This window comes from Triticum urartu, chromosome 7A (assembly GCF_056163025.1).
Source record: "Triticum urartu cultivar PI428250 chromosome 7A, HENAU_Tu73, whole genome shotgun sequence".
NCBI classification, from domain to species: domain Eukaryota; kingdom Viridiplantae; phylum Streptophyta; class Magnoliopsida; order Poales; family Poaceae; genus Triticum; species Triticum urartu.
The window spans coordinates 17443080-17514294 of NC_141879.1; the positions used below are offsets into that span (position 1 = coordinate 17443080).

General features: G+C 46.6%; 5 protein-coding genes and 1 long non-coding RNA gene across 6 annotated transcripts; 3 read left to right on the forward strand and 3 right to left on the reverse strand.

Moving 5' to 3' along the window:
• Positions 1–1087: 1087 nt before the first annotated feature.
• Positions 1088–2667, reverse strand: LOC125524134 (brassinosteroid-responsive RING protein 1). The gene has a single exon (XM_048689209.2). The coding sequence runs from the start codon at positions 2209–2211 to the stop codon at positions 1687–1689; it is 525 nt and encodes a 174-aa protein (XP_048545166.2). The 5' UTR covers positions 2212–2667; the 3' UTR covers positions 1088–1686.
• A 21837-nt stretch (positions 2668–24504) lies between these two features.
• On the reverse strand, positions 24505–25094 carry LOC147957020 (uncharacterized). The gene is made up of 2 exons (XM_087533207.1): positions 24939–25094; positions 24505–24846 (listed from the first exon to the last, which is right to left on the reverse strand). Exons 1-2 carry the CDS (start codon positions 25092–25094, stop codon positions 24505–24507), a joined length of 498 nt encoding a protein of 165 aa, XP_087389333.1.
• Positions 25095–29849: 4755 nt separating this feature from the next.
• Positions 29850–33731, reverse strand: LOC147957021 (uncharacterized). Its single transcript, XR_015610039.1, has 3 exons — positions 33593–33731; positions 30388–32921; positions 29850–30276 (listed from the first exon to the last, which is right to left on the reverse strand). It is a non-coding gene; the product is annotated as an uncharacterized LOC147957021 (long non-coding RNA).
• Positions 31294–33534, forward strand: LOC125522602 (WAT1-related protein At3g30340). Its single transcript, XM_048687648.2, has 6 exons — positions 31294–31526; positions 31608–31670; positions 31795–31911; positions 32011–32410; positions 32500–32651; positions 32839–33534. The coding sequence occupies exons 1-6, from the start codon at positions 31294–31296 to the stop codon at positions 32963–32965; spliced, it is 1092 nt and encodes a 363-aa protein (XP_048543605.1). The 3' UTR covers positions 32966–33534.
• A 137-nt stretch (positions 33732–33868) lies between the features above and the next one.
• LOC125522603 (WAT1-related protein At3g30340) lies at positions 33869–36063 on the forward strand. Its single transcript, XM_048687649.2, has 5 exons — positions 33869–34078; positions 34233–34412; positions 34927–35344; positions 35439–35590; positions 35737–36063. Exons 1-5 carry the CDS (start codon positions 33888–33890, stop codon positions 35888–35890), a joined length of 1095 nt encoding a protein of 364 aa, XP_048543606.2. The 5' UTR covers positions 33869–33887; the 3' UTR covers positions 35891–36063.
• A 178-nt stretch (positions 36064–36241) lies between these two features.
• Positions 36242–37115, forward strand: LOC125522604 (putative invertase inhibitor). The gene has a single exon (XM_048687651.2). It carries the CDS (start codon positions 36279–36281, stop codon positions 36873–36875), a length of 597 nt encoding a protein of 198 aa, XP_048543608.2. The 5' UTR covers positions 36242–36278; the 3' UTR covers positions 36876–37115.
• The last annotated feature ends 34100 nt before the right edge of the window (positions 37116–71215 follow it).

Below are 71215 nucleotides of genomic sequence, written 5' to 3' on the forward strand. Positions count from 1 at the left end.
CTTCAAAAACATATCAAATTTTGATTCGTGCTGAGATTACGTTGCCTGGCTCTTCTCCTACACTTCTCCTTTCGATCTTCGCTGCTGCTGCTTTTTCTGTAATCACGTCGTTGTATTGTTTGCTCGGCGAATCATTGTTGTGACTAGTTTTGTCCGGAATAAGTTATTGCGATTTAGAATGGCCTAGCAGTGTCGTGATGCATCTTAAAGTAGTTTTCGTCGGTGAATTTATTTGGGGTCTCGTTTGCCTGTAGGTTTCTCATTCTTCCGAAACAACCTCCAATAGAACTAACAATCACCTATTTATATTAAATATTTTTTACTTATTTACATGTCACTATCACAAAAATTAATTAGTATTACATTACATCTGACAATTTGTACCACACATTGGCACTTTTAATATTTAAAAAGTTCAACATTACTAGCATACAACATATCTTTTACCATTATAAATGCAACATTAGTACTATGTTCGGCTTCAGAATTTTAGTTCAATGTATTTTGTTTAAATAAATCCAATTATCCAAATATAAACAAAGAAAAAAACATGCATCTACCTATGGAGTAATTTGTTCCATTTATTTAGAAACAAAACCGAGCCATGCAACGGATTTAGTTTGGATGGCCTACACATGCGACGTGTATGCCATGTATATGTATTATGTTGGATTTATATATTTTTGTGTCTATTTTATCTATAAAAATCTTGACAGAAGATTCTACTTTGCATGAGTAAATTTATCTTAATTAGTTTGGTTATCTTCCCTTTATACTATTGATCTGAGATGGCAGGTGATGTCTCATCGATATTTAGTTGCATTCAGCTTTATATGACATCTGAATAATGTAATATCGAAGTCCTCAATGCATTTGCCATGTAAAAAAAATCTTATCCTTATATAACCGATGATGTAACGGCTACATGATGGAGCAACATCGCAAACGGATTAATCCTTCCGCGAAGTAGATATTTGCCCGGGAATTCTGTTATGTACAAGAACAAAATTTGCATAGGTGCGCAGGCACGCAGCAACCGTACAACGAATTCAAAATTCAGACTTTCTATGTATGCTACCACAGGGGATAAATGAAGGTAGTCGGTTGAATCCGATGCATTTCCAATAGAGCGTGTAATACACAAAACATGTAGCAAAAACAGGAGGTATCTCCAACCCCCTTGAGAAGGAGTAGTATACAGATGAAAAATGCTGGGTCTAGTGAAACCTTATAACAAGAATGAAAAGGAAAAGAAAAGCGAGCAGAGCAAAAGCTCTGCATATATTCGGATTCACCCCCTCTATTTACTTCCACTAATCTAAGTCTGATGTACATACATATGTTCTCCTTTTCTTCTTTCTTGTATATGGATGTTGCTCTGGACACCAACTCCATTGGAGTCCAAACCCAAATCAACCAAAGCTCAAACCAGGAACTAATCCCCTTCCATGGGGACCGTCTTGTGATAATCTCTCCATGCGAGGGGCGATCGGAAAATATTTCGACGCCTCTCCGCCAATGGGCCTCCTTGGCCTGGCCCTTGCCGCGCTCTCACCGGTTGAGATTGTTTTTGCATAAAAACCCAACCGGAAGCGACAAATTCGGGACCCTCTCCTCAGGATCCCGCAAGAATAGTCGCCGAACATATATGCAAACAGCACCCTGAACGAGTTTGACCAGTGCCAATCACGACGCCGGCAGCGGCATGGGCAGGAGGACGGGACTCAGAGACGCCGGCGCCGGCGGGAGGAGCGGCGCCCGGCAGAGCGGGCAGGTGCGGTGGCCGTGGGCGGCCCAGCCGTCGAGGCATCCGCGGTGGAAGACGTGCCGGCACCCGCGCGGCCGGCGCACCCTGGCGGCGCCGTGGAAGTCGCCGAGGCACACCGCGCAGCCCTCCGGCAGCAGCAGCGGCGTGCCGTCGTCGCCGTCGGACGGGAGCGCGTCGAAGCGCACGGCCGGGGAGTGCTCCTCCAGCTCCTCCAGGCCGTGGGCGTGATCGCGCTGCTGGTATTGCTCCTGGCTGTGCTGGTGGTGGTCGGCGAAGTAGGCGTCGGAGCCGGCGTCCGAGTAGTCGAAGCTGAGGTGGTCGTCGTCGACGCCGGCGCCGACGAGGCGGAGCAGCCAGGAGGAGAGGCGGCGGAGGTGGCCGAGCAGGAAGAGGAGGTTGAGCAGCAGCCTGGGCATCTCCGAGTACACCGCCGGGAACCCCATTTCTTGATCTACGGGCTGGCCGGACAGCCGAATCAGGAGGACGAACCGAGCTCGAAAGCTACAGAGATGAGAGGAGCAAGAGGAGGAGGAGGGGTCTCACATGGCACACAGAGCTCCGGCCTTTATAGCTAGAGGTAGAAGGAGGACGGAGGTAGGAGAGTGACACAAGGAGGAGAAGGAGAGATCGAGAAATGAGGCTACAGGGTGGGGGTTGCAGGAAGGCGACGGAGATGTACAGTGGGCAGAGAGCGTAGGTGCACTCCCAATTAATTAACTGTGCGCGAGTGACAAGGTCGTGTGTCGACGATGGATGGAGATTAATGGCGAATGATTGATTAATCGGGTGGGGTGGCTCCATCGTCGATGGATGGAGAGGAGAGCGTGCTAGCTGCGTGCATGTGCCGGTGTGTCCGGCGGGAGGGACAGGCCGGACGGGGTCAGGTGCGCCTGTCGACTGGCCGGCGGGCTCAGCTCGGCAGGTGAGCTGCACGCCTCTGCGGGGATGAAAAGCTTTTTGTAATGCCCATGGTGCGCACATGTGCACAGTGCTGCAACTCGGTGGAGCTAGGGAGCAAGCGTTCGGCGGTTAGTGTTATGGGGCGGACAGAATATACACCGATGCCGTGGGGGGTGGAGAAGGGATATCACCGGCACCGCACAGTCCGCACAAACATGGAGGAGAGGGCCCTGGGGGGACATGGGCGGCTTGTCTCGATGTGTGCATGGCGAATGGTCGAGAAGGGCATGCGCAAAGGTGGTGAAACGGAGGAGGGCTCGCTAGCAGGCGGGCAAAAACCGGCCTAACATAGCTTCGGCCGTTAGTGTTATCTGCCGACGGATCATGCACGAAAGATATATACGGCGGCCGGGGTGGAGAAGGGATACCATCGGCATCGCACGTGTCCACACATCTATCAGGCTTTGTCGGAAACCCCACCCCCACAATGCAAGCACGATGAGTGATCGGACAAAGCAAGCATCAAATCGATTACTACCGGAATAACGGCCAACACTGACGGCATTTTGTCGGGGCCGTAGGCATAGGCCGATATATGCCAACGGCCAAGATGAAGCTGTAGGCATAGATAAGCCATCGGTATATCGCCCTCTATGCCGACGGCTTATGCTCACCGCATGGCCTCCCATGGTTGGTCACGCTCGATGACTGCGCCGTCAGTTGCCGTCTGGTGGTATTCTGTGCCGACGACCGTACGGAAGCCGTCGCCATACAACCATATGAAGTCGACGGTCTGACAAGACTACGCCGTCGAGATCGACGCCGACGGCATAGGAAGTTATTCCGGTGGTGGATGAAACCAAGGAGGGCTTGTTTGCAGGCGGGCCCGGCTAGGGAGAAGATAGGCGGTAGCCCCACACAACCCACCGGCGAGACGAAGGAAAGAGAGAAGGGTGGCGAGGCTTTATTGTAGGAAGACGACCATTCGCTCAATATGCCAACAAACCTAACGTTCGCGTTCTAGGCCATGATGGCACCGGCATGGGCATGGGCATGGACAAGAAGCCGGGAGAGGCAGACATGCCATGTGGACGCAGTCACAAGCGTACTAATGTCACATGCGTAATGACCTGCCTCCTACTAGCGGCCAGATTAAATTAGCTGGGACGGGCGCGTCGGGGCATAATCTGCTGTCGGAGACATGCTGCCGCGCCACGACAAGGCATGCACGGCGACGCGTGCGTGGATTCGTCCGCCCGCCCGTCGATCGGGACGGATGCGTAGGACGGCCACGTAGCGACGCTCCTACGTGAGCTGTCCTCGTCCGTGGCATGGCATGGCATGGCACGCCCGGCACCCCATGTGTGCGTGTGTTGTGTGTGTGGATCGATCGAGGTATCATCTCAGATAAAATTGCAGTGACGGATTCACATTCACATATGCGTATTTCGAGCTACTAGCTACCTAGCTTGTCCCCAGCATCATTGCTTAGCAAGACGACAGACAATCGGTCAGCATATACGATGCTCCGTGAAAAATAAATATAGAGCAAACGATGAAAGAGAATATAATTTTGCTAATTCCTTTTTCCTTTCGCTTTTGCTAAACCTCGGGCGCCAGAAAATTTTCGACGCATCAGACGATGTCAATGAAGTACCATGGTGAAACTGGGAGGCCACACCGCGGAGGTAACGGGGGTTGACTGTCCATGTCGGGGTGCGGGGTCATTGCCGGTGGTGGGGGGCGGCGGCAGCACAACAGTTTAGGAAAGGGCGGAGAGAGCACGGTAGCGCCGCCGGCCCTGGGAGGTGGGAGCAAGTAGTTAGGCCAGAGTCAGTTGGCGGCATGTTGGAAAAGGAACAAGAACAGTGGACGAGCGAAGGAAAGCAATTGGATGAAGATCTAACGATCCAGAAAATTGACTGACTCTGAATTCTCTTTTCATCGCATGAGAAATAGATTGCCCCTTTTATTTCTGTTATTAAATAGGACTTGCTCCTCTGATTACGTCGCGGAATGGTCTTTTGATTGTGTGACTTCTCTGAAGTTGGAAGTGAAACATGTGCCGATGTCGGTGGAATTTATCCGAATTTCAGCTCGTGTTTGGTTGCAAAGTATATATTCTTAGAATACACATCATCTTGAAAAACTATGTGTACATTTTGGAATCCTATATGAAGATATTTATAGACAAAGCAGAGAGAACGGACGTTTGGCTCTCGGCCTCCATGGAGGCCATTTTTTTGAAAAATCCAAAATTCAAATTTTTTGGTTTAAGAAAAATCATGTGTTAAAAAGTTCTAGATTTGTCTTTTCTGCACAGCTCTCATTTCAATGTATTTTGCCCTGAAAATTCACACACATGTGTGTTATGCCTCCATGTATATCTGTATTTCTTTCAAAATTTGTGGAAATATAAAATAAAATCTGACGAATTTTGAATTATTCAAAACTGAGCTCCATGGAGCTCGGCCTCCAAAGGCAATATTCGCAAAGCAGAGAAAAGGAGGGCACTAGCCAAATACAGCTCATTGCTTCCAAGGGGAGCCTGGGTGAGTTATTGGGACCGCTCCCTCACCAGGACAAGACGAGGGGGGTTCACCGTGCTACAGTAGTTTCAGGGTTAGGTTACCTCCAATGCATTTATGGGTCACCACACCCATCTCTCTTCTTAATTATCTTATCACATCAGATTTTTTGTCTATATGTGACGACCTTAGCACATGTACAAGATGAAGCATTGAGAAGGGCTTATAGACATGCCATGTGGCTGCAATCACATGCATGTACGATTACTTACCGGCCTGCAACTGCATGCCGGGACTAATTAGCTGGGCAGGGGCAGCTGGGAATGGGATGCGATCGGCCGACGCGCATCAGATCAGACCAGAGCAAGAGCATAATCTCTTGTCGGAGACACGCGTGCTCGCGCGCGCCACGACAACGTAGTATACACGAGGTACAGGTACACACGATCCATGGAGCAAGTCGCTGTGATGCATGGGACGGCCACGTACGATCTTATGCTTCTCCTCCATGGCCGGCACGCCATGTGTGGTGTGGGTCGATCCGTGGTGGATGCCTCAACCCGGCCGTCCGGCCATACTAATTAAGCTAGCTACCAATAGGCCATGCGCAAGGCGAACGACAGTGGAAAATGAAGCCAGCCAGGTGCGTGATAATGCATTGTGCCCTACAGTTAAATTAAAGCCACCTACGTACGTACATGCATACTTAAATCAGCAGCTACCATACATACGTACATAGTACATGTATTACTCGTGCCTTTTTCAGAAAAAAAGTATTTGCCATGCGCGCACATACATACATACGGTACGTGTATCTCTATGTTTTTTTGCAGGGAATTTAGAGAGCTTTATTATGCAAAAGCATTCTCTGAACAATCAGCCAGGAGGTTGCTTATCAGGAAGCTGGGAGTCTCAGTAAACCAACTCTCAGTCACAGCTAATGTGCAAGCTCGTTTGGCACACAAATACGCTGGACCGTTTGCTGACCTGTTTACATGCTGAATTACAAAAAGTGTAAAACCAAGAGCTATCTCTCCTATTTCTGATAAGATAGGTGCCACAACAGAGCGAGAGTTGAGACGAGTTTTTCAGAGGTTCACTACCTCCAGGCAGGGCCGGCCCTGGGTAGGGGCAAGAAGGGCGACGCCCTAGGGCCCCAGCCTGATGGGGGGCCGACCCTGTGCATCTATATACGCTAGATATACTAGACAGCCCAACATTTGTTAAACAAATGCACCGAGCAAGCCACCAGAGTAACAGAAAAAGGCCATCATTCTTAAAGCCTATAGCCTAATCTAACTTACTAATGTTATGTACGTGAATCGTGAGGAGGCAGCCAGCTTCTGTTCCATCTAGCCGCCACCGCCGTTTCTTCTTTCTAGACTGAATTCTCTGTCTGTCTTCTCGTTCCTCATCCCGCTCCAGCGCTCCTACTCCCAAAGCACACATCATGGCTAGTAAATAAGTAGCCGATTTCTTTGACCCACTATTAATTTCTCTATCTCACTTCCCTATGGTTTTCCCTAGTGTGCGGCATCAGGCAACACTTCATCCGCTAGTCTCTTTGCAAAGAGCGCTGCTACACACACGACAGTGCTCAGCCGATTCTTGCATGATCCTACTAATCTAACCATGCATTCCTAGGACAAACTGAAGTAGAACCGCTGGATGAAGCATCGTCCATCGATCGACCAGTTAAGTATTGTCTGCATAGTACTTTCGCTTTGCAAATTGTAATTTTCTTGGGTCAACAGCTCACAAAGTTCCTGCAATCTCCCAGTCCTTTTGCGCTTCATCTTTGTACTGATTTTTTTTGGGTTTTCCAACAATTCCCTGACCGATCTTCTCTTCATTTGAGGATATGAGGATCATAGCAAGATCTAATATGATTGGGATTGGATAGCTGATTTCTTCCATTTCACCTCTGACAAATTCAGGTGCTCCCGCTCCTTTCCAGTAAAATTGTTGCCTCAAAAGTATTTATCTTGTTTTCTCCGGTGTTAGGAATCCTATCCTCATTGGTATATAAGAATTAAGACTTTGTTGGTTGTTGCCAAGACAAGCATGTGCATTCCTGTTTACCCATGGTGTATTATGAGACGTTATTTGGTAATGCAATTTCCTAGAACTTTCAATCCAAATGAAAATTTATGCTTTATATCAATATATAATTGATTTTTCCCACTAGTGGGCCCACTTTTTAAGTTCGCCCCGGGCCTTTGAAAAGTCAGGACCGGCCCTGCCTCCAGGCAATCGGTCTCTATCACCACATACGTATAGCCCCATAGATTTGCAAAAATAACACCGTCGCGAAGAGCGAAAGCTTCTGCGATCATTGGGTCTGTTACTCCCGGATATGGTTTACACCATACACCTAGGAGTGCATTGGCAGAACGTGCAACGCCCCCGGCGCCGGCGGAATCATCATCCATGGCAATAGCTGCGTCTGTATTGATCTTCACTTGCTCGATGCCCGGAGGACGCCAGGCAAACCCCGGCAAAACTGAAAGTTGTTGCCGCGGGATATCCAGTAGCACGAGGGCTTCTTTAGTTAACCGAACCGAAGTGGCTGGATCAATCTAATCTCTATCATGGGTCATTATGCTACGAGAATGCCATATAGTCCACATTACCGTAATTATGGATGCTAACTCACAAGCAGTGAACATTGCTTCACATAAAATTTCCTTCGCCCATGTACTCCCTCCGTTTTTTTAGTCCGCATATAAGGTTTGGTCAAAGTCAAGCTTTGTAGAGTTTGACTAATTTTATATTAAAAAATATAAACATTCACAATATGAAATCAATATTATCAAATGCACCATGAAATATGTGTTCATACTATATAGTTTTAGTATTATAGATGTTTATATTTTTCTACATAAATTTGGTCAAACTTTGTGTAGTTTGACTTTAATCAAATTTTATATGCGGAGTAAAAAGAAACGAAGGGAGTACTAGGATGCATCCGTGGGAGTTTTTATCTTGCAGGGATCTTGCTTCTGTCCAAAAACACTTTGCATGCGAGCACTTGATTAGTGCATGGTACAGATCCTCATCCATGGCATGACATATTTTGCACAAGCTCACATCACGTATGTGTCTGTATTTCAGTGTGTATTAGTGCATGGCACGTGTATCTCTATGTGCGTATTGCATGCGTCTAGCAGGCGGCACGTTCAATACAATGCATATACGTGTCCAACTAATTAATTATTCCTGTCAAATTAAATAATACATACGCACATGCACGCGTTGGTTGTAGTCGATGTCAAGCATCTGCATGGGCCATATATTGATTAATTAATAAAATGGCCGGCATCAAATCGATGATCTGCACGTAGAAAATGGACAAGCAGGAGACGACGAGACGGAATATAACGTTGTCGATAGACGCGCGCGCGTGCATGTGTCAGCGTATCTCCTTGGACCGCGACCGCCATTGCAAGACTTGGCTGTCCATGTCTTGCCTGTCGCTCGCTGACCCTGTCTGGTCTGGTAACGGGAGGGAGGGAGAGGACCAAGCCAAGCGAGCTTCACCGGAGCCGGAGAGGCCGGCGATGACATGACGGTGGCGGAGCAAGGGAACCCGCCGGCATTGGGCTACGGTGGTTGGACTCTTCTCCGCTCATGGGCAGCCTCGATGAGTTTTTGGGACCGCTGGTTCAGACGAGGAGGGTTCACCCTGCTACAGTAGTTTCAGGGTTATAGATAGATAGACATGCCATGTGGTTGCAATCACCTGTGTTGAGTATATGTATTATGTGCATATTGCGTATTGAACCCACCTCCTAATTTGTTGTATAGTTGAGATCCGTGGCTCATCTTTATACATCACATATATGTGCCTATGCACGAAGAGCAATACATCGTGCAATTCTCACAACATACATGGTATCAGTTTCCGGGTTCTAACCCTAGCTTCCGCCGCCGCCGCCACCGCGCGACTCCCACGCGCCGCCGCCACACGACTCCCACGCGCCGCCGCCTCCCATACGCCGCCGCTGCCCGCGCGCCAATCGCGCCAGCCGCCGCTACCCTCTATCCATCGCGCGCCACAGCCGCCGCTAGCCCCGTCCGATCCAGCAGCCGGCCAAGTAAATTCACGTATACGTCATCTACGTCTAGGTGTTTGTTGCTTGAGAATCCATCAGGTTTGGTCTAGCTAGCTTTGCACTTCGCGTGCACAGCATTGCTAGCCCCGCGCGCTACAGCCGTCGTTCGCCAAGCCCCGCTCGCTAGCCCCGCGCACTTCGCCAAGTCCTGCTCGCCCGCTGTTGTCGTGCGCTTCATCGCTAGGCCGTCGCGTCACACGCCTTTTGGCTTCTCCGCCGCTGCTCTCCCTGGCCTACGCCTCCATGGCTGCCACTGCCCAGGTCTCCGCCGCGTCACCGTCGCCGGTCTTCGGCGATTCCGCTGCTCAGCCGCCAGTGGACTCCTACGGCGTCGCTGTCCCGTCCGTGCCGTACGGCGCCACTTCAGCCACAAGTCATCAGGGCGTTGTCCTGCTTTCGTATGGAGTCCCGCCTGCAGGCTTCTACGGCGCCGCTCCATATACATCACCAGGGTGTCCTGTCTGTGCCCTACGGAGCAGCGCATCCAGGGCCCGGTGGCCGGCTCCTACGGCGCCGCGCCGGCTAGCCAGTGGCCCGCTCCCTCTGCGCTGCATCAGTCCTATGGCCACGCTGCCCCGTTGGCCTACGCCTACCCGCCAACCTCGGTGCCTGCGTCTTCTTACGGTGCGCCTGCGTCGTACGAAACGCCCTACGGCGGTGCATCGACAAAGCAGGTGGCTTCGCCCATGGTGCCAAATGGTCCTTCACCCACGGTTTTTTATGCGCCGCCTCCCGCCCCTCCCGCCGAAAGGCGCCGCGGGGGCCGGCGCGGTGGCAGGCACGGTGGCCAGAAGCCGCAGCAGCAAGACGTCGGTGCACCTGGTCAGCAGCAGCCACCACCGCTTCAGGTGCCTTCCCCGTGGACCTCCGGCTACAACCCATGGACCGGTGTCGTTCCTGCTTACACCATGACGTCTCCGTCCCCCTCGCCGGCCTTGCCGTCAGCGTCCTGGGACCCGGTGCTCTTCGCCGCGCTGCCTGCCGTTCCTACGCCGAACAACTCCACTGGAGGCGATGATTGGTACATGGACACCAGGGCTACGGCTCACATGTTTGCTCATCCTGATAATCTTGCCTCCTTCACTCCCGTCACCACCGACCGCCGCATCATTGTCGGCGACGGTTCCACACTCCCTATCACACATGTCGGGCACACCTTTTTTTTCTTCTAATTCCATGCCTATTACTCTATCTAACATACTTGTGTCACCTCATCTTATTAAAAACCTTATTTCCGTTCGTTGTTTAACACATGAAAATCCTGTTACTGTTAAATTTGACGAGCTTGGATTTTGTGTTAAGGACGCTCGAATCAGGATGGTACTTCACCGTTGTGACAGCCTCGACGAGCTCTATCCGGTGCATTCGTCGTCCACCTCCACCACCGCACTGGTTGCTCTCTCCACCGGCGTCGATCTCTGGCATGCTCGTTTGGGTCATCCCAACCCCGTCACACTTCGTCATATTCTTAAGAGTTTCAGTTTCAGTTGTCATAAGATAGAGGATCATACTTGTCATGCCTGTCGTGTCGGCAAACATGTTCGCCTCCCGTTTAATAACTCTACCACCATAGCTTCTTTTCCATTTCAATTGATTCATAGCGATGTGTGGACCTCTCCGGTTCCTAGTAATTCGGGCTATTTATATTATCTGGTTATCCTTGATGATTATTCTCATTACATGTGAACTTTTCCTTTGCGTAGAAAGTCAGATGCACTCTCCACTTTGGCGGCTTTTTACTCCTATGTCAGCACACAGTTTGGGCGTCCCATCCTTGCTCTTCAGACTGACAATGGAAAAGAGTTCGACAACCTTGCTTTCCGCACGTTTCTGTCGCACCACGGCACAGTTTCGTCTCACATGTCCGTATACTTCCCAGCAGAACGGTCGAGCCGAACGCGTCCTTCGCACTCTGAACGACTGCGTTCGCACGCTCCTATTCCATGCTAACGTGCCGCCTCGTTTCTGGCCGGACGCACTCGCTACTGCTTCTCTTCTCCTTAACCTTCGCCCTTGCCGCCCACGGTGGAACTATGCACCTCACCATCTTCTCTTCGGTACGCCCCCATCTTATGATGGCCTGCGTATTTTCGGGTGCCTTTGCTATCCTAGCACTGCCGACTCCGCTCCTCACAAACTCGCATCTCGTTCTGTCGCTTGCATCTTCATCGGCTACTCCTCCAACTCCAAGGGCTATCGGTGCTACGATCCGGTCTCCCACCGTGTGTTCACTTCCCGGCACGTTTACTTTGATGAGCATGTGTTTCCGTTTCACCAGGTACCCCCGGCTGTTCCTCCCGCCACCGGTGACGCGAGCTCCTCGACGCCTCTCCCAGGGCGCTCGCGCGCCTCTCTTGGCCCGCCCCTGGCTTTGAGGCGCGCCCCCCGCATGTGGCGCCTCCTCCAGCCGCGGCGCTGGCGCCCCCAATGTTGGCGCCGGCGGCCCCCTCGGCGCCCCCGGGGCCCTCGGCGCCCGTGGCCCCCTCGGCGCCTCTGGCGCCTGTGGCCGGTCCGGTCACCCGCGCCCGTACAGGCGTTTTTCGCCCGAGCTCGCGCTACGCCTCGGATGACTACGTCCATGCGGTGTCCACCTCTGAGCCGTCGCTGTTGCCGTCCTCCGTTCGAGCCGCTCTTCATGACTCGCTCTGGATGGCTGCGATGCAAGAGGAGTTTGACGCCCTGTTGCGCAACCGGACGTGGCAGCTTGTTCCCTGTCCCCGGAACGCCAACGTGATTACCGGGAAGTGGGTCTTTAAACACAAGCTCCGTCCTGATGGTACCCTTGATCGCTACAAAGCGCGTTGGGTCGTTCGTGGCTTTCGACAGCGTGCTGGCATCGATTCACCGACACCTTCGCTCCGGTCGTCAAGCCCGGCATGATACACACGGTTCTCCACCTTGCGGTCTCCCGTGCTTGGCCGGTGCACCAGATGGACGTCTCCAACGCCTTCCTCCATGGTCACCTCGAGGAGCAGGTCTTCTGCCAGCAGCCCACCGGGTTTGTTGACCCGGCGCTTCCCGACCACGTGTGCCTGCTTTCGCGGTCCTTACGGACTCAAGCAGGCTCCGCGCTCTTGGTACCAGCGCATCACGGCGTTTCTCCACCAGCTTGGGTTCCGCTCTACCCGCTCGGACGCCTCGCTCTTCATCTATCATCAGGGCTCTGACACGTCCTACTTGCTGCTATATGTCGACGACATCATCCTGACGGCATGTACGGCTGGTCTTCTCAGTCAGCTCACGGCTCGTCTTCGCGCTGAGTTCACCATCAAGGACTTGGGTCCTTTGCACTACTTCCTCGGTGTCGAGGTGGTGCGCCGTCCGGATGGCTTCTTTCTTCATCAGCGGAAGTACGCTCATGAGCTCCTGGAGCGCGCCGGCATGCTTAACTGCAAGCCCACCGCTGCGCCTGTCGATACGAAGGCCAAGCTTTCTGCCACGGATGGTTCTCCTGCTTCAGATGCTGCTTTCTATCGGTCTATCGTTGGTGCTCTACAGTACCTTACTCTGACTCGACCGGAGATCCAGTATGCCGTGCAACAGGTGTGTCTTCATATGCATGCTCCTCGAGACGTTCACTGGGCTGCCATCAAGCGGATTCTCCGCTATATCTGTGGCACTATGGATCTTGGCGTCACACTTCACGCCTCCGCCGACACCGCCCTCACCGCGTACTCCGATGCAGACTGGGCGGGCTGCCCTGACACTCGTCGCTCCACTTCGGGCTATTGTGTCTACCTTGGACCCTCACTTATCTCGTGGTCGTCCAAGCGGCAGCCTACGGTCTCTCGTTCTAGTGCTGAGGCTGAGTATCGTGCGGTGGCCAACGCCGTCGCCGAGTGTTCGTGGCTTCGCCAGCTGCTTCAGGAGCTCTCTTGTCCTGTTGACCGTGCCACGGTGGTCTACTGCGACAACGTCTCGGCGGTCTACCTCTTCGCTAACCCGGTGCATCATCGACGGACCAAGCATATTGAGTTGGATATTCATTTTGTTCGGGAACAGGTAGCCCTTGGCCATATTCGTGTTTTACACGTCCCTACTTCCCAACAATTTGCCGATATCATGACCAAAGGCTTGCCTACGACATCCTTTGAGGAGTTCCGATCCAGTCTTTGTGTCAGCCGCGGTGCCGCTTCGACTGGGGGGGGGGGGGGGGGGAGGGGTTGAGTATATGTGTTATGTGCATATTGCGTATTGGACCCGCCTCCTAGTTCGTTATATAGTTGAGGTCCGTGGACCCACCTTTATACATCATATATATGTGCCTATGCATGAAGAGCAATACATCATGCAATTTCCACGACATACAACATGTATGGATGATTAGTTACCGGCCTGCAACTGCATGCCGGGACAAATTAGCTACACTCCAGCTAGCTGGGCAGGGGCAGCTGGGAATGGGATGCGATCGACCGACGCGCATCAGATCAGACCGAAGCATAATCTCTTCTCTTGTCGGAAGCATACATGCAGGCGCCCGTGCCACGACAACACATACACGAGGTACACGTACACACGACAACATATACACGAGGTACACGCACACACCATCCATGGAGCAAGTCGCTAGCTATATTCGTCAGATGCATGGGACGGCCACGTACTCTCTTCTCGTCCATGGCCGGCACGCCATGTGTGCTGTGGATCGATCCGTGGATGTTTACAACTTTAAACCCAGCCTGCCGGCCGGCCAGATCATTACAAGTTCACACTAGCTAGCTAGCTAGCTAGCTAAAGGCCATGCGCAGGCCAAAATAGTTAACGACAGTGGAATATAAAGCCAGGCCAGGTGTACAGTAATGCGTGCACCCTACGGTTAAAGTAAAGCCACGTACGTACATACTTATGTGTACACGCACGTACACCTAAATCAATAGCTAGCATGCATATGTACACATTACGATGGAGCTAGAAATCTACTCCCTCTGTATCAAAATACTTGTGCTTGTACTAGTTTTCCCCAGCTGCAAGTATTTCGGTACAAAGGTAGTATAATCAACTACGTAATACGGGCAGTAAATGATACTCCCCTCACACGCATCATATGTAGCCTGTCCTTGTCGCGATTACATATGTACAATGCGTGTATCTACGTATGTATTGCATGCAGCTAGCAAGGCAGCTGGTTCAATCCAATACTCCTACAATGCATACACGTATCCAACTACTCCCTTCCTTCCTAAATATTTGTCTTTCTAGTCATTTTAAATGAACTATCAGATACAGATATATGTAGACATATTTTAGAATGTAGATTTACTTATTTTGCTTCGTATTTAGTCATTTGTTGAAATATCGACAAATATTTAGGAACAGAGGAAGTAGCAGTTAATTATTCCCGTCGACAAAAAAAAATACATACGCACATGCACGCGATGGTTGGTGTCGGTGTCATGCATGGGCCATGTATTAATTAATTAAGAAATTGGCCGGCATCAGTCGATGATCCGCGCGTAGAAAATGGACAAGCAGGAGACGACGAGACGGAATATAATGTTGTCGATTGACGCGCGCTCGTGCATGTGTTAGCGTATCTCCTTGGACCGCGACCGCGACCGCGATTGCAAGCCTTGGCTGTCCATGTCTTGACCCTGTCTGGTCCGGTAACGGGAGGGAGCTTCACCGGAGCAAGAGAGGCCGGCGATGACATGACGGTGGCGGAGCAAGGCAACCCGCCGGCATTGGGCTGCGGTGGTTGGACTCCTCTCCGCTCCGCTCCACTCCGCTCCGCTCGTCCTGTTTTATCCTCTCGGGGAGGGTCATAGCTTTTGGCCGGTGATGCCATGCATACATGCAAGGCCCATGCCGGCGGCGGGGTCTCCCTGTCAGCGACGGCGAGACGGCCACGCCATCGACAAGCTAGCACAGCGACGCTAGGTCCATCGCATCTGGCGCATACGCCAACCCCCCGTCCGTCTGCAGCTCAATTGGTCTGCAGCTAGCGCACAAATGGAGATCCACGGAGCGGCATGGCGTGATTGGCGAAGCTTCGAACGCGACGTGGTCGGGCCCCAAAGCATAGATGGGCCTGTACCGACGGCTTGCCGGCAGGGCGGCCGACAGACTGGGACGGCCCGCGGGCCCAAGCCCGCTTGTCCCCATCGCTCGCCCGCCCTAGTGTGCCTAGTGTGGTGGTCAGTGGTCACGCCCCGCTACAATCGGATCCGGATGGCACGTCCCGCTCACCTGCCATGCTGTTTAGTGAAGTACCGCCGGTTAAAATTACAAGAATTTTTGGATATTTCGATATGGACTATGTACGGACTGAAATGAATGAGCAAACACATTAAACACGTCTATATACATCTGATTTAAAAAAAAATTGCTCCCTCCTATCCATATTTATCATTGATTTAGTACAACTTTGGGCAATTAATATGGATCGAAGGGAGTACAACATCGTATAATTCGGAACAGAGGGAGAACCTTTCAAGGAAAAATGTTAGTACATGTTTGGTAGACTGCTTGCTAAGAATATAAGGCAAGAGAAAAAGAGAAAATATCTCTCATGCACACGCGATGATTGTGAAATCTGAAATGGGCCGGTCTCTTGCCACACACAAGAGAGATGTGGCTTGTTGTAAGATTTTTTTATATATTATGGTTCAAATATGTCAATACACTCCCCACAAAAATTCAGTATATATTGCTAGACTACTTGCTAAGAGTCCGAGGAAAGATAAAAAGAAACAATATCTCTCTCCCTTCACACACAAAGACGATAATTGCAAACATGGGCTAGTCTATTTGCTACCCATAACCAATACTCCCTCCATTCCTAAATATTTGTCTTTTTAAAGATTTCAAATGGACTACCACATACGGATGCATATAGACATATTTAAGAGTGTAGATTCACTCATTTTGCTCCGTACGTACTCACTTGTTGAAATCTTTAGAGAGACAAATATTTAGGAACGGAGGGAGTATAACTCATGAAAATCTTCCTATTCCCCGCCTTAAGTGAGAGGTGACATAGACTCAAAAAAAGTGAGAGGCAACTTGATTTATGAAAGGCATTCAGGAACCGTCGCAGTTGTAACCTAGTCATCGCTGTCGCTGGGGACAAGCTCCGTGTTTCTGCTCATGTTCATCGATTTTTCTCACATTTGACGAGTTCTTGGGCATCAGGTGGTCGTGGGAGAATGCACATGTCAATGTTTGACCAGTGCGGTTTTACTTTCGATTTGTATAAGGGCTTATCTATCCTTGGCCACTGCCCTCGAAGGTCAAGTCACATGGAATAAAAGTCACGCGACTCTATCTTCGTCTTGCGTCACGTTGACTCAATTGCCAATAAAGAGTCTGTGGTTCTTCGATCGCATGGCCCGTGAGTTTTGAGCTCTTGGTAGTGGTGATGACGAGGATGGTGTCAGGTGAGTATTGGTCAGGCATGACGACTATATCTCGCATTAAGCAAGATGCTAGGATGTCTTGTGAAGCATCTACAGTAACTGAGTCAGCCCATTTGCGCACAGTTAAAAGAATAAGATAAGTAAAAGGAGAGAAGCAGGAATTGATTCCTGATCTCCTGAAAGATGGCCAGTGCTGCTAACCACAACACGCGAGTACTGTACATGATAAGTACTAGGCGCGCGACCTACTTTAGGCGGATCGATCCGGTTTTTCCATCGGTTTTTTGGTTCTTTCTTCTATATTTTCTTTTTTTTTACAGGTTTTCCTTTGTTTTTCTGAGTTTTAATGGTTATTATTTCTTTTTATTTATCTATCTTTTTCTCTGGTCTTCCTTTTCCCGGTTCTCATTATTTCTTTTCTTCTCATTCTTTTTTCTTTGTTTTACTTCGGTTTTGATTGTCTTTTTCTCATTTTTCATCGGCTTTTCTTGTCTTCTCTTGTGTTTCACTGGTTTTCCATACATATTTTTGGTATATATCTAATATAATTTCTTATACATGTATAACAATTTTCAAATTCTTGATTAACATTTTTCAAATACCATATTTACATTTTTGAATACATGGTCAACATTTTCTACAAACATTTTACCATTTTTTAAATGCTTTATTTTTCAAATAAAGGATTAACACTTTTTGAAATAGGTGGTCAACATTTTTTCTATAGACATTTATCATTTTTCAAATGAAAGTTTAATTTTTTTTGAATACATGGTCAACATTTTTTGTATAAACACATAACATTTCTCAAATACAATATTAACATTCTTTGAATACATGGTCATTTTTATATACACACATTTAACAGTTTTCAATTGTAGTTTAACATTTTTTAATACATGGTTAACATTTTTTCAATACAACTTTAGCATTTTTCAAATACAAGTTTAACATTTTTTAATACATGGTTAACCATTTTTATATACACATTTAACATTTCAAAATACAAGTTTAATATTTTTCGAACACATGGTCAACATATTTCGTATACACTTATAACTTTTTCAAATACAAGTTTAACACTTTTTTGAATACATGGTCAGCTTTTTTCCCATACACATTTAAGATTTTTCAAATACAAGTTTAGCATTGTTTAATACATGTTCAACATTTTTTCTATACGCATTTAACATTTTTCAAATGCAATTTTACCTTTTTTGAATACATGGTCAACATTGTTTTTCAAATTTTTAGATTAACATTTTTTAAATCCATGCTCAACTTTTTTCACACACGTTGTATACTTTTTTGTATACATTTTTCATATACATGAGAAACATTTCCTCTATACTTTTTTTTACATTTTTCAAATGCTTGATCAACACGTTTTCAATGTTTTACGCAAAGTATTTTTTTGTAATATATTTTTTAGTATATTTGGAAGTATAGAGAAAAATAAAAATAAAGAAAGAAAAACATGAAAAAACCAAGGTTGTGGCCTCCTGCGTGCCTAGGCTGGCCCATCTGGCTCTCCCCTTCAGCAAGGGTTCCTAGGTCTCTCTAGAAGCGAGGGCGCCCTTGGTCGGGAGCATATCTTAATCTTGTGGTCTCCAGAGGTTGTTTGGTTTTTGCCTGTGCCTGCCCTGCCAATCTTGGCCAGACAAAAAATTGGCACAAGATCTGGCCGCCAATGACTTGCCAAAATATTGGCACCAAACTGAACTAGAGGTGTTGAGATGGGATGGGCGCATCAAAATATCGGTGCTCATCCAAACAGAACTCCTAGTCAGGTCAATGACCAATTTTATGGATTGGTAGCTAAGGGCTGCAATCCAAACAGCCCCCAGGTTTTCTACATGGACAGTAAACACATAGGCCCTCACCTATTTGGCTGAGCATTTCTCAAAAGAAAAAACCTATTTGGGCGAGTGACCTAAAGTGTTTTTCAAAACCTTTGGTGTTAGTCCATAAATGCTTGGTCGTCTGTTGTGTTTTTTTTACGGGATCATAGTGGGAAACTAGGTACGAAAAGTGAAGCAACATTAGCACATCTCCGACCTCTTCTTTGCAGGTTTGTGGACCAACCCATCAATGTTGTGTGCCCGGTGTTCCTAATATTTGCACTTTGTAGATTTATTATGAGTAATAAAATGTATCCTATAAGACATGTTCTTAGAACAAATTCACATTTAACGGATTTTCCTTGAAGATACGTTTTTCACAATGGTCTGGCCTGGCCAATGGGCCAGGGTGGTCCAACCTCAAAAAATTAATGTATAAATTTTAGAAATTCTAGGTTGGTCCATGGACCACCTGATCCACCTCCTAGCTACACCCCTGTTTTCATCCCATAATGAAATATATATTTTCACATAAAATGTTTTAAAATATGACATTGTTTTAAAATGCTCTTCAAATTTAACGAAAAAATTCATCTATGTCGATAATTTTTTTTAGAGTAAAATTCATCGTTGGTACCTCAACTTGCGTTGCCCGGTCACTTTGGTCACTGTACACAAGAACTCACGCAATACGGTCACTGTGTACGGCGAACAGTGAAAATACGGTCACTGTGCGCCGTAGACGCAACGTACGCCGCCTGTTGACCACCTGTTGACCGTCCGGCTCCCAGTCCGCGCGCCAGGTGTCGCGAGGAGGAGCGACCCGATGGCATATTTGCAGCTCACCCCCCAAGTTATCGGACAGATCCCCGAAGTCCCCCCACGTCTCCACCTCCCCTGTCTCTCCACCTCCCCTGTTCGAGCCGATCAAACCGGCAGAGAAGGTGACGGTGGCGTGTGCGGCGTGGTCGTCGCCGTGGTCGGCGCGGAGGGGTTTCTTCTCGCGGTGGTGAAGAGGAGGCGCCGCCGCCATGTCTCCTGTTCGTCGCCCCGACGGTGCCCCTGCCCCTGTTTACCGTAAGTCATGATTCCTGCCGTAAATCTTCTTATTTCTCTTCGATTCGTGTTTGATAGGGCTGGCATTGTGTTCGCCTATGATATGTGGTAGTATTTGTCGCGTGTATGGCAATTTAGGTTTAGGGTTTTTCGAACCCAATTTGTCTGATAGGGTTTCTGATAGGGTTTTAGGTTCTTATCGAAAGGGTCTAATTTTCATCGATTCCACATGAAATATGCTTTGGAATAGGCCTAGGTTTTGGACCTTTGGTGTATGGAGAACATTGGGGATTTCTAGTACTGTTCAAAAAGGTCATTTTTGTTCAATTTTGATGTGATCAATTATGCTTTGTTTTTGCAGGAGCAAGAAGTGAGAAGTTCTCAGTGCTGTTTCATCATGGTGGTTTTTTCATGGGTGAAGGAAGCAATAGGGCTTATGTTGATGGGCATATAGTTTGGTATGACAATTTGGATAAGCTCACCTGGTCTCCAATAATGGTGGAACATATAGTAGAAGAGATTGGATGGGAGATGGCAGGCAGGTTGAAGGCATATTATCAAATCCCAATACTTGACATTACTCAGAATTCTTTGAGACATATCAGATCTGAGGCAGATACTGATCAAATGATGACCTTTCTGTCTATTGGGCATCATTTCTTTACTATTTATCTTGATCATGATGACAGTTTGATTACTAAGAAGGTTGTTGATGATGTGGTCCAATTTCCAAGGGCTGAACTTCCACCAGTGTTTAGCCCTTCAAAAGATGGTACTAATCCTCATACTAGCAAGCCTGGAAATTCAGAAGAAGACTGCCCTATACCAATTCAAAACAATGTGCCACATGAAGATGGCAATCCATTCATGTTTGTAAGAAGGCAGTGCACATTTGGTGAAGGAGCATAGGAGAATGCAGAGCAACAAGGACAAGCAGGGCAAGCAGAGCATGTAGGCCAAGATGATGTACAACAACATGAAGATGCAGAGCATGTAGGCCAAGAAGAAGAAGCAGAGCCACATGAAAATCCAGAGCAAGTAGAGCAAGAGAGAGAAGCAGTAGATGAAGATGCAGAAGCACATCAATTGAGGAGAACCAGATCAAAGAAGAGATGTTTTGAAGGCAATGTAGGAACAAATAGTGACTCAGATGACAGTGATTTTGATCCTGGTGACATGATAGATAGTGACTTTGAAATCAGTGATGATGATGATGACCTTTATGCTGACAATGTGGATAAGGATGAACCAGTTAAAAGGAAGGAGAAGGTGAAGCAGAAAACAACAACAAAGGATAAAGGAGTTGTAGGGGAAGAAAAGGAAGAAAACTTGTCAGATTATGAATCTGAAGGTGAAGATCTTTGGGCACCTGATTCAGATGATGAAATGCAAACAAAATTTAGAGCATTTAGAAAGGAGGATCTGACTTGTCCAAGATTTCATGTTGGACAAGTGTTTGAAAATGTTGATTTGCTTAGGAAAGCAATTAAGGAATACAGCTGCAAGAATAGAGTTGATGTCAAGTTACTAGTGAATGACAGGAAGAGAGTGAAAGCAGTCTGTGATAAAGATTGTACTTGGTACTTGTGGGCTTCTTATGACAGCAGAACCAAGTTTTTCATGGTAAAGAAGTATGTTGAAGAACATAGTTGCTGCAAAAAATGGAAGATCAAGGCTTTCACAGCACCTTTTCTAGCTAGGAAATACCTTGAGAGTTTCAGGGCTGATCAGGATATGAATCTTAGAAACTTCTCAAGGGTTGTTCAAAAGGAATGGCACATGACACCAACTAGGTCCAAGCTTCAGAGGGCAAGAAGGCTGGCTATGAAAATAATTCATGGAGATGAAGAAGGGCAGTACAAGCTGTTGTGGGATTATGGAAATGAGATAAGGAGAAGTAATTCTGGTAGCTCATTTTTCCTTGCACTGGATAATCAAGCTAGGTTCAACAAGGCCTACATGTGCCTTGATGCATGCAATAGAGGCTATCTTCAAGGTTGCAGGCCTATGATCTTCATAGATGGCTGCCATATTAAAACAAGATACAGAGGGCAGTTGCTGGTTGCAGTAGGAATAGATCCAAATAATTGCATATTCCCCATAGCAATAGGTGTTGTGGAAGTGGAGGACAAGCCTAACTGGGTTTGGTTTCTTGAGAGGCTGAAGAGTGATCTTGGTATTATCAACACATCCCCATGGACAGTAATGTCAGACAAGCAGAAGGTATATGCAACCACATTGCCTGATGGTCTAATTAGATTACTGTACTTGAGAACACTTGTTTAACACTTTGATTATTGATCTATGTTGTTTTGTAGGGCCTGATAAATGCTGTGACTGAAGTATTCCCTGAGTCAGAACATAGGTTCTGTGTCAGGCATATGTGGAAGAATTTCCAACAGCTGTACAAAGGTGATGCTTTGAAGAATCAATTGTGGAAGATAGCTAGGAGCACAACAGTTATTAAGTATGAGCAGTACATGCTTGAGATGAAGGTGCTGAATGAGGGTGCATACACCTGGTTGAAAGAGTTGGAACCAAACACTTGGGTGAGGGCTTTCCAAAGTGACATACCTAAGTGTGACATTCTGCTCAACAATTTGTGTGAGGTGTTCAACAAGTAAGTTCCAATACTTTCATCTCACTCTTTTAACATAAGATGAAATGCTTTCCTATCACTGTTGTTAACATAACATGCAATGTTTGTGCAGATATATCTTGGAGGCAAGAGAATTGCCAATTCTTTCAATGTTTGAGAGGATCAAGCAACAGTGGACTGCAAGGCACTACACTAAGCATTGTGAGGGTGAGAAGATGCAAGGAGTAATGTGCCCTAAGATCAAGAAACTAGTTGACAAGTTGGCAGAGCTGGCCAACACATGCTATGTGTATGAATCAGGAGATGGAGTGTTTCAAGTGGTGGATAGAGGAACAGATTACATAGTAGACTGGCACAGCAAGTCCTACAGCTGTATGAGATGGCAAAAAAGTGGAGTGACTTGCATACATGTTATAGCTTGTTGTAGGAGTGAGAGAGTAGATCCACTAATCTTAGTGGATCAATGCTACTCAGTGTCCATGTTCAAGAAGGCTTATAGCAATATCATCTACCCTTGCAAGGACATCACTGAGTGGGAGAAGATGAATGGGCCTGAAATTAATCCACCAGACTACAAGAAGCATGCTGGAAGGCCTTGCAAAAGCAGAAGGAAGGGACCAGAAGAGATTATTTGTAGTAATGGAGGGAGGAGGATGTCAAGGCATGGTGTAATCATGCACTGCAGTTACTGTGGTGAGCCTGACCACAATATCAAGGGATGCAAATATATGAAAGCTGGTCTACCACCTCCCAATGCACAAGCTCCTCCACCCCAACATGATGACAATTTGGAAACTTCACAAGCTAATATGGAGCAACAGCAACCTCCACAACAAGCCCAGGTAACTGTCTTGTACACAACCTCTAGCACATCTTATAGAGCCCAAGTAACAAGCTTTTTGTTTGATGAGCAGCAGGCCAACACAAGTGCAGAGACCAGTACAGTAGTAGAAGATCTTATGGTGGATCAAATGCTTCAGCAGGTAATTATAACATGAGTACTCTTAGTCACTTGCTCTGTTTCAGTCATGCTTTAGTGACATTGTTAGTTTCCATTTGTTGACACTTGACATGTGTATGTACAGAGGCCCTTGCCTAGAGTGCTTCAGCACACACCAATCCCAGAATCAACTTTCTTAACAAATGCACAAGCAATGTTGAACCAGGCCCAGACAAGCACTAACACAATCAGGCAGGGAGAGCTAGCTAAGAAGATGCTGGCCATGAAGCAGCAAAGAGAAAAAGAACTTCAAGATAGGAAACAAGCTATACTAGAGGCAAGGATAGAAGCAGAGTTGAAGAAAGCAGAAGAGGCTGCTAGAAGAAGGCATGAGAAAGCAGAAAAGAAGGCTATAGAAGCTGAGAAGAAGAGAGAGGCAGCTGCACAGAAGAAGGAAACAATGGCCATCCTGAGGCAAGCAAGAGCAGAGACAAGGCAGATAATAGTAGAGACACAAAGAGAGCTTTCTGCTGAGAGGAAGGAGAAACTGGCTGCTGAGAAGAAGGCACAAAAGGAGGCTGCTGCTGCAAAGAAACTAGAAGAGAAGAAAGCCATTGCTGCACAGAAGGAATCAGAGAGACAAGCACTCCTAGCAAAGAAGCAGGAAGAGAAACAAGCCCTTGCTGCAAAGAAACAAGCAGAGAGACAATCCATTGCAGCAAAGAAGGAGCAGCTGAGGAAAGAAGCACAAAGAAACATGGAGGAAGCTGGGCATGTGCCAGAAAGATCAAGCATGTTTGACATCTTTAGATGATCTATGAGACTGTTTATCTTGTTTTAGTAAGAGTACTCTTTCAGCAATGTAAAATATGACTGTGTTTCCCTTTCATGTTATCTCAAGATCTTATGGTACTCTATTTTGAGTAGTGCTAATGATGATGCACCACATAATCTATATTTTGGTATGAAAATTGTCTTGTCTGTCTACCAATTTGTTGTCATTCTATTTGTTGATGTCAATACTGCTTCCACATTTGTTCCTTGCTGCCATTCTTTTCATTTCATAAATATGATACGAAACAGTACACAAGAACTCATTTCACAATTATCATGTCAGAAAGATAACATAATACAAAGACAATGTTTCCATTAAAGATAGATAGATAGATAGATCACTTCATACATTTCTGGCCTTGACAACCATAACATTTGATACAACCAAGCTAACTTCATAGCCATTTCCTAACATTAAACTACTGAAAGTACTTAACATGCTAAACTACTGAAGCTGGTCTTCACTTCTCCACTGCCAAAATGAGCACTTGTATTCATCACTTCTTCTTCTTCTATAGTAGTCCTTCATCACTTCTTCTTCTTCTTCTAATGCAGAGAGCATTTGTCCTCACTTCTTCATCAACAGAAGAACACAGAGGGCACACAACAACATCACACTACCTAACAGAAGCTTCAGCAGCACCAAGATCTCTGAACCTAATCCAATCAATGCACTTTCTTGGTGCCTGCTCATATTCTGCTGCAGAGAGCCAGGCCTTGCCAAAGCAGCTCTACTAGTTGCCACTTGAGCTGCAATCCTTCTCCTTTCATTCCTAGCCCTAATGAGTTCTTCCCTCCTCTCCTCTGTTGCTCCAACAGCATCCACAGCTTGTTTCCCAACCAAGAAATGAGCATCTACTAGGTACGCAACATATTCCATCTCCCAAAACCAGAAATCACACCCAGTAGCCTGCAAACCAATAGCAAAAAAGTAAACTTTGACCAACGAGAGGGCAAAACTGCTGCCAAGAACAAAATCAACTGATCCTCTGTGTTACTTACAGAGTTATTGGGACATCTGTAGAACACCCAGCCCTCGTGATCCTCTGTGTTCGAAACGCAGTACCTCACTGTCGCCTGGCAGCGAGGACATGGGATGAGTGGCACCACCACTGTCCGGCCGCGGAGACCAGACCGGGCAGAACTAGCAGAAGACATGGCGCAGTTGTCGTCAGGGGCGAGGGCAGGATGGGGCGCGCGGCGGCCAGAGGGCAGGAAGGGCGCGCGGAGGCGAGAGGGTAGGATAGGCGCGCGGCGGCGAGAACTAGGGATTTGGAGGGGAGGATTGGGGATTTCTATCAAAACGGCTTTTTTTTTTACAAAAACGCCCTCCCGCAAATGGGTACTTTAACATAAATCCTCCGCCCGCCTACGTGGAGCCCGTGGACTGGTCAAATTGGCGGCGTACGTTGCGTCTACGGCGCACAGTGACCGTATTTTCACTATTCGCCGTACACAGTGACCGTATTGCGTGAGTTATTGTGTACAGTGACCAAAGTGACCGGGCGACGCAAGTTGAGGTACCAACGATGAATTTTACTCATTTTTTTATGTATGCCAAACAAAAATTTCATGGTCCTTTTCAAGATTTGTTTGAAATGTACAAATGTTCCATACTAATAAATATGATAAATAAATCTATAATGTTTAAATTTAATATATTAATAAACCACAGCAAAACAAACTATACAGACATGTGAGCTAGCAATAAGATACAGATCAGAAAGTGTCGAATGAAACACAAGGACTAAAAAATAAACAAGAAAATTAAGAAAGAGTAAACAGGAAATAGAAATGAAACCTAGAGATAAAAGGAAAAATACAATACTGGGCTGCTGGCCCATGGTGATGGCCAGTGAGCTGAGTGCCCCTATTTGACGCTTGTTGTGTCATATTTTCGGCCTGTCACACAGGTGTGTTCTCGGGTGGGCCAACACGTGTAACAATGCACTATAGCGAGCACTATCTCTGGTTAATTTGTTTTTCTATTTTCCTCAGATTATTGATTTTTATTTTGATTTTATAGGAGAACAGTTTTTTTAATTTTTAGTAATTTTCAAAAATGAAGAACATTTTTAGAATTCAGAATAGTTTTAAAATTCCAAAAACATTAAATAATTCCAAGCGTTTTGTTAAAACTTTAAACCTGTTTTAAAAACATGAAAAATAATTCCTGAATTTTTAGGAAAACTTGAAAGCAAAAATATAAGAAAGAACTTTAAAACAGAAAAAGAAATAAAATCGGACTGGAGCTTGACACAATGAGCGTCAATTAGGAATTGCCCTTAAGAAAGGAATTCAGAATCATATTTAAGTGCCGGCCACCCATTTACATACAACAGTAGGCCCAAGAAATCCAATAACATGGCATATGAGGATCCGCCTCCACATGGCACAATTGGTCCAAATCATGATAGAAGAAACTGGCCTCCTTTCTTTGTGGCTTTGTATGCATAAGCTTTACATGGGAAAAACAATGTTGGTTAGTGCTTTGCTACTTTCTGAGTCTAGGTTCCCAACACAAAAGACCAGAAGATATTCTAATAGTGATAATTTAATCAGCGAACTTTGTTAGCATCTGATTAAGGTTAGCGATGAGACCGACAGGCACTAGGCACTCAGATCTTAAGGTTAGCATCCAATCTGAGCTAGATTGCAGTGGGCACTAGGCTAATCATACCAGTTAGTTAAAGTTCTCTTTTTACAAGATGCTTTGATACACACAATAATTATATATTCTTCCCTTTTCTATTTTCCCCCCTTCTCCAAAAAAGAAATGCAAAAGGCAAATATCTCCTTTTGTTTTTTTGACACAACTTCTTTTTACAAGATGCACACTGCTATATGAAAATAGCTTATCCTCGCAAAATGCAAATGACAAGTTTCGCCTTTTCTTTTTGACACACAACCTTTTTTTGTGTCAGGTTAACGATAGCTTTTTATCAGCATGGAGGAGAGTCAACACTTTTTTGTGTCAGGTTAAAGGCAGCTTTTAACATTTTTCAAATACCAGATTAACATTTTTAAATACATGGTCAACATTTTCTCTATAGACATTTACCATTTTTTCAAACGATTTATTTTTCAAATAAGAGATTAACATTTTTTGAATACATGGTCAAATTTGTTTCTATACATATTTAACATTTTTCAAATACAAGTTAATATATTTTTTAATACATGGTCAACATTGTTTTCTCGGCACATTTAACATTTTTCAATAACATATTAATAGTATTTGAATACATGGTGATTATTTTTCTATACACATTTAACATTTTTCAATTACAAGTTTAACATTTTTTTAAGTCATGAACAACATTTTCTTATACACATTTAACATTTTTGAAATACAAGTTTAACATTTTTTAATACATGCCTAACCATTTTCCTATAGACATTTACAATTTCAAATATACAAGCTTAACATTTTTTTAACACATGGTCAACATATTTTCTATACACATTTAACTTTTTGAAATACAAGCTTAACGTTTCTTGAATAGATGGTCAACATTTTTCCCACACACATTTAAGATTTCTCAAATACAAGTTTAACATTTTTAATACATGGTCAACATTTTTTCTATACACATTTAACATTTTTCAAATACAAGTTTATCATTTTTCGAATACATGGTCAACATTTTTTTCAAATGTTTAGATTAACATTTTTTAAATATATGCTCAACTTTTTTCACACACGTTGTATATTTTTTTGTATACATTTTTCATATACATGATAAACAATTCCTCTATACATTTTTTATATTTTTCAAATGCTTGGTCAGCATTTTTTCAATGTTTTACTCGAAGTACTTTTTGTAATATATTTATTTAGAATATTTGGAAGTATAGACAAAAATAAAAAATAAAGAAAAAATAAATAAAAAAACGAGATTGTGGCCTCCTGCACGCCTGGGCTGGTCCATCTCCCTCTCCCCTTCAGTGAGGGTTCCTAAGCCTCGCTAGAAGCAAGGGCACCCCTGGTCAGAAGCATATCTTAATCTTGTGGTCTCCAGGTCTTCTACACGGATAGTAAGCACATAGGTCTTCACCTATTTGGTGAGCATTTCTCAAAAGAAAAAAAACCTATTTGGGTGAGCGACCTAAACTATTTTTCAGAACCTTTGGTATTAGTCCATAAATGTTTGGTCGTCTGTTGTGTTTTTTTTACTGGATCATGGTGGGAAACTAGATGCGGAAAGTGAAACCACATTGACACATCTCCGGCCTCTTCTTTGCAGCTTTGTGGACCGACCCATCAGCGTTGTGTTACTGGAGTTCCTAATATTTGCACTTTGTAGATTTTTTTATGAATAATAAATGTATCCTATAAGACATGTTCTTAGAACAAAATCACATTTAATGGATTTTCCTTGAAGATACGTTTTTCACAATGGTGTGGCCTGGCCAATGGGCCAGGGTGGTCGAACCTCAAAAATATTCATTTATGTATTTTGGAAATTCTAGGTTGGTCCATGGACCACCTGATCCACCTCCTAGCTACACCCCTGTTTTCATCCCATAATGAAATATATTTTTTCACATAAAATACTAAATTCATGCAACTTCTAAAAAATCATCATAAAAATATGACACTATTTTAAAATATTTTTTCAAATTTAATGATAATTTGCATCTATGTCAATAATTTTTTTATGTAAGCCCAACCAAAATTGCATGGTCCCTTTGAAGATTTTTTTGACATGTAAAAATGTTCCATACTAATAAATATGATAAATAGCTCTATAACATTTAAATTTAATATATTAATACATGACACCAAAACAAACTATACAAACATGTGAGCTAGCAATAAGATACAGATTAGAAAGTGTCGAATGGAATGCAAGGACTAAAAAATTAATAAGAAAATTAAGAAAGAGTAAAAAGGAAATAGAAATGAAACCTAGAGATAAAAGGAAAAACATATTACAGGGCCGCTGGCCCATGGTGATGGCCAGTGGGCGGAGTGTCTTTCGATCTAGCACTTAAGGCAGGGTGCCCCTATTTGACGCTTACTGTGTCAAATTGTCGGCCTGTCACACAGGTGTGTGTTCGGGTGGGCCAACACATGTAGCAACGACTACAGCGAGCACTATCTCTGGTTAATTTGTTTTTCTATTTTCCTCAGATTATCAGTTTCTATTTTGATTTTCTGGGAGAAGCAGTTTTTAATAAACATGTTTAAAAGTTTTAGAACAATTTTTTTATCATTAATAACTTTTAAAAAATAAGAACATTTCCTAAAACTGAAAATATTTTTAAAATTCCAAAGACATTAAATAATTGCAAAAGTTTTCTTAAAAATTTAAACCTTTTTCTAAAACATGAACATTTTCTGAATTTTTTGAAAAACTGGAAAAGAAAAATATAAGAAAAAAACTTGAAAAACAGAAAAAGAAATAAAATCGAACTGGAGCTTGACACAATGAGCCTCAATTAGGAATTGCCCTTAAGAAAGGAATTCAGAATCATATTTAAGTGTCGGCCACCATTTACATACAACAGTAGGCCCAAGAAATCCAATAACATGGCATATGAGGAACTGCCTATGGCTCAATTGGTCCAAATCATGACATTAGAAACTGGTCTGCTTTCTTTGTGGCTTTGTATGCATAAGCTTTACATGCGAAAAAACAATGTTGGTTAGTGCTTTGCTACTTTCTGAGTCTAGCTTCCGAATACAAAAAGACCAGAAGATCTTCCAAAAATCATAATTTAATCAGCGAATTTTGTTAGCATCTGATTAAGGCCAGCCATGAGACCGACAGGCACTAGGCTCTCAAGAGTCTCAGATGTTAAGGTTAGCATAAAATCTGTGCTAGATTGCTGTGGGCACTAGGTTAATCATACCAGTTAGTTAAAGTTGTCTTTTTACAAGATGCTCTCATACACCCAATCATTATAGTTTCTTCTTTTTTATCAAAAAAATAATATATATTTCCTTCTCCAAAATAACAAAAGGAGAAAAGGCAAATCTTTCCTTCTATTTTTTTGATACAACTTCTTTTTACAAGATGCACACTGATATATGAAAACAGTTTATTCTCACAAAATGAAAATGACAAGTTTCTCCTTTTCTTTTTTGACACACAACCTTTTTTTGTGTCAGGTTAAAGGCAGCTTTTTATCAGCATGGAGGAGAGTCAGCACTTTTCTCAGCCATAGGCTTATGGCAAAAGCCAGTGCCTTCTCTTTCCTTTGCTTCTTAATGTGCTTTTGCTTAGGGTATGTACTGTGATCGGGACAATACCCTACTGTTCCCCATCTAACTGTCCTTGCAGGCAGCTAAAGCCTAGTAGGATAGGGCTGCAGATGTGGCTTAGATTGTGATCTGCATGCAAATCAGTTGATAAAGATTCATTTTGCTTTGCACTCTCATGAATCACCATCCTAATTCCTGAACAATGTTGATTTGCTAGCACTATGTGATCCAGTAAGTTACCTGAACATGGATGCTATTCTCCAGGTGGGCATAATTCAGCATCTTGTCTGGATCCAGTACCCCTGCGGTAGGAAACAAGCGGCGGTAACATCGTTACCGCTGAAAGAGACGAGTGGGTGGGTGCTCGCTGCACAATGTGCGCAGTCAAAACCTCAGGGAATTTTATGTCACTGCCCCGGTCGGGATCTACTACCAGTTGTCGGCGACGAAGATTTTTCTTATTGCTGCGTCTAGGGGCTAGCCTGGCATTGCTGGCCGTTTCCTGATCAAGAAGTAATGTGCAGTTGCAGCAAAGTGTAGTTCCGCCATGTGCACCAATGCCGCATCATACCGACAACCCGCTTTCGCCATTCCTCTGCGCAACTGGGAGCTGCTCGTCTCTCGGCGTCGCCAATTTCCATTATCAAGGGAGATGGATGAGACAGGGAGCTTTCATACTAGGTGATCACTCCACTAACAACTCACCATCCTGCTTTCCTCTGGATTGGATCGGACGGGACAGAACCGCCTTTTCTGCACAACTGAATAGCTCTGCACCCTTACCATGATGAGAATAGGGTCAAGTTTGTAGCCCAAACAGGAGCTTGCCAAACTCACCGAAGTGTGCAAATAGTGGAGTCTTTTCCACTGTCATTGCGAACTCAGCAATGGAGGAGATGCTTCCACCAGTCAAAACATCTTTGTGATTCGTGTCAGTAGCTTCTCATGGCACTGAAGGAAAAAGAACATGTCGAGATGGACCGTTTCATGCCAATAAGTAATCGCATTATGTGTCATCACTAGCGCCTTTTCTTTGGAGGGTAAAAGGGTCATTTGTGCGTATCCTCCATGACATCTCTTTAATTTTCGGAAGGGTCTCCGTCTGGTAAATTATGCCTATAAGTAGTCCATGACAAGAGAATCATCATGGCAATACAAGTAAAGGTGTGTCAAAGATTCAGCAGCACAATGTGGGGGATGGCGCGCATCGATGAGTGGAAACCGGTGATGGCAATGCTGGTCTTCGACCTCATCTCTGCCGTGACAACGGCCCTGATCAAGGCGGCGCTCGAGGAAGGGCTCGACCGTCTAGTGCTCATCACGCTGCGTCAACTGGTGGCCACGGTCTTCCTTTCTCCGATCGCATTTTTCAAAGAACGGTACATAAATTTTGATTTGCAGAAGATGACCAGAGTTCAGAACTTATCCTAGAATATGATGCTGCTGTTGTTTTCTTTCAGGAACACACGGCCTAAGCTCACACTGGAGATCCTGGTGTACCTCTTCTTCAGCGCAGCGTTAGGGTACGGTTGGCAAACATAGCATCACAACAATCACTTCCTCATATTAGTACAGCGACCCGGCTATAGAATGCTCTGCCAGATATGATTCTGCTTGATTCATCATTGACTTTTCCTCCCATTTTAGCGCTGCGCTCTCTCAGTATACCTTCTTCTACGGGCTGCAGTACACAACGGCAACGTTTGCAATAACTTTTACCAACCTGGCTCCTGTGCTGACTTTCCTCATCGCTGTCTTGCTCCGGTGTGTGTGTGCCGATTTTCAAATTTACCTGGTACCTTTCTCATGCACTTTGTTCTTGCTAATATCTAAACCTTTTGGGAATACGGCTCATGGATGTAGGGTGGAGTCACTGAACATGAAGAACAAGGCAGGAGCTGCGAAGATCATCGGGACACTCATGTCGTTCGCCGGCGTCATGCTCCTGACCCTCTACAAGGGTGTGGCCTTGACACACCAAGCAGAGCCTTCAGGCCAGCATGCAGAAATAGCAGCAGCAGAATCTGGCAAGAAGAGCTGGACCCTGGGCACTCTAGCGTTACTGGCAAACTGCCTGTGCTTCTCCTTTTGGCTCCTGCTGCAGTCCAAGCTCACCAAGAAGTACCCAGCACTCTACTCCAGCACTGCATACATGTTCCTCATCAGCTCCCTGCAGGGCGGGGGCCTGACGGCGGCGATACAGCGGCGGGCATCGGTGTGGGTCCTCACAAAGCCAGTGGAGATTGTTACAGTACTGTACACAGTAAGATCTTTTTGTTGCAGTTTACCAAAAAAGAGTGAACTCTGCAGAGAATTGGCTGAACCAAAGAACACTTGTTTCATATGTTGCAGGGAATCTTGGGGTCTGGAGTGGGATATGTACTGATGACATGGTGTGTGGAGAAGAGAGGGCCAGTGTTCACTTCAGCTTTCATCCCCATCATCCAGATCATGGTGGCCATAATTGATTTCTTCTTTCTCCATGAGAACATCTACCTTGGAAGGTAAACCAGATTTGCCTCAGATATTAAATCAGTACAGTCTCATGATCATTCATTCATTTCCCATACTGAAATAAATGATGCATAATCTTTTCAGTTTATGAGTGAGTTTATCCACTTTTGCACTTGTAGAACTGCAATGGCTGGTCCAAATGGCATCACCTTTTGTATTTTTGTTTTGCCCTTGCAGTGTGCTGGGATCCATACTGATGATCTTGGGCCTCTATATTCTGCTGTGGGGAAAGAGCAGGGATGCCTCGGCGACAGTACCACCTGCCAAAGAGGAAGAGGATAAGGAGAAGCAAATCAAATCATAAGGACCAAGCTATGGCACTCTTAGGTTGTAAAACTATGGCATATATTCCTCCTTAGTTTTCTACACCTACGTAGTTTAACCAAGAGGAATAGTATACAGTACTGTTAGTAATGCAGTTGTCGTATGCGTTTTCGCTCGCACAACGAGACGATACGTCGGGCAAATTTCTGCAGCTATATGCCTAAATGTAGCCCAAATTCTTCAGGTGATAAAGAGCGGTGGGCATAGGTTGCCAATATCTCAGTACGTTAGAAGGTCACATCTGTCATATTGAGCATGAAAAGAAATAAAAGAAAAGAAAAGAAAATATTCTCCGCACGATTTTTGTACGACCACCCCACGGTCCTGTGGGGGCGGCTATATCGAATCAATGCTTTGCGATTTGATTTGGACTTAAAGAAATGTTTTGCTCATCAAAGAAGAGACAGTGGGCATTGGATCTAAGAACTTTCGCACGGGAAGGCGTTCCCCTAAATTGTTCCTTGTAGGTCCTAAACGGGCTCATGCCAAAATTTTCAGTGCTAAGACAGCATCTAATGCCCTACAGTGTAGAAGAAGGCCATGCAGGAAGGATCACAAGCTATATTTTGCTTGCCAGAAATTGGAAAAAAGGGGGGCAGAGCCTTACTTTGTTCCTTCGCACTATGCAATAAAGAGACAGCTATTCGATTCAGCCGGGTGCGCAATTTGCTCGATACGGCAAATTTCCCACAATTATTCAGACATTAAGAGAACAAACGATGTGCTCCTCTCCCCCGGGCCATGTTTTAGCTCTCGGTCACGTGTGCGAAAACGAAACCGTGAGTCGGAGACATGCCTTGAGATGCCATTTTCCGGACCTTCGCCTGTCACCACCCCTATAAAAACCATGGCATAACCAGAAACAAATTGCCCATCAGATCATCGAGGCAGACGGACTGAAAATGTGGAGTGCAGGATGCGTGGAGCAGTGGATGCCGACGGCGGCGATGGTGGCGACGAACGTCGTGATCGCCGTCATGACCACGCTGCTCAAGCAGGCGCTGAACCAGGGGATGAACCGGCTGGTCCTCATCACTTTCAGGCAGATGCTGGCCACTGTATTCCTTGGCCCCATTGCCTACTTCAAGGAAAGGTATCATCATTACTATTATCAAAAGCAAAGGCAAAAACAGATCATCATGGCGATAAAAGCAGCTGCTAGTACTAGTACCAGTAGTCGTCGTTGGTATTTCACTGTCGCTGATCATGCACATGAACTGGCCTTTTTTTTGTGTTCCTCCTTTCAGGAAGACAAGACCAAAGATCACTGCTGAAATCTTTGCGTACCTGTTCCTTAGTGGAATCCTCGGCCCGGTCCTGCTTCAGTACACGCTCTTCGTCGGGCTGGAGTACACGACCGCAACGTTTGCTGCGACTTTCGGCAATCTGCTCCCGGTGGTTACCTTCCTGATATCACTCGCTTTCGGGTAAATGTTCATTCTCTTTCCTGTGGCAAAAAGTTGTTTTCTGTGAAAAGAAGGTTTCTTCCATGTAGTAGGTCATGTTGCAAAGTTTCATATACAAGTGTGTAGCACGACTATAAGTTTGAATCGACTCTGTTTGAACACTTTAATACAGCTTCCATTAATCTAACTAGGAGTAGTACAATAGGAGCTTGAAATGCAATATAAGACCCTAATAGCTAGTTTGATTCTGCACTATTACTTTTTAAATCTGTTTTCATCAAATCTAGCACATAATAGCATCTTGAACTGAATCAACAGCAAAAGAAAAAGACTTCGACTTTACGGACCACATCGATCAGCGTATCCTATGAACAGAACTTTAACACACATAATTTTCTAAGTCATGTGAATCAGAATTAAACACTTTTTCATAATTTTCTAGGTTTGTATTGCACACCTATGAGCCATGATTTATAAACACAATTAGTAGAAACCCAAACAAATTCAAATGAATCTCATCCATGACCTGTGCTAGGTATGAGGCGCTGGAGGTTCGGAGCAAGTCCGGGAGCGCCAAGATCTCCGGCACGCTGCTGTCCCTCACGGGGGCCATGATGCTCACCTTCTACAAGGGCGCGTCCCTCACCCACCTCCACCACCACCTGCCCCCGTCGTCGGCGGCGGCGGCCGGCGTCGAGGAGCAGCACCGGAGCGCGGTGCGGTGGGTGCTGGGGTCGGCGTCGATGCTGGCGAACGTGGTGGGGTTCGCGGGGTGGCTGCTGCTGCAGCGGCGGCTCACGCGCCTGTACCCGGCGGTGTACTCGGCCACGGCGCTCATGTCGCTGCTCAGCTTCGCGCAGGCGGCGGCGCTGGCGCTGTCCACGCAGTGGGGCGCCGGCCTCGCCGCCTGGCGGCTCCGCGGCACCGTCGAGATCGCCGCCGTCGTGTACTGCGTACGTGCGCGCGATCCCTGGTCCATCCGTCGACTCCTGAAGATTAAAGATGCAAGATTTTGATTGGGGATTTGTTTGGATTTGGATTTGGCAGGGGGTGGTGGCGTCCGGGGTCGGGTACCTGCTGCTGACCTACTGCGTGGAGAAGCGGGGCCCGGTATTCACCGCCGCCTTCAGCCCGCTGGCGCAGATGTTCGTCGCCGGCATCGACCTATGCGTCCTCCACGAGCCCCTCTACCTCGGCAGGTCGGTCCGCCGGTCACTGAACCGAATCCACTCTCTGAACACTGTTGTTTTTCGTCAGAGTTCAGTGGTCTAAACTGCATCAGACAGTGAGCTCATTCAGTGACGAATTGTCGATTGATCTGATGATGATGACATGATGTTTGCAGCGTGCTGGGGTCGGTGCTGGTCATCCTGGGCCTCTACCTCGTGCTGTGGGGCAAGAGGGAGGAAGCCGCCGTCGCCGCCGCCGCTCCGGCCAAGACGGTGGAGGTAGCAGCAGCTGGCCACGGAGACGTGGCAGAGCAGCAGGAGAGAGTGTGATCCCGAACTGAAGTCTGAACTGCAGCAAGACACGCATTTGAAATTTTGAACTAGAGAGAATATGATGAACTGAAACTACTAATCAACACTGTACTGTACCGTAGGAAATTTGGATGGGAACAGTTGTGATCTTGACATGAGAGTGAGATGCTCTGGTGAAGATGGGGATGAACTATGAGATGTTGATTCATGGTGTCACTCAAATCCATCTATAATTAGCCGTTCACTCTGTGTCGTTCGTTCATGTCCGAATTAGCAATGGCCGATCTCCGGCTTGGGGCATGGCCGACACCTGTGTCGTCCTCCATTGACAGACCCTCACCCCACGTACGAGCTCATACATAAATACCCATGCCGCACAACCACACTCCTGAACGATCGAGGTAGCATGGCGATGCAGCAAGGAGGACGCGGCCACACCACGTCCATGGCGGTGCTCGCCGTGGCCGTGGCGGTCCTCATCCTGGCCGGGGCGCCGCGCACGGCGCAGGCGGCGGTGATGGCGGCGTCGGCGGGGATCGAGGAGGCGTGCCGGGGCGCGGCGGGCCGGGACGCGGCCGTGGACTACGAGCACTGCGTGGCCTCCCTCTCGTCCGACTCCGAGGGCCGGGACGCGGCGGACATGCACGCGCTGGCGGCGGCGGCGACGCGGATGGCGGTGGAGCACGCGGCGGCCACGGAGGCGCGGATGGAGGGGCTGGGCGAGGCGGAGGGCAGCCCGCGCGCGCGCGCCAGGCTCGGCCGCTGCACGGAGCTCTACGGCGCAGCGGCCGACGTGCTCCGGGACGCGCTGGACAACATCCGCGCGCGCGTGTACGGGCGCGCCGTGGAGCAGATCGCGGCGGCGCTGGGCGCTGCGGAGCGGTGCGAGGACGCGTGGAAGGGCGAGGAGGAGGCGCGGGGAGGCGTCCCCGTCGCCGGGCACGACAAGGAGTACGGCCGCCTCGCCGTCATCGCGCTCGGGCTCACCAGCGGCATCGCCTGACCGTCGTCGATCGGCCGCTTGGGCACGTGCGAGACATGCGTGCTCGGCTGACGTAGTGGTAAATAAAAACGAAATGGGATTAATAATGAACGAATAAACCCTCTTCTTTCAACATGGCTGCATAAGATAGTTTGGTATGTGCAATGTTTTTACATCCAGCGTTTATCAATGGAAGACGAGTGTGATAATAAAATGTAGCCATGTGGTCTTCAAGAAAAATCGATATGATCCGTACAACTAGCGAATCTAAGACACCTTAAGTGTCATACTAAGTCTTACATTATCTCGTACAAAAACGGCTTACATTATGAGACCGAGGAAGAGGACACGTGGAGGGCCACGAGTAACAGACATTGGGAGAGCCGATCGACGCTGCTCCACCTTGAAGCCTTGCCTCCGACAATCGCTATCAAGCAGAACATGTAGCCGAACACCGGTAATGAAGATGATGACCAACAACCTAAAGGAGGACGAAGATGACTTCATCAAGCAGCCTCTTGAGACACATGATTAGTAGCTCATCGACGTCAAGGATCATGTATAATAATATGTGCCAGAGAGGAATAAGCCCCTTGGATGGGTTGTGACCTCCCTGTAGAAGCTGGAGCAACATCAAAAGTGAAGCACAAGATCTTCATGAAAAGATTTTTGTGTCTCCATAGGTTGGATGGGGATAAACTGGTAGGAGATTAAGGGAAAGGGAAAGGGGCAACGATCTAGTAAGATCCCAATCACAACACTTCTTCGATGGCTTGACACCACCATGGTGCCAAGAATCAAAAGGGAAGAAAAAGACTGGAAAATCACTAGGTGAGAAGGGAGGTTATTCAGCAGGGCATCTCTAGGACGAATCAAGCCAAAGTCGTCAACGAGGAAGGCCACGACAAAGAACAAGCTGAGGACGACCAAGAGAGGAGCTCGACGGTGCCTCCACCCCGTCGAGTAAGAGCCAAAATCTAGCCACGTAGGATGCAAACATAGTAAGAAAGGAACCTACAACTAATGCACAGGAGCGCCCCCCTCTCCTCACCCCACCGGCTGACGAGACCGCTAGATCTAGTGGAGAGAGGGATCCTTCCCTATTTCCCCCCCTCCGTGTAGTTGACCACCGTAGATAAAATAAATGTGCTACAAAAAGAAGAAGATGAAATGAAGGTTATGTAGCTCATCTTGGCTCAGACAGCAGAGTCGACCCTCCTCCCGCTCTCCCCCTCCTCCCCCTCTGCGCCTCCTCCTCGGCGACGCGCCCTGCCCCATGTCCTCGTCACCGGCTCCAGCCTCCCTTGCCCCAACGGTCTCCTACTTGGAGGCTCTGCTTGCGCCGGCGTGCCCAGCGCAGTCCCCTAGGCCGCGTGGGACGGAGGGGGGCCCGGTGATTAATGCAACCGGTGGCCGTCTGCAGTCCATTGTGGTTGCTCCGGCCACAGATCCATCACATTCAAGGCCCAGCAACTCCCATATGCGCATTGATGACGATGGGTGGAGGATGGTAGGGAGGGGGAGGCGCCCCCCTTTTTACCAGCGCCCTCCGCCGAAGGCCAAGCCATCTCAACTCAAAGTGCTTCTCTTCAAGAAAGCCTGGGGAAAGTGTTTCCGGTGCCTCGAGACGGATCATAGGATTGCCAAGTGTACAAACAGAGAGAGGTGTTTGCTTTGTGGCGAGGCTGGGCACAGGGCAAGGTGGTGCGGTGGTGAGGCGCCTGAGCCGGCTGCGAGTCCTGTGAGAAAGGTCCATCCGGTCATGGTTCTACCTCCTCCACCGCCTGGACCACCACCGAGCTGTTGGGGAACGTAGTAATTTCAAAAAATTTCCTACACACACGCAAGATCATGGTGATGCATAGCAACGAAAGGGGAGAGTGTGATCTACGTACCCTTGTAGATCGACAACGGAAGCGTTTGGTTGATGTAGTCGTACGTCTCCATGGCCCGACCGATCAAGTACCGAAACTACGGCACCTTCGAGTTCTAGCACACGTTCAGCTCGATGACGATCCCCGGACTCCGATCCAGCAAAGTGTCTGGGAAGAGTTCCGTCAGCACGACGGCGTGGTGACGATCTTGATGCACTACTGTCGCAGGGCTTCGCCTAAGCACCGCTACAATATTATCGAGGACTATGGTGGCAGGGGGCGCCGCACACGGCTAAGAATATGATCACGTGGATCAATTTGTGTTCCTCTGGGGTGCTCCTGCCTCCGTATATAAAGGCTCAAGGGGGGGGGGTGCGGTCGGCCTAGGAGAGGCGCCAGGAGGAGTCCTACTCCCTCCGGGAGTAGGACTCCCCCCCAATCCTAGTTGGAATAGGATTCACGAGGTGGAAAAGAGAGAGAGAGAAGGAGGGGGGCGCCGGCCCCCTCTCTCCTTGTCCTATTCGGACTAGGGGGGAGGGGCGCGCGGCCCAGCCCTGGCCGCCTCTCCTCTTCTTCCACTAAGGCCCACTAAGGCCCATATAGCTCCCGGGGGGTTCCGGTAACCTCCCGGTACTCCGGTAAAAACCCGATTTCACCCGGAACACTTCCGATATCCAAACATAGGCTTCCAATATATCAATCTTTATGTCTCGACCATTTCGAGACTCCTCGTCATGTCCGTGATCACATCCGGGACTCCGAACAACCTTCGGTACATCAAAACGTATAAACTCATAATATAACTGTCATCGAAACCTTAAGCGTGCGGACCCTACGGGTTCGAGAACAACGTAGACATGACCGAGACATGTCTCCGGTCAATAACCAATAGCAGGACCTGGATGCCCATATTGGCTCCTACATATTCTACGAAGATCTTTATCGGTCAGACCGCATAACAACATACGTTGTTCCCTTTGTCATCGGTTTGTTACTTGCCCGAGATTCGATCGTCGGTATCCAATACCTAGTTCAATCTCGTTACCGGCAAGTCTCTTTACTCGTTCCGTAATACATCATCCCGCAACTAACTCATTAGTTGCAATGCTTGCAAGGCTTAAGTGATGTGCATTACCGAGAGGGCCCAGAGATACCTCTCCGAGATTCGGAGTGACAAATCCTAATCTCGAAATACGCCAACCCAACATGTACCTTTGGAGACACCTGTAGAGCTCCTTTATAATCACCCAGTTACGTTGTGACGTTTGGTAGCACACAAAGTGTTCCTCCGGCACACGGAAGTTACATAATCTCATAGTCATAGGAACATGTATAAGTCATGAAGAAAGCAATAGCAACATACTAAACGATCGGGTGCTAAGGTAATGGAATGGGTCATGTCAATCAGATCATTCAACCAATGATGTGATCCCGTTAATCAAATAACAACTCTTTGTCCATGGTTAGGAAACATAACCATCTTTGATTAACGAGCTAGTTAAGTAGAGGCATACTAGTGACACTCTATTTGTCTATGTATTCACACATGTATTATGTTTCCGGTTAATACAATTCTAGCATGAATAATAAACATTTATCATGATTATAAGGAAATAAATAATAACTTTATTATTGCCTCTAGGGCATATTTCCTTCAGTCTCCCACTTGCACTAGAGTCAATAATCTAGATTACACAGTAATGATTCTAACACCCATGGAGCTTTGGTGCTGATCATGTTTTGCTCGTGGAAGAGGCTTAGTCAACGGGTCTGCTACATTCAGCTTCGTATGTATCTTGCAAATCTCTATGTCTCCCACCTGGACTAGATCCCGGATGGAATTGAAGCGTCTCTTGATGTGTTTAGTCCTCTTGTGAAATCTGGATTCCTTTGCCAAGGCAATTGCACCAGTATTATCACAAAAGATTTTCATTGGACCCGATGCACTAGGTATGACACCTAGATCGGATATGAACTCCTTCATCCAGACTCCTTCGTTTGCTGCTTCCGAAGTAGCTACGTACTCCGCTTCACATGTAGATCCCGCCACGACGCTTTGTTTAGAACTGCACCAACTGACAGCTCCACCGTTTAATGTAAACACGTATCCGGTTTGCGATTTAGAATCGTCCGGATCAGTGTCAAAGCTTGCATCAACGTAACCGTTTACAATGAGCTCTTTATCACCTCCATATACGAGAAACATATCCTTAGTCCTTTTCAGGTATTTCAGGATGTTCTTGACCGCTGTCCAGTGATCCACTCCTGAATTACTTTGGTACCTCCCTGCTAGACTTATAGCAAGGCACACATCAGGTCTGGTACACAACATTGCATACATGATAGAGCCTATTGCTGAAGCATAGGGAACATCTTTCATTTTCTCTCTATCTTCTGCAGTGGTCGGGCATTGAGTCTGACTCAACTTCACACCTTGTAACACAGGAAAGAACCCTTTCTTTGCTTGATCCATTTTGAAATTCTTCAAAATCTTGTCAAGGTATGTGCTTTGTGAAAGTCCAATTAAGCGTCTTGATCTATCTCTATAGATCTTTATGCCTAATATGTAAGCAGCTTCACCGAGGTCTTTCATTGAAAAACTCTTATTCAAGTATCCCTTTATGCTATCCAGAAATTCTATATCATTTCCAATCAGTAATATGTCATCCACATATAATATCAGAAATGCTACAGAGCTCCCACTCACTTTCTTGTAAATACAGGCTTCTCCGAAAGTCTGTATAAAACCAAATGCTTTGATCACACTATCAAAGCGTTTATTCCAACTCCGAGAGGCTTGCACCAGTCCATAAATGGATCGCTGGAGCTTGCACACTTTGTTAGCTCCCTTTGGATCGACAAAACCTTCCGGTTGCATCATATACAACTCTTCTTCCAGAAATCCATTCAGGAATGCAGTTTTGACATCCATCTGCCAAATTTCATAATCATAAAATGCGGCAATTGCTAACATGATTCGGACAGACTTAAGCATCGCTACGGGTGAGAAGGTCTCATCGTAGTCAACCCCTTGAACTTGTCGAAAACCTTTTGCGACAAGTCGAGCTTTGTAGACAGTAATATTACCGTCAGCGTCAGTCTTCTTCTTGAAGATCCATTTATTCTCAATTGCTTGCCGATCATCGGGCAAGTCAACCAAAGTCCATACTTTGTTCTCATACATGGATCCCATCTCAGATTTCATGGCTTCAAGCCATTTTGCGGAATCTGGGCTCACCATCGCTTCTTCATAGTTCGTAGGTTCATCATGATCTAGCAGCATGATTTCCAAAACAGGATTACCGTACCACTCTGGCGCGGATCTCACTCTGGTTAATCTACGAGGTTCAGTAGTATCTTGTCCTGAAGTTTCATGATCATTATCATTAGCTTCCTCACTAATTGGTGTAGGTGTCGCAGAAACAGTTTTCTGTGATGTACTACTTTCCAATAAGGGAGCAGGTACAGTTACCTCATCAAGTTCTACTTTCCTCCCACTCACATCTTTCGAGAGAAACTCCTTCTCCAGAAAGTTTCCGAATTTAGCAACAAAAGTCTTGCCTTCGGATCTGTGATAGAAGGTGTATCCAATAGTTTCCTTTGGATATCCTATGAAGACACATTTCTCTGATTTGGGTTCGAGCTTATCAGGTTGAAGCTTTTTCACATAAGCATCGCAGCCCCAAACTTTCAGAAACGACAACTTTGGTTTCTTGCCAAACCATAGTTCATAAGGCGTCGTCTCAACGGATTTTGATGGTGCCCTATTTAACGTGAATGCGTCCGTCTCTAAAGCATAACCCCAAAACGATAGCGGTAAATCAGTAAGAGACATCATAGATCGCACCATATCTAGTAAAGTACGATTACGATGTTCGGACACACCATTACGCTGTGGTGTTCCGGGTGGCGTGAGTTGCGAAACTATTCCGCATTGTTTCAAATGTACACCAAACTCGTAACTCAAATATTCTCCTCCACGATCAGATCGTAGAAACTTTATTTTCTTGTTACGATGATTTTCAACTTCACTCTGAAATTCTTTGAACTTTTCAAATGTTTCAGACTTATGTTTCATTAAGTAGATATACCCATATCTGCTTAAGTCATCTGTGAAGGTGAGAAAATAACGATATCCGCCACGAGCCTCAATATTCATCGGACCACATACATTTGTATGTATGATTTCCAACAAATCTGTTGCTCTCTCCATAGTACCGGAGAACGGTGTTTTAGTCATCTTGCCCATGAGGCACGGTTCGCAAGTACCAAGTGATTCATAATCAAGTGGTTCCAAAAGTCCATCAGTATGGAGTTTCTTCATGCTCTTTATACCGATATGACCTAAACAGCAGTGCCACAAATAAGTTGCACCATCATTATCAACTCTGCATCTTTTGGCTTCAACATTATGAATATGTGTGTCACTACTATCGAGATTTAATAAGAATAGACCACTCTTCAAGGGTGCATGACCATAAAAGATATTACTCATATAAATAGAACAACCATTATTCTTTGATTTAAATGAATAACCGTCTCGCATTAAACAAGATCCAGATATAATGTTCATGCTCAACGCTGGCACCAAATAACAATTATTTAGGTCTAATACTAATCCCGAAGGTAGATGTAGAGGTAGCGTGCCGACCGCGATCACATCGACTTTGGAACCGTTTCCCACGCGCATCGTCACCTCGTCCTTAGCCAATCTTCGCTTAATCCGTAGTCCCTGTTTCGAGTTGCAAATATTAGCAACAGAACCAGTATCAAATACCCAGGTGCTACTGCGAGCATTAGTAAGGTACACATCAATAACATGTATATCACATATACCTTTGTTCACCTTGCCATCCTTCTTATCCGCCAAATACTTGGGGCAGTTCCGCTTCCAGTGACCAGTCTGCTTGCAGTAGAAGCACTTAGTTTCAGGCTTAGGTCCAGACTTGGGTTTCTTCTCTTGAGCAGCAACTTGCTTGCTGTTCTTCTTGAAGTTCCCCTTCTTCTTCCCTTTGCCCTTTTTCTTGAAACTAGTGGTCTTGTTGACCATCAACACTTGATGCTCCTTTTTGATTTCTACCTCCGCAGCTTTCAGCATTGCGAAGAGCTCGGGAATAGTCTTATTCATCCCTTGCATATTATAGTTCATCACGAAGCTCTTGTAGCTTGGTGGCAGTGATTGGAGAATTCTGTCAATGACGCAATCATCTGGAAGATTAACTCCCATCTGAATCAAGTGATTATTATACCCAGACATTTTGAGTATATGCTCACTGACAGAACTGTTCTCCTCCATCTTGCAGCTATAGAACTTATTGGAGACTTCATATCTCTCAATCCGGGCATTTGCTTGAAATATTAACTTCAACTCCTGGAACATCTCATATGCTCCATGACGTTCAAAACGTCGTTGAAGTCCCGATTCTAAGCCGTAAAGCATGGCACACTGAACTATCGAGTAGTCATCAGCTTTGCTCTGCCAGACGTTCATAACATCTGGTGTTGCTCCAGCAGTAGGCCTGGCACCCAGCGGTGCTTCCAGGACGTAATTCTTCTGTGCAGCAATGAGGATAATCCTCAAGTTACGGACCTAGTCAGTGTAATTGCTACCATCATCTTTCAACTTTGCTTTCTCAAGGAACGCATTAAAATTCAACGGAACAACAGCACGGGCCATCTATCTACAATCAAACATACATAAGCAAGATACTATCAGGTACTAAGTTCATGATAAATTTAAGTTCAATTAATCAAATTACTTAAAGAACTCCCACTTAGATAGACATCCCTCTAATCCTCTAAGTGATCACGTGATCGAAATCAACTAAACCATGTCCGATCATCACGTGAGATGGAGTAGTTTCATTGGTGAACATCACTATGTTGATCATATCTACTATATGATTCACGCTCGACCTTTTGGTCTCCGTGTTCCGAGGCCATATCTGCATATGCTTGGCTCGTCAAGTATAACCTGAGTATTCCGCGTGTGCAACTGTTTTGCACCCGTTGTATTTGAACGTAGAGCCTATCACACCCGATCATCACGTGGTGTCTCAGCACGAAGAACTTTCACAACGGTGCATACTCAGGGAGAACACTTCTTGATAATTTTAGTGAGAGATCATCTTATAATGCTACCGTCAATCAAAGCAAGATAAGATGCATAAAAGATAAACATCACATGCAATCAATATAAGTGATATGATATGGCCATCATCATCTTGTGCCTGTGATCTCCATCTCCGAAGCACCGTCATGACCACCATCGTCACCGACGCGACACCTTGATCTCCATCGTAGCATCGTTGTCGTCTCGCCAATCTTATGCTTCCACGACTATCGCTACCGCTTAGTGATAAAGTAAAGCATTACAGTGCGATTGCATTGCATACAATAAAGCGACAACCATATGGCTCCTGCCAGTTGCCGATAACTTGGTTACAAAACATGATCATCTCATACAATAAAATTCAGCATCATGTCTTGACCATATCACATCACAACATGCCCTGTAAAAACAAGTTAGACGTCCTCTACTTTGTTGTTGCAAGTTTTACGTGGCTGCTACGGGCTTAAGCAAGAACCAATCTTACCTACGCATCAAAACCACAACGATAGTTTGTCAAGTTGGTGCTGTTTTAACCTTCGCAAGGACCGGGCATAGCCACACTTGGTTCAACTAAAGTTGGAGAAACTGTCACCCGCAAGCCACCTATGTGCAAAGCACGTCGGGAGAACCGGTCTCGCGTAAGCATACGTGTAATGTCGGTCTGGGCCGCTTCGTCCAACAATACCGCTGAACCAAAGTACGACATGATGGTAAGCAGTATGACTTATATCGCCCACAACTCACTTGTGTTCTACTCATGCATATAACATCAACACATAAAACCTAGGCTCGGATGCCACTGTTGGGGAACGTAGTAATTTCAAAAAATTTCCTACGCACACGCAAGATCATGGTGATGCATAGCAACGAGAGGGGAGAGTGTGATCTACGTACCCTTGTAGATCGACAACGGAAGCGTTTGGTTGATGTAGTCATACGTCTCCACGGCCCGACCGATCAAGTACCGAAACTACGGCACCTCCGAGTTCTAGCACATGTTCAGCTCGATGACGATCCCCGGACTCTGATCCAGCAAAGTGTCGGGGAAGAGTTCCGTCAGCACGACGGCGTGGTGACGATCTTGATGCACTACTGTCGCAGGGCTTCGCCTAAGCACCGCTACAATATTATCGAGGACTATGGTGGCAGGGGGCGCCGCACACGGCTAAGAATATGATCACGTGGATCAACTTGTGTTCCTCTGGGGTGCTCCTGCCTCCGTATATAAAGGCTCAAGTGGGGGGGGGGTGCGGCCGGCCTAGGAGAGGCGCGCCAGGAGGAGTCCTACTCCCTCCGGGAGTAGGACTCCCCCCCCAATCCTAGTTGGAATAGGATTCGCGAGGTGGAAAAGAGAGAGAGAGAAGGAGGGGGGCGCCGGCCCCCTCTCTCCTTGTCCTATTCGGACTAGGGGGGAGGGGCGCGCGGCCCAGCCCTGGCTGATGAAGCTATGTACTTAGGGTAGGGGCATGGACCTGTCCTAGGAGCCCTACCCAAGGGCATCCCTAGAAGAAGTCACCTTTCAATCGACTTGAAAGTATCCCACTCGACGGATTCAAGACACTCGGCCAGGAATCCATCACTCGACCACGAAGCCAACCACTCGACTGACAGGAGATCTAAAGTCATTCCGCAGGCAAACGGTCGGCTATTAAGTAGTCTTTATGGTCATCATAGCACTTTATTAGGGACGTTACCAGTAACGCCCAGTCTTAATGTATTTTAACCCCGCATTACTGAGGGCCGGAGGGGTCTGGCGAACTCTATATAAGCCACCCCCTCCTCAGTAGCAAGGGTTCGCACCCCTGTTATTCACACACCTATAATCCAATCGACCGCCTCTGGGCACCGAGACGTAGGGCTGTTACTTCCTCCGCGAAGGGCCTGAACTCGTACATCCTGGTGTGTTTACGACCTCTCCATAGCTGAGATCTAGCCTCTCCATACACACCCCCTACATCACTGTCAGAGTTAGAACCACGACAGTTGGCGCCCACCGTGGGGTGGGAATCTTAGCGCCTAGTTGGAGAAGTTGCGATTTTTCCGATCCCTTTGATCATGGTTTCGTGCGGAGTTTTGGTGGAGGGCCGCGAGATCCGTCTCGGCGCGCTCATGTTCATCGCCGACGACTCCGCTTGGCTTCAGGAGGCTCCACTCGACATCGACGCGCTCCCCGTCCGCGGTGCGACGCACTTCCGCGCATGCGTTCGTGGCGTCCTCCTGCGGCAGCCGTCGACCCAGTATCGGTCGGCCCCCGTGTCGTCTCCCCGCCCTGTCTCCCACTGGCGCAAGCGCTCCGGTCGGTCGCGACTTCAGAGGTGGGTGAGGCATGTCGTGGCTCGCCAGTCGGCCGCCCCACAAGTCGCGGCAATCGAGCCCGACGAATCCCTCTACGGCCTGTTCGACCTGTCGACTGGCTCCGCGGAGACCGCATCCGAGTGCGACAGCAGTGACCCAGCGGCTGAGGTTCTGGTGGTCGATGGAACACACAGTCCTCCCGGTTTCCCTCGCACTGATGGAGGCGCGGGTGGGGGCGACCCGTCGCATCCCCACGATGAGTATCTCCCCGAACCTCTCACGTCATTGCAGCGAGAGGAGCTTCGCCACCGGAACATGGACGCACTCCACACTCCTATCGTCGGAGAAACCCCCGAGGCCCGGGCCTTGGAGGACGTGCGCTTGGCTAACTTGGCCGAGCGCACTCGACTGGAGAATCTCCAGCGAATACTCGATGAGCAAGCACGTCAGCGAGCTCCCGAGTCCAGTCGACGTCAGCTCTTCCCGCCGACACAGGTATATCGAACCCCAGTTCAGAATTTGGCCGCCGCGGCCCATATAGTAGAATCGATTCAGCCCTCCCAGTCAGAGGCTGGCAGGGGCTTGTTGCAAATCAGAGCGTTGCTCCGGGCGGCGGGAAACCAGAATTCCGCTGTTTCTCAGTCACGGAATAGGATCCACAGTCGATCCGTTGCAACGGATACAGTCCAGTCGGCTCACAGCCCGAGATCGCCCCCGAGGCGTGAGGGACGTGGAGACCGGCACGATCAGTACAGAAGAAATGAGCAGTATGAGCACCGATTCGATCGTGATGATCGACGTCGAGTGCCAACCCCTCCCCCGAGGAGTGGGTCATATGCGCCTCGACAGCGAGATGAGAGACACCCTCATAGTGTTGGGCGGAGGATTCCAGTCGACCCCAGGGACCCAGGCTTTGATGCGAGATCCATCCTCGTTCAAGGTTTGGTTGACAGGAACAGAGCTCATCGAGAAGGCCACGACAGAGATGCGCCTGCCAGCAGCAGAGTACATGTTTCGGGGCCAGAGTGTTTTAGTCGAGCCATCAGAGCCGCAGTGATTCCTCCCAACTTCAGGTTGGCGACGGGAGTCAGCAAGTTCACCGGCGAGTCTAAACCTGACACTTGGCTCGAAAATTACAGAGTGACTGTACAGATTGGCGGTGGCAATGATGAGGTGGCTATGAAGCATTTGCCTCTCATGTTAGAGGGCTCAGCCAGAGCGTGGCTAAATCAGTTGGCACCCAGCAGCATCTACACTTGGGAGGACCTCTCCCGAGTGTTTGTCACAACCTTTGAGGGAACATGCAAGCGACCTGCAGGCCTTACAGAATTGCGGTCTTGCGTGCAGAAACCGAATGAAACTCTGAGGGATTACATCCAGAGGTGGATCACATTGCATCACACAGTTGAGAATGTACTAGATCATCAAGCAGTTTGTGCCTTTAAAGAAGGCGTTAAGTACAGAGAATTGAATCTGAAGTTCAGTCGAACTGGAGAGATGTCTCTGAATCGGATGACGGAGATTGCCAGCAAATACGCTAATGGTGAAGACGAAGATCGACTCTGGAGTGGCAAGCACAAGGCAGTCGCCCAAGAAACCGGAGGAAACTCCAGTCGGAAACAGAAGCGGAAGGCTGAGCCAGCCGCCCTTGGGGAGGCCCTGGCCGTAACCCAGGGAAAATTCAAGGGAAAACCCAAGGGGCCCTGGAAGCCCAAGAAAGTCAAGGATTGAGATGGAAATGATGTTTTGGATCTGCCATGTCACATCCACACCAAGAAAGATGAAGAGGGTAATCTTATTTACCCAAAGCATACCACTCGACAGTGCCGGCTCCTGATCCAGCAGTTTCAGGGCAAGCAGTCCAAAGATAAGGAAAAAGAGTCGGACAGAGTTGAGGACAAGGAAGATAGTGACGATGGATACCCCCAAGTCAATTCCACCCTGATGATTTTTGCTGATGTCGAAAGCAAAAGTCGACTGAAAGTCATTAACCGTGAGGTGAATATGGTTGCTCCGGCAACACCCAGTTATCTGAAGTGGTCTCAGACTGCCATCACATTCGACCAGTCTGATCACCCTACGCACATTGCCACCCCTGGGAGGCAAGATTTGGTGGTCGACCCAGTTGTCGAAGGCACTCGACTGACCAAAGTCCTGATGGATGGTGGCAGTGGCCTGAACATACTATACGCAGAAACATTGAAAGGGATGGGCATTCCGATGTCCAGGCTCAGTACCAGTAACATGAGCTTCCACGGAGTCATTCCCGGGAAGAAAGCCAAATCACTCGGCCAGATTGCTCTTGATGTGATTTTCGGTGATTCGAAGAATTACCGCAAGGAAAAGTTGACATTCGAGGGTTGTGGACTTCCAAAGCGCTTATCATGCCATTTTGGGCAGGCCAGCTTATGCACGCTTCATGGCTCGACCGTGTTACGTGTACCTCAAACTGAAGATGCCTGGCCCCAGAGGTGTGATCACTGTTACAGGCAATCGAAAGAAAGCAGAAGAGTGTTTTCAGAAAGGCTCAAAGATCGCTGATGCTCAGATGGCAGTGGTCGAGCTGCAAGAGTACCAGAAGACCGCCGATCCGAGTGAATTGTTGCGAGCCAAGAAGCCTGCTTCAGAATCAGCTTTTCAGTCGTCCGGCGAAACAAAGCCAGCCCACATTCACCCGACCGACCCCAATGCTGCCCCGACTCACATCTCAACGACGCTCGACTCCAAATAGGAAGAAGCGCTCGTCCAGCTCCTCCGTGAGAACTGGGACATCTTCGCATGGAAACCCTCTGACATGCCTGGAGTTCCCAGAGAGCTGGCTGAGCACCATCTACGAGTCAACCCAAAATTCAAGCCTGTGAAAGAACATCTTCGACGGTCCGCCGTCCAGAAGAAGAAAGCTATTGGCGAGGAGGTGGCTCGGCTCTTAGCAGCGGAGTTCATCCGAGAGATTTACCACTCCGAGTGGCTCGCCAATGTCGTCATGGTCCCCAAGAAGGACAAGTCACTTCGCATGTGCATTGATTTTAAACATATCAATCGGGCCTGCCCGAAAGATCATTTTCCTCTCCCTCGCATCGACCAAATAGTCGACTCGACTGCGGGGTGCGAGAGATTGTCTTTTCTAGACGCCTATTCCGGGTACCATCAGATCCGTCTGTATGGACTCGACGAGATCAAAACGGCTTTCATCACTCCATTCGGATGCTTCTGTTACGTCACCATGCTATTCGGCCTCAAGAATGCCGGAGCCACGTTCATGAGGATGATTCATAAGTGTTTACTCACTCAAATCAGTCAGAATGTGGAGGCATACATGGATGATATTGTGGTCAAGTCACGGAAAGGTTCCGACCTGCGGACTGACCTTGCTGAAATCTTTGCCAACCTCAGGAGGTATGATATCAAACTCAATCCATCAAAGTGCACATTTGGAGTTCCAGGTGGAAAGTTACTCGGTTTTCTCGTTTCCGAACGGGGGATCGACGCCAATCCTGAAAAAATTGGTACCATACTCCGGATGAAGCGTCCTGTGCGTGTGCACGATGTCCAAAAGCTTACAGGCTGCTTGGCCGCTCTAAGTCGATTCATTTCTCGTCTCGGTGAAAAGGCGTTGCCTCTTTACCGACTGATGAAGAAGTCTGACAAGTTCGAGTGGACTCCAGAAGCTGATGCAGCATTTGCAGAGCTCAAAGCTCTGCTCTCCACCCAGCCGGTGCTTGCTGCCCCAATCAGCAAAGAGCCTCTGCTGCTTTACATTGCAGCCACAGGATAAGTTGTCAGTACAGTACTTATGGTCGAGCGGGAAGAAGAAGGAAAGGCCTTCAGAGTTCAGCGCCCAGTATATTATGTGTCTGAAGTTTTGATCCCTTCAAAACAAAGATATACTCATTACCAGAAGCTTGTATATGGGATTTATATGACCACGAAGAAGGTTGCACATTACTTCTCTGACCACTCCATTACAGTCGTCAGCGACGCCCCACTGTCAGAGATTCTGCACAACAGAGATGCAACTGGTCGAGTGGCTAAGTGGGCGATTGAACTCCTTCCCTTAGATATCAAGTTTGAAGCAAAGAAGGCTATCAAGTCCCAAGCAATCGCAGATTTCGTCGCTGAGTGGATTGAACAGCAACTTCCGACTCAAGTTCACTCGGAGCACTGGATCATGTTCTTCGATGGATCTAAGATGCTGAATGGTTCCGGTGCTGGGGTAGTATTAGTCTCCCCCCGAGGAGATAAGCTCAGATGCGTTCTCCAGATTCACTTCGATTCCTCAAATAATGAAGCAGAATATGAAGCACTTTTGTATGGGTTGCGCATGGCCATTTCACTCAGCGTCCGTCGCCTCATGGTCTATGGCGACTCAGATTTGGTGGTTAATCAAGTGATGAAGGAGTGGGACATCAGAAGTCCGGCAATGACTGGTTATTGCAATGGAGTGAGAAAGTTAGAAAAGAAATTCGAGGGGTTAGAGCTTCATCACATCCCCCGACTGAAAAATCAGGCGGCTGACGATTTGGCAAAGATAGGCTCCAAGAGAGAAGCCATTCCTAGCAACGTGTTCCTGGAGCACATCCACTCGCCGTCAGTCCAAGAAGATCATTTTACAGAAGAAGCCCCGCAGCCGAAAAGTGCCACAGATCCGACTGAAGTCGAAGTCCCTGCTGTGGTCGACCTAATCATGGAAGTCTTGGCAATCACTCCCGACTGGACGATACCGTACATCGCGTATATCCTAAGGAAAGAACTCCCGGAGGACGAGGAAGAGGCTCGACAGATCGTCCGTCGATCCAAGGCCTTCATAGTCATAAAGGGACAGTTGTATAGAGAAAGCGCGACTGGAATCGGTAAGAAGTGCATAACACCAGAAGAAGGTCAGATAATCCTTGATGATATCCACTCGGGGACCTGTGGTCACCATGCGTCTTCTCGAACCATTGTGGCTAAAGCATACCGAGCGGGATTTTACCGGCCAAGAGCAAATGAAATGGCAAAGGAGATAGTCGACAAGTGTGGAGGGTGCCAGTTCTACTCCAACATATCACACAAGCCTGCGTCAGACCTGAAGACCATTCCACTCATCTGGCCCTTTGCTGTTTGGGGAATGGACATGGTTGGTCCACTGAGAACAGGCAGGAGCGGTTTCACACATGTGCTTGTGGCAGTCGACAAGTTTACCAAATGGATTGAAGCTAAGCCTATCAAGAATCTTGATGCTTGCACTGCTATCAGTTTCGTCAGGGGGTTAACATTCAGATATGGAGTCCCGCATAGCATCATCACTGACAATGGGTCAAACTTTGATTCAGACAAGTTCAGAGCTTTTTGCGCCTCTCAAGGCACACGAGTCGACTATGCATCGGTCGCCCATCCCCAGTCGAACGGACAAGCTGAAAGGGCAAATGGTCTGATTCTCAAAGGACTAAAGCCCCGGCTGATGCGTGATCTCAAGCACGCAGCGGGCGCATGGGTCGACGAGCTTCCGTCAGTTCTGTGGGGATTGAGGACCACCCCAAATCGGTCGACTGGAAGAACTCCGTTCTTTCTGGTTTATGGAGCCGAAGCAGTTCTGCCGAGTGATCTTCTTCACAACGCACCCCGAGTCGAACTTTATACCGAAGATGAAGCAGAACAAGCCCGGCAAGACGCAGTCGACCTCCTAGAAGAAGAGAGGGAAATGACCATGATCAGATCGACCATTTATCAGCAAGACTTGCGTCGATTCCACGCCAGAAATGTGAAGAGTCGAGCCTTCCAAGAAGGAGATTTGGTCCTCCGAGTGGATCAACAGAAACCACACAAGCTTGCTCCTACTTGGGAAGGCCCCTTCATCATCACCAGAGTCCTCCACAATGGAGCGTATCACCTCTACAATGTTGATCGCCAGATCGACGAGCCGCGAGCTTGGAATGCGGAACTGCTCCGCCCCTTTTACACTTGAGTTCTCCCTCGGACGAGATGTAATAAGAAAAACTTCTGCAGTTCATTTTTATCAAAGACAAGAGTGTTCCAATAATTGCTGTCACTTTTGTTTGCATACGAAATCCCCGAGTGGGTGACTTAGCTGCAAATCCGTTTCGCCTAAGTTTGAAAAATCCTACCGAGTGGCGAGCCAGACTCCCACTCGGGGGCTTAGCTGCAGCCCAGTGCTCGCCTAAGTGTTTAAAAATCCTACCGAGTGGCGAGCCAGACTCCCACTCGGGGGCTTAGCTGCAGCCCAGTGCTCCTGCAGCCCAGTGCTCGCCTAAGTATTTAAAAATCCTACCGAGTGGAGAGCAAACCTCCCACTCGGGGGCTTAGCTGCAGCACGGTGCTCGCCTAAGTGTTTAAAAATCCTATCGAGTGGCGAGCCAGACTCCCACTCGGGGGCTTAGCTGCAGCCCAGTGCTCGCCTAAGTATTTAAAAATCCTACCGAGTGGCGAGCCAGACTCCCACTCGGGGGCTTAGCTGCAGCCCAGTGCTCGCCTAAGTTTTTAAAAATCCTACCGAGTGGCGAGCCAGACTCCCACTCGGGGGCTTAGCTGCAGCCCAGTGCTCGCCTAAGTGTTTAAAAATCCTACTGAATGAGAGCAAACCTCCCACTCGGGGGCTTAGCTGCAGCCCAGTGCTCGCCTAAGTGTTTAAAAATCCTACCGAGTGAGAGCAAACCTCCCACTCGGGGCTTAGCTGCAGCCCAGTGCTCGCCTAAGTGTTTAAAAATCCTACCGAGTGAGAGCAAACCTCCCACTCGGGGGCTTAGCTGCAGCCCAGTGCTCGCCTAAGTGTTTAAAAATCCTACCGAGTGAGAGCAAACCTCCCACTCGGGGGCTTAGCTGCAGCCCAGTGCTCGCCTAAGTGTTTAAAAATCCTACCGAGTGAGAGCAAACCTCCCACTCGGGGGCTTAGCTGCAGCCCAGTGCTCGCCTAAGTGTTTAAAAATCCTACCGAGTGAGAGCAAACCTCCCACTCGAGGGCTTAGCTGCAGCCCAGTGCTCGCCTAAGCGTTCAAAAATCCCACCGAGTGAGAGCAAACCTCCCACTCGGGGGCTTAGCTACAGCCCAGCGCTCGCCTAAGTACAGGACACAACCCAATCCGCAAGGACGACGAGGCGCAAGTCGACTGCTACCTTCTCCTTCGGAGTTACGCCACAAATACAAGGTTATTCCGAGTGAAGATCAAGTTCCACTCGACGGATCAAACCATGAAGATATTCAACGAGAAATCAAGTTCAGATAAGGCCTAAAGGTCCCAGACCTCAGATCAAAGTACTCGAGCCCTTGGCTCGGCAGAGTTTAACATTTACAAATCCACTCGGCATTCCGAGGCAAATTTAAAGTGAAGCATAAAAGTTTTTCATTCCTCAAGCGGAGGACTGGAAGGGGCGACGAACTCGTCCAAGTCGATCCCGTCTGCAATACGAGTAGCAGCAGCGATGAAAGTCTCCATGAAGTCTTGAAAGCTGTGCTTCCTGGTATTGGCAACTTGAATGGCGGCCAGCTTTTCTTCTCGCGCCTCCTTGCAATGGACGCGGACCAGAGATAGAGCGACATCAGCACCACATCTGGCAGAAGATTTCTTCCATTCCGCCACTCGACCTGGGACTTCATTAAGTCGAGCCATCAGGGACTCGAGGTCGTTCTGAAGTGTCGTCCCAGGCCAGAGTGATGTGTCGATCCGCGACATCACAACCTTCAGCCGGGCAAGGTAGTCAACAACGCTGGTAACACGAGACTCCAGTCGGAGCACGTTCATAGCAGCCTCGTCCTTCACGAGAGAATTGGCGGGATCCAAGCCTGGCTCCACTCGACTGGTTTTCTCTTCGAAGCTCTGGCAGAATTCTGCGAACACGATTCAAGAATAAGACAGTGACCCTACACGGGCTTGGACTGGAAGACAGTCGGGTCGGAGTAACTACCTTCGAGCATGACGAACAGCTTCTTGGCGAGTCCACCAAGATAAGCCTCCAGATCGTTCACCTTCCCCGCCAGCTCACCCGCCTTGTCGTGCAGAACCATCTTGTCGTTCTTCAGTCGGCTGACCTCTTGATTAGCTATCTCGAGAGCAGCTTTTAGTCTGGAGTTCTCCTGCTCAAGAGTTCCGACCGAAGCCAGTTTCTCTTCTGCAAGCTTCGTTTTGCTCGAGGTCTCCTTCTGCGCTTCGGCAAGATCTCGATCCTTCTTCTTCAGAGCTTCCTCCAGTTTATCTACAGAACGTCGAGTGAGCTCAACATCAAGAACGGGCAAGAAAGAAAAGTCACTCGTCAAGAATGAGAAACCTCACCAGCCATACCTTTTGCTTCTTCTTGCGCCTTTTGCAGGTTCTGTTGAGCAAGCTTCAAGTCAAGGTTGAGTTGGATCTGTTTGTTCTCCAACTCAGTATAGAGAGCCACAAGTCCACAGGATTTCTACAAAAATCAGTCGATAGAGGTCCAAGATAAGTTGCTTCTGAGTAACCAAGAGACAATGATGGCGCTTCTAAGACTATAGCTGAATCAAAAACATTCAACAGTAGTCTCGGGGACTACACCCAGTGGGTGCACTCAGTGTGCCCCCACTGGTTTTGCAAAAAAAAAAATCGACTGCCCGCAGTCGACCGGATACAGTTTCATTCGACATGGCCTGACCAGACCGAGTGAAGAAGTACAACTACTGCAACACAATATAAAGACTACAGTCGACTGCCAGCAGTCCACCGTAGTCTCGGGGACTACACCCAGTGGGTGCACTAAGCGTGCCCCCACTCGTCCAAGACTTCACAGACACACCCAGTGGGTGTACAGATTTAAAGATCTTCAGAAAAGAGATTCTTCAGACAGCATACCCTAACAGAACAAGCAGTGAATCGACTGACCTGGACGTTACTCTGAAGAGCTGAACTCGCGTCATAAGCTGCTTGGCTGGCTTCTCGAACCACCTTGACCTGCTCCATCATGATCCCTGCCTGGCGTACAGCTTCCTTAGCTGCATCCACTTGGTCCTCAGGGACGTGGTGTGTGGCGAAGAGCTAAGGCGGATTCGCAGTCGACGCCGAGGGCCGCACACTCGTCAGAGGAATGGCGAAAGTCACATAAGCCCGAGTGGTATCACCACCGTCTCGAGCTACGGCCTCAGGCGCCGGAGTGGATTGTGGGGTCTCGCCAGCCAACGCTCTCCTGTTCCGCCTCACTCTTGGTGGCACTTCGTCGTCGTCGTCAGGGAGGTTAATAACATGAGAAGGAGCTACGAGAAAAATTCAGTCAACCGGAGTTATGAGAAATCATCAGTCGATTCAAGGCAGAACATCAGTAATCATACCAGGGTTGGAAGTAACAGCATCCTCCATCTCTTGATCATCGTCCTTGGCGGAGATCTCAGAAGTAGCAGCACTACAAATTTTGAAAGACAGTCAGTTGGCTCAGTGAATCGACCAAGGATCCGTCCACGGTCGACAAAGGAGAACAACTTCTATCGTTACCCAGAAATGGTGGGGACAGTCATCCTCATCTTGGGCAGAGCCTTGGGTGGCTTGGACGGCGTCGCGCGGGGGTGCTTGGGAGCTTTTTCAGTCGGCGTTGGAGAAGAGGTCCGAGGGCGCTTTGACGACTGCCCAACGGGAACAGTCGCCTTACCTCGTTCCCGCGCAGGGTCGTGTGTAAGCTTGGATCGCCTTTCCGAGCGGGGAGGTTCAGCTTCCTCCTCTTCCTCCTCTTCGCTGGAGTCGACGTCGTCGTCTCCCTCTCCTTCGCCGTCAGATTCCCACTCCCCCTGTTCGTCTCCGCTTTTGCCTCTGCTCGCCTCCCCTTCCTCGGTCTGCTCCTGTGCTCCGTTGGGTGTCGAGTACATCTCCGTAGTTGCCTGGAGAACGGCAGACAAGTCAAAAGTCAGTCGACCGATTCGAAGAGAGCAAATGAAGAAAGCAAGATCTTAGTCGGGAACACAAGGTCAAACCTGGTCCACTTCATATGAGTTGTCGAGCGGAGGGACCCTCCTGGCTCCTCGGGGGTTGTCTTTGTTCCCTGTGATACTCGACAGCCACCCCTCCAGCATCTCGTCAGTGACCTCCTCTGGGTGAATCTGAGTGGTGTCCTCGAGACCCGAGTACAGCCACATCGGGTGGTCACGAGCCTGGAGAGGTTGGATGCGCCTCCGAAGGAATACCTCCAGCAAGTCCATGCCGGTCACGCCCTCTCGGACAAGCTGAACCACTCGACCAACCAGCACCTTGACTTGCGCCTTTTCCTCCGGCAGCACTTTCAGAGAGGCAGGCTTTTGAGCTCGGTTCAGAGAGAAAGGAGGAAGCCCAGTCGACTGCCCTGGGGTCACCTGGTCTTGGCAATAAAACTAGGTCGCCTGCCAACCACGGACCAACTCGGGAAAGGTGATAGACGGAAAAGAACTTTTTCCCCTCATCTGGATCGCCAGGCCCCCGCACAACTGGATCACTTGCGTCCATTCATCACTCGACTTGGCTTTCTTTACCGATTGGGAACGGCAAGTGAAGATGTGTTTAAAGAGCCCCCAATGAGGGCGGCAACCCAAGAAACTTTCGCACAAGGAAACGAAAGCCGCAAGATACACGATGGAATTGGGAGTGAAATGGTGGAGCTGCACTCCGAAGAAGTTCAAAAAGCTCTGGAAAAAAGGATGAGGAGGTAGAGAAAATCCGCGGTCGATATGGGTGGCGAGGAGGATGCACTCACCGTCACGAGGTTGGGGTTCGATCTCTCTCCCCGGGAGACGCGCAGCTTCATGGGGAATGACTCCCCCCTCGACCATGTCGTCAAGGTCTTCCTGCCGAATCACCGACGGCATCCAGTAGCCCTGGATCCAATCCCTGGGCAGAGCAGTCCTCGAGGAAGATCCGCCCCGAGCAAACTTCTTCCCCTTCCCCTGCATCGCCGCCTTCTTCACGCACTCCAAAGCCGACGTCTTGTCCTTCACCATCATCACCGGCGAAGCTCGAACGGACCTACGGCGCTAGGGTGGTAGAGGACCTTGCGGGGGGAAGAGAAAGGGCGAGAGCACACTGTTGGGGAGCCCCGAGCCGGCTACTTATAAGGAGCTGCTTCCGAGTGACTGACCGGTAGGCCCAGGTGATCCCGTCAAATCCCGCAACAGGCGCGCGCGCGGTACGTGGCGAAAAAGGTGGCGCGGAGATCGAGGAACTTCCATCCTATCCCATCCGATTACTGTGGCCGCTCCCATCCCGCTCGCTTCCCGAAATTCAAATCCCGCAAAATCCGCGGGCTGCAGAACAACTCATCAAACAGAAGATCCTGCTCGCGCCGGCACTCAGTATTTCATAAGTAAGGAAATTCACTCGACGAGAGACCAAGAATGGATCAAGGTGACCGAAAGAAGTTGACAACGTCATCCGTGACGATCGATCCAGTGCAAGACATTCATATGACGCTAAGAACCAGACGGAAGGACCCCCAACTCCTTCCTCACTCGAACCTCGATCCATTCGGGGGCTAATGATGAAGCTATGTACTTAGGGTAGGGGCATGGACCTGTCCTAGGAGCCCTACCCAAGGACATCCCTAGAAGAAGTCACCTTTCAATCGACTTGAAAGTATCCCACTCGACGGATTCAAGACACTCGGCCAGGAAGCCATCACTCGACCACGAAGCCAACCACTCGACTGACAGGAGATCTAAAGTCACTCCACAGGCAAACAGTCGGCTATTAAGTAGTTTTTATGGTCCTCATAGCACTTTATTAGGGACGTTACCAGTAACGCCCAGTCTTAATGTATTTTAACCCCGCATTACTGAGGGCCGGAGGGGTCTGGCGAACTCTATATAAGCCACCCCCCTCCTCAGTAGCAAGGGTTCGCACCCCTGTTATTCACACACCTATAATCCAATCGACCGCCTCCGGGCACCGAGACGTAGGGCTGTTACTTCCTCCGCGAAGGGCCTGAACTCGTACATCCTGGTGTGTTTACAACCTCTCCATAGCTGAGATCTAGCCTCTCCATACACACCCCCCTACATCACTGTCAGAGTTAGAACCACGACACTGGCCGCCTCTCCTCTTCTTCCACTAAGGCCCACTAAGGCCCATATAGCTCCCGGGGGGTTCCGGTAACCTCCCGGTACTCCGATAAAATCCCGATTTCACCCGGAACACTTCCGATATCCAAACATAGGCTTCCAATATATCAATCTTTATGTCTCAACCATTCCGAGACTCCTCGTCATGTCCATGATCACATCCGGGACTCCGAACAACCTTCGGTACATCAAAACATATAAACTCATAATATAACTGTCATCGAAACCTTAAGCATGCGGACCCTACGGGTTCGAGAACAATGTAGACATGACCGAGACATGTCTCCGGTCAATAACCAATAGCGGGACCTGGATGCCCATATTGGCTCCTACATATTCTACGAAGATCTTTATTGGACAGACCGCATAACAACATACGTTGTTCCCTTTGTCATCAGTATGTTACTTGCCCGAGATTCGATCGTCGGTATCCAATACCTAGTTCAATCTCGTTACCGGCAAGTCTCTTTACTCGTTCCGTAATACATCATCCCGCAACTAACTCATTAGTTGCAATGCTTGCACGGCTTAAGTGATGTGCATTACCGAGAGGGCCCAGAGATACCTCTCCGACATTCGGAGTGACAAATCCTAATCTCGAAATACGCCAACCCAACATGTACCTTTGGAGACACCTGTAGAGCTCCTTTATAATCACCCAATTACGTTGTGACGTTTGGTAGCACACAAAGTGTTCCTCCGGCACACGGGAGTTACATAATCTCATAGTCATAGGAACATGTATAAGTCATGAAGAAAGCAATAGCAACATACTAAACGATCGGGTGCTAAGCTAATGGAATGGGTCATGTCAATCAGATCATTCAACCAATGGTGTGATCCCGTTAATCAAATAACAAATCTTTGTCCATGGTTAGGAAACATAACCATCTTTGATTAACGAGCTAGTCAAGTAGAGGCATACTAGTGACACTCTGTTTGTCTATGTATTCACACATGTATTATGTTTCCGGTTAATACAATTCTAGCATGAATAATAAACTTTTATCATGATATAAGGAAATAAATAATAACTTTATTATTGCCTCTAGGGCATATTTCCTTCACGAGCTTGATGACCCACAAGTATAGGGGATTTATCGTAGTCCTTTCGATAAGTAAGAGTGTCGAACCCAACGAGGAGCAGAAGGAAATGATAAACGGTTTTCAGCAAGGTATTCTCTGCAAGTACTGAAATAAGTGGTAACAGATAGTTTTGTAATGAGATAATTTGTAACGAGCAACAAGTAACAAAAGTAAATAAAGTGCAGCAAGGTGGCCTAATCCTTTTTGTAGCAAAGGACAAGCCTGGACAAACACTTATATAAGGAAAAGCGCTCCCGAGGACACATGGGAATATCGTCAAGCTAGTTTTCATCACGTTCATATGATTCGCGTTCAGTACTTTGATAATTTGACATGTGGGTGGATCGGTGCTTGGGTGCTGTTCTTATTTGAACAAGCATCCCACTTATGATTAACCTCTATTGCAAGCATCCGCAACTACAACAAAAGTATTAAGGTAAACCTAACCATAGCATGAAACATATGGATCCAAATCAGCCCCTTACGAAGCAACACATAAACTAGGGTTTAAGCTTCTGTCACTCTAGCAACCCATCATCTAATTATTACTTCCCAATGCCTTCCTCTAGGCCCAAATAATGGTGAAGTGTTATGTAGTCGACGTTCACATAACACCACTAGAGGCTAGACAACATACATCTCATCAAAATATCGAACGAATACCAAATTCACATGAGTACTGATAGCAAGACTTCTCCCTTCTCCTCAGGAACAAAAGTAACTACTCACAAAGCATAAACATGTTCATAATCAGAGGGTATTAATATGCATATAGGATCTAAACATATGATCTTCCACCAATTAAACCAACTAGCATCAACTACGAGGAGTAATTAACACTACTAGCAACCTACTAGCACCAATCCCGGACTTGGAGACAAGAATTGGATACAAGAGATGAACTAGGGTTTTGAGATGAGATGGTGTTGATGAAGATGTTGATGGAGATTGCCCTCTCCCGATGAGAGGAGCGTTGGTGATGACGATGGCGATGATTTCCCCCTCCGGGAGGGAAGTTTCCCCGGCAGAACAGCTCTGCCGGAGCTCTAGATTGGATCCGCCAAGGTTTCGCCTCGTGGTGGTGCAGTTTCGTCCCGAAAGGTTGCTTCTTGTTTTTTCTCGACGAAAGACTTCATATAGGAGAAGATGGTCATTGGAGAGCCACCAGGGGGCCCATGAGGTAGGGGGGTGCGCCCTAGGGGGGGGGGGGCGCCCCCACCCTCGTGAGAAGGGTGTGGCCCCCCTGCTCTTCATCTTTGGCGAGGATTTTTCATTATTTATTATAAGGTGTTCCATGGAGTTTCAGGACTTTTGGAGTTGTGCAGAATATGTCTCTAATATTTGCTCCTTTTCCAGCCCAGAATTCTAGCTGCCGGCATTCTCCCTCCTTATGTGAACCTTGTAAAATAAGAGAGAATAGCCATAAGTATTGTGACATAATGTGAAATAACAGCCCATAATGCAATAAATATTGAGATAAAAGCATGATGCAAAATGGACGTATCAACTCCCCCAAGCTTAGACCTCGCTTGTCCTCAAGCGAAAAGCCGAAATCAAAAAATATGTCCACATGTTTAGAGATGAAGGTGTCGATAAAAATAAAATACGGACATGAGGGCATCATGATCATTCTTATAACAGCAACTTATATAATTTTTTTCATATGATCTCTAATGCTAGAGTAATAATTCAATCACAATATCAAGTATGAATCGTAAACTTCATTGAAAACTAACAACCTACAATCTCGGTCATTGAAGCAATTGCAATTTATCATAACATGGGAAAGAGTCAATGTATAAGAGCTTTTCAGCAAGTCCACGTACTCAACTATCATATAATCTTTCACAATTGTTGACACTCACGCAATACTTATGGGTATGGAGTTTTAATTGGACACAGAGAAATATAGGGGCTTATAGTTTTGCCTCCCAATGTTTTACCTCAAGGGTAATGTCAACAGTAATAGTTCATGAAAACTCACATCCAATTAGCCATATATACCAGGATCTTTCCAACATATTGTGCTTGCCAAAGGATAAAATGTAAAAAGGAAGGGTGAAGATCACCATGACTCTTGAATAAGGTAGAAGATAATGATAAAAGATAGGCCCTTCGCAGAGGGAAGCAGAGGTTGCCATGCGCTTTTATGGTTGGATGCACAAAATCTTAATGCGAAAGAACGTCACTTTATATTGCCCCTTGTGATATGAACCTTTATTATGCAGTCCGTTGCTTTTATTACTTCCACATCACAAGATCGTATAAAGCTTATTTCTCCCACACCAATCAATCATACATATTTAGAGAGCAATTTTTATTGCTTTGCATCGATGACAACTTACTTGAAGGATCTTATTCAATCCATAGGTAGATATGGTGGACTCTCATGGCAAAACTGGTTTAAGGGTATTTGGAAGCACAAGTAGTGTCTCTACTTGGTGCTGAGAATTTGGCTAGCATGAGGGGGAAAGGCAAGCTGAACATGTTGGAGGATCCAAGACAATATAATTTATCTCAGATGTAAGAAAACATAACCCATTACGTTGTCTTCCTTGTCCAATGTCAACTCTTTAGCATGTCATATTTTAATGAGTGCTCACAATCATAAAAGATGTCCAAGATAGTATATCTATATGTGAGGACCTCTCTTTCTTTATTACTTCCTATTAATTGCAACGATGACCAAAACTATGCTTGTCAACTCTCAACAACTTTTAATCATCATACTTTTTCTATGTGAGCTCATTACTCTCCATGAGATCCATATGATCTCTTTGTTTGTTTCTCTTTTCTTTTATTCACCTAGGATCATGGCAAAATAATCAAGCCCTTGACTCAACACTAATCTTTATTATATAGCTCACGTACACGATTACATAGAAGGATAATAAAGCAAAACTCACAACTAGATCATGCCATAAACTTTATTCTACTAGATCAAAATACTACTAATAAGATCGAACTAAGGAAAATTGTAAATATAAAAGTGATGGTGATACGATACCGGGGCACCCCCCCAAGCTTGGCAGTTGCCAAGTGGAGTGCCCATACCCAGATACTCAATTCTTCTTTGTTGGAGGAGACGGTGGAGGTGTTGTTGATGATCGGGCTTGTCATCCATCTTCCAAGGCATAGGTTCACCATCATAGAAAGATGATCGAGTCTCCGGAATCCTCGAATCTGCAGCCAAACTCATTCTTTTGAATCTATATTCATACTCATAGTTTTGGTTTTGCAGGTCATAGATTTGGGCTTGGAGGTGCTCGATCTTCTCATATAGCTTGAAGATGGCCTCCTTGGTGTTCTTGGCATTCGGCTTGTAGTTGTTAGTGAACTCCGCGAGCATCATGTGGCTAGCGTTGATTCCACGCTCCACCATACCCTGGCACTTGAAAACTTGTTGCTCCATTGCTTCGAGCCTCGTCTCCACGCTTCCGATTCCCTTTGGTCCCTCAGCATCGCGGATGTGCAGCAACCCATCACGCATCTCAATGGTTTGAGGGTGTCGCAGCACCTCCGTGAGGTAAGGGTTGATGACCTTCTCGAAGAACTTGTCCTTGGAAGCACTTGGGGACGTCATGATAATCTAGATCTGTCAGAAAAACAGCTCGAAACAAAAACAGGAGATTTTTGCGTGGTACGGGAGTCCAAACCCCCGGGAGATTATATAATGAATTTTTACCGACCAAAATACGTATCGTGCAAGAAAACGGAGTCCGGAAGGCACACGAGGTGCTCACGAGGTAGGGGGCGTGCCCTAGGGGGGGGGCGCCCTCCACCCTCGTGTCCTTCCCGGACTGCTACTTAATTTTCTATTTTTCTAAATATTCCAAAATGGAGAAATATTGCCTTAAAAATTATTTTGGAGTCGGTTTACTTACCGTACCACATACCTATTCCTTTTCGGAGTCTGAAACGTTCTGGAAAGTGTCCCTTATGTATTCCTCCGGGGTTACGGTTTCAATAATATTGGTTTCAACATTTATGGGATTACCTGAGATATAATGTTTGATTCTTTGACCGTTTACCACCTTCGGATTTGTGCCTTCGAAGTTGTTGATTTTTATGGCACCGGAACGATAGACCTCCTCGATAACATAGGGGCCTTCCCATTTAGAGAGAAGTTTCCCTGCAAAAAATCTTAAACGAGAGTTGTATAGCAATACATAATCACCTACATTAAACTCACGCTTTTGTATCCTTTTGTCATGCCATCTTTTAACCTTTTCTTTAAACAACTTGGCATTTTCATAAGCTTGGGTTCTCCATTCATCAAGTGAGCTAATATCAAATAACCTCTTTTCACCGGCAAGTTTGAAATCATAGTTGAGCTCTTTAATAGCCCAATATGCCTTATGTTCTAGTTCGAGAGGTAAGTGACATGCTTTTCCATATACCATTTTATACGAAGACATACCCATAGGATTTTTATATGCAGTTCTATAGGCCCATAATGCATCTTCAAGTTTCTTGGACCAATTCTTTCTAGACCTATTGACAGTCTTTTGCAAAATTAATTTGAGTTCTCTATTACTCAATTCTACTTGACCACTAGATTGTGGGTGATACAGAGATGCAATTCTATGATTGACGTCATATTTAGCAAGCATTTTACGGAAAGCGCCATGAATAAAATGTGAACCAGCACCAGTCATTAAATATCTAGGGACTCCAAACCTCGGAAAGATAACTTCTTTAAGCATTTTAATAGAAGTGTTATGATCAGCACTACTAGTCAGAATAGCTTCTACCCACTTAGTAACGTAATCAACAGCAACTAAAATATGTGTATAACCATTAGAGGCAGGAAAAGGTCCCATATAATCAAAGCCCCAAACATCAAACGGTTCAATAACAAGTGAATAGTTCATAGGCATTTATTGACGTCTACTAATATTACCAATTCTTTGACATTCATCACAAGATAGGACAAACTTACGGGCATCCTTGAAGAGAGTAGGCCAATAAAAACCGGATTGCAATACCTTATGTGCAGTTCTATCTCCCGCGTGGTGTCCTCCATAAGTTTCGGAGTGGCACTTGCGTAGGATCTGTTCCTGTTCATGCTCAGGTACACAACATCTATTAACACCATCTACTCCTTCCTTATAAAGATGTGGGTCATCCCAAAAGTAATGTCTCAAATCATAGAAGAACTTTTTCTTTTGTTGGTATGTGAAGCTAGGTGGTATAAATTTAGCAACTATGTAATTAGCATAATCAACATACCAAGGGGTACTACAAGAAGTACTTATGACATTTAATTGTTCATCGGGAAAACTATCATCAATAGGTAGTGGGTCATCAAGAACATTCTCTAACCTAGATAAGTTGTCTGCAACGGGGTTCTCAGCTCCTTTTCTATCAACAATATGCAAATCAAATTCTTGTAGCAAGAGAACCGATCTAATAAGTCTAGGTTTAGCATCTTTCTTCTCCATAAGATATTTAATAGCAGCATGATCAGTGTGGATAGTTACTTTAGAATCAATAATATAAATTCTGAACTTATCACAAGCAAATACAACCGCTAAAAGTTCTTTTTCAGTAGTAGCATAATTTCTTTGAGCATTGTCTAGAGTCTTACTAGCATAATGGATAACATTTAATTTCTTATCAACTCTTTGCCCTAGAACACCACCTACAGCATAGTCGCTAGCATCACACATAATTTCAAAGGGTAAATTCCAATCAGGTGGCTGGACAATAGGTGCAGAGACTAATGCTTTCTTAAGTATTTCAAATGCTTCTACACAATCATCATCAAAGACAAATGGTATATCTTTTTGTAATAAATTAGTCAGAGGCCGAGAAATTTTCGAGAAGTCCTTGATGAACCTCCTATAAAATCCGGCGTGACCAAGGAAACTTCTTATACCTTTGATGTCCTTGGGACATGGCATCTTTTCAATAGCATCAACCTTGGCTTTATCAACTTCAATACCTCTTTCAGAAACTTTATGCCCCAAGACAATACCCTCATTAACCATAAAGTGGCACTTTTCCCAATTCAAGATAAGATTAGTTTCTTCACATCTCTGCAAAACTCGATCAAGATTGCTCAAGCAATCATCAAAAGAAGATCCATAGACGGAAAAGTCGTCCATGAAAACCTCACAAATCTTTTCACAAAAGTTAGAGAATATAGCCATCATGCATCTTTGAAAGGTAGCAGGTGCATTACATAAACCAAAAGGCATACGTCTATAAGCAAAAGTACCAAAAGGGCATGTAAAAGTAGTCTTTGATTGATCTTTAGCCGACACAGGTATTTGAGAGAAACCAGAATAACCATCTAGAAAGCAGTAATGTGTATGTTTGCATAATCTTTCTAGCATTTGATCGATAAAAGGTAAGGGTTAATGATCTTTCTTAGTAGCCTTATTTAATTTGCGGAAATCAATTACCATCCTATAACCGGTAATAATTCATTGTGGAATCAATTCATCTTTATCATTACGAACAACAATAATACCTCCCTTCTTAGGGACACAATGAACAGGACTTACCCACTGACTATCAGCAACGAGATAAATTATACCTGCCTCTAGAAGCTTTAGTATTTCTTTTCTTACCACTTCTTTCATTTTAGGATTAAGACGTCGTTGAGGATCACGAACTGGTTTGGCATCTGCTTCCAAATTTATTTTATGTTGACATAGAGTGGGACTAATGCCCTTAAGATCATCAAGAGTATATCCAATAGCAGCACGGTGCCTCTTCAGAGTTTTCAATAATCTTTCTTCTTCATGCTTTGAAAGGTTAGCACTAATAATAACAGGATATATCTCCTTTTCATCAAGATAAGCATATTTAAGATTATCAGGCAATGGTTTAAGCTCAAACACGGGATCACCCTTAGGTGGAGGAGGATCCCCTAGGATTTCAACAGGCAAATTGTGTTTTAGCATAGGTTCTTGTTTAAAGAATACTTTATCTATTTCCCTTCTTTCATTCATAAACATATCATTCTCATGGTCTAGCAAATATTGTTCTAAAGGATCACTAGGAGGTACGGCAATAGAAGCAAGACCAATAATTTCATCCTTACTAGGCAATTCTTCTTCACGGTGTTGTTTACTTTTAGAGAAATTAAATTCATGAGTCATATCATCCAAGCCGACAGTAACAACATTCTTTGTGCAATCTATGGTAGCATTAACTGTATTCAAGAAGGGTCTACCAAATATAATGGGACAAAAGCTATCTCGTGGGGAACCAAGAACAAGAAAATCAGTAGGATATTTAGTTTTCCCACACAAAACTTCAACATCTCTAACAGTTCCCACTGCGGATATAATATCTCTATTGGCAAGTTTAATTGTAACATCAATTCCTTCTAACTCAGCAGGTGCAATTTCATGCTTAATTTCTTTGTATAAAGTATGCAGTATAACACTAGCACTAGCACCCATGTCACATAAGCCATGATAAAAATGATCTTCTATTTTAACAGAAATAACAGGCACGCCTACCACAGGTCTATGTTTATCTTTAGCACAAGGTTTAGCAATTCTAGCAGTTTCACCGCATAACTGAATAACATGCCCATCAATATTATCATACAAGAGATCCTTAACAATAGCAATATTAGGTTCAACTTTAACTTGCTCAAGAGGTGTATATGTTTTAATATTGCTTTTACAAACCACAGTTGAAGCTTTAGCATGATCCTTTATTCTAACAGGGAAAGGTGGTTTCTCAACATAAGAAGTAGGAACAATAGGATCATTATAAGTGACAGTCTTTTCTTCAACTTTAATAGGTGTAGCTACTTTTACTTCTATGGGAGGATGATATTTAAACCTCTTCTCCTCAGGGAGATCAACATACGTAGCAAAAGATTCACAGAAATAAGCTACTATCTCAGAATCAAGTCCATATTTAGTGCTAAACTTACGGAAAATATCGGTATCCATAAAAGATTTAACACAATCAAACTTAGGTTTCATACCCAACTCCTTACCATTGTCGAGGTCCCAATCTTCAGAGTTGCGTTTAATTCTATCCAATAAATCCCATTTGAATTCAATAGTCTTCATCATAAATGAGCCAGCATAAGAAGTATCAAGCATGGTGCGATTGTTATCAGAAAGCCGAGCATAATTTTTTTGAACAATTGTTTCTCTTGGAAGCTCATGATTGGGGCATGAATATAACATTGATTTAAGCCTCCCCCAAGCTTGAGCGATGCTTTCTCCTTCGCGAGGCCAAAAATTATATATATAATTGCGATCACGATGAACAATATGCATAGGGTAATACTTTTGATGAAATTCCAATTTCAATCTTCTATAGTTCCATGATCCCATATCATCACATAGCCTATACCATGTCAATGCGTCTCCCTTCAAAGATAAAGGGAAGACCTTCTTCTTAGCAACATCATCGGGAATACCTGCAAGCTGAAATAATCCACAAACCTCATCCACATATATTAGGTGTTCATCAGGATGCCTTGTTCCATCTCCTGTAAAAGGATTAGCTAGCAATTTTTCTATTATACTCGAAGGATACTCATAAGGAATTTCATTTTCATATTCATTTTCAATAGGTTCAGTAGGTTGAGGAGCAACTCTTTGCTCTACTGGTCGGGGTGAAGATACCCCGAACAATCCCCTCAGAGGATTACTTTCCATAGTAACAAGTGACAGTAAATTTCAGCACACTATATAAATTTTCCCTTACCAAATTCCACCTACCAAAGGTGCTTCACTCCCCGGCAACGGCGCCAGAAAAGAGTCTTGATGACCCACAAGTATAGGGGATCTATCGTAGTCCTTTCGATAAGAGTGTCGAACCCAACGAGGAGCAGAAGGAAATGATAAATGGTTTTCAGCAAGGTATTCTCTGCAAGTACTGAAATAAGTGGTAACAGATAGTTTTGTAATGAGATAATTTGTAACGGGCAACAAGTAACAAAAGTAAATAAAGTGCAGCAAGGTGGCCTAATCCTTTTTGTAGCAAAGGACAAGCCTGGACAAACTCTTATATAAGGAAAAGTGCTCCCGAGGACACATGGGAATATCGTCAAGCTAGTTTTCATCACGTTCATATGATCCGCGTTCGGTACTTTGATAATTTGACATGTGGGTGGACCGGTGCTTGGGTGCTTTTCTTACTTGAACAAGCATCCCACTTATGATTAACCTCTATTGCAAGCATCCGCAACTACAACAAAAGTATTAAGGTAAACCTAACTGAGGGAGTCCTGGATTAGGGGGTGTCCGGGTAGCCGGACTATACCTTCCGCCGGACTCCAGGACTATGAAGATACGAGATTGAAGACTTCGTCCCGTGTCCGGATGGGACTTTCATTGGCGTGGAAGGCAAGCTTGGCGATGCGGATATTCAAGATTTCCTACCATTGTAACCGACTCTATGTAACCCTAACCCTATCCGGTGTCTATATAAACCGGAGGGTTGTAGTCCGTAGGCGATCAACTCCATATACAACAATCATACCATAGGCTAGCTTCTAGGGTTTAGCCTCCTTGATCTCGTGGTAGATCTACTCTTGTAGTACCCATATCATCAATATTAATCAAGCAGGACGTAGGGTTTTACCTCCATCAAGAGGGCCCGAACCTGGGTAAAACATCGTGTTCCCTGCCTCCTGTTACCATCCGGCCTAGACGCACAGTTCGGGACCTACTACCCGAGATCCGCCGGTTTTGACACCGACATTGGTGCTTTCATTGAGAGTTCCTCTGTGCCGTCACAATCAGGAAGGATGCCTCCTCCCGTCTTTAAAGACGGCGCCGTTACTAAGGGAGCCTTGGCTGTCGGCCAAACCCTCCAGCTAGGTGGTTTCCTCATGACCGCCTGTTCGGCTGTTGCACCGACGGTGACCTCTCGGGTCATCAAAAGCAACCTACACGTCAGCTCGGAGCTCGTCGAGCAGCTAGATCCAATGGAGCTCTCTTCCGTAAACGAGCTCTTGGATCGCATCGCCGCCCTGGGGGTCGCTATGGATTACGACCAGGTTGGGCTTAAACCCGATCCAAGAGAAATTAACTCTCCCCAAGTCACCCACCACGTTGCCGTGGTAGAGACGTAGAGCGGCGACCCTTCATCTATTTTAAGGACTAGCTACGTCCGAATTCCCGACCCCTCCAAGCCGGATATCCACGGAGGGGGAGATGTAACTCAAGACCCGAGCTTAGGATCAGGCAACGGGCCAGATTCACTGGACAACATCCAAGAATCCGAACGTCAGAGTTCGGAAACTCTTCGGCCTCCGAATCTTGGATTGGGTGAGGTTTCAGATTCAACGACACCCGCCCACCCGTTCATAAGCGATCTCTCCCAAATCAGGCAGAGGCCCAAGGAAACAGTACATCATTACTAGGCCAGATTCCTCCTGGTTATGAACAGGATAAAGGATTGCCGCGAGGAAGACGCAATCTCAATTTTCTGCAGTAATTGCATGGACAAGGGAATCCTTAACGCCGTAAGTCGTCGTGATGTCACACGCTTCGCTGACTTGGCATCCATAGTACAAAAATACTGTGCGATGGAAAGCGCCTGGAAAACCGAAATAATTTTTTTGGGATAATCTGGCCTTGAATAGTAATCCCATCCGAACTAAGAGGGTGCATCATTACAGGACACCCGGGATAAACACCAAAAAGCCAAAACCCTCTACAGGGCATGGAACCATACTGGAAAGATGGCTTGACGGACCCTGTAGAATTCACAGTACAGAGGACGCCACACCAACTCACAGCCTTAGAGCATGTTGGATACTCCGGCAGGTGGCCAAAATTGGCGAGGACCTCTTAATTCCAGGGGACACAGAAAGCCAGCCCAAGGACACCAGTACCGTTCTCACAGTCTTCGAGACTTTCGCATCAAATAATGTGTGAAAAAGAACACTCCGCAGCCTCGCTGATGTCTATCAAGTTGCAACAATAAATCCATGGAGCGACACTGCCATTACCTTCAATGCAAGTGATGAACCTAGATT

What these genes read in the sequence shown, in the direction of transcription:
- LOC125524134 (XM_048689209.2), bottom strand. Translation starts at nt 2,211, where the DNA reads ATGGGGTTCCCGGCGGTGTACTCGGAGATGCCCAGGCTGCTGCTCAAC.
- LOC147957020 (XM_087533207.1), bottom strand. Translation starts at nt 25,094, where the DNA reads ATGTCTTCTGCTAGTTCTGCCCGGTCTGGTCTCCGCGGCCGGACAGTG. An exon ending in ACAGATGTCCCAATAACTCT is followed by an intron (nt 24,847 to 24,938) that starts GTAAGTAACACA and finishes ATTGGTTTGCAG; the next exon opens with GCTACTGGGTGTGATTTCTG.
- LOC125522602 (XM_048687648.2), top strand. Translation starts at nt 31,294, where the DNA reads ATGGCAATACAAGTAAAGGTGTGTCAAAGATTCAGCAGCACAATGTGG. An exon ending in CTCATCGCTGTCTTGCTCCG is followed by an intron (nt 31,912 to 32,010) that starts GTGTGTGTGTGC and finishes TCATGGATGTAG; the next exon opens with GGTGGAGTCACTGAACATGA. An exon ending in TTGTTACAGTACTGTACACA is followed by an intron (nt 32,411 to 32,499) that starts GTAAGATCTTTT and finishes CATATGTTGCAG; the next exon opens with GGAATCTTGGGGTCTGGAGT.
- LOC125522603 (XM_048687649.2), top strand. Translation starts at nt 33,888, where the DNA reads ATGTGGAGTGCAGGATGCGTGGAGCAGTGGATGCCGACGGCGGCGATG. An exon ending in TCGCCGCCGTCGTGTACTGC is followed by an intron (nt 35,345 to 35,438) that starts GTACGTGCGCGC and finishes TGGATTTGGCAG; the next exon opens with GGGGTGGTGGCGTCCGGGGT. An exon ending in GAGCCCCTCTACCTCGGCAG is followed by an intron (nt 35,591 to 35,736) that starts GTCGGTCCGCCG and finishes TGATGTTTGCAG; the next exon opens with CGTGCTGGGGTCGGTGCTGG.
- LOC125522604 (XM_048687651.2), top strand. Translation starts at nt 36,279, where the DNA reads ATGGCGATGCAGCAAGGAGGACGCGGCCACACCACGTCCATGGCGGTG.